Raw genomic sequence first — 70,596 nt, 5'->3', positions numbered from 1 at the left:
CCTTCTTTTCAATTCTTTTGTGTTTATATCTAGAAGTAGAATTTCTGGTTGATGTGCTATGTTTAACCTGGAAGGGTTTTCTGTGGACATCTTAATTCAGAGGAGAGAGGCTATTTCTACAGTTCATGAGTTTGAAGTAACTTTCACTGTTACTGGCTCGGCAAGTGGAAAGCTACTAGAAACCTATGTCTGAACTTGTTTCAGCTCTGAGCTGTACTCTCCAAAAGACTTTTGGTTTTTGCTACTCACTAAGATGCAACTAGTACTCTGAGAAAATATTTCCCCCAAAATTTCATTAGGAAAACTTTCAAACATGAAACGTTCAAAGTATTGCTCACTGAACATTTATGTAGTCATCAACTAGATGTAAAAATGACATAAAAAGGCCTATTTGATGCTGATGCGTAGTTAATTTTTTTTCCACAGCCATAATTGGCAGGGTAGGAAAAAACAGCAGAAAAAAAGAAAGGCTAACAGTCTGATTAATTTAGAGTATTTGATTTTGATCCAGCCAAGGACTTTGTCATTAATTCCTAGTGTGGTGGAGTTGTGAGAAATAAAAAGACAAGGGTCATCCAAAGAACTTCTCAGCCCTTGAGAATGTCTTGATTGGGTGGCTCATTACACCCTGTCAGTAGCTATCAAGGGAAATTGTTTCACCAGCTGTCTTGGATGACTTCATCTTCCACAGATGACTTCCCAGCACTAAGAAAAATAGAAAACTCAGCTAACTTCTCCCCAGAACATGAAATTCTTTGGTGCCTAAAAGCACAATAATCCTGTGTTCCTGGCCAGTCTTTTAATGATGCTTATTCCACTTGAAGAACTGGAAAAATAATGTGGCTCTGAAGTTTTCCACAATAAAATTTGCCTGGGATTGGGGGTAGTGTCATGTTTTGACATTTCCATATGTTTTAATCAAATACCCATGTGTGCAGAAAATATTCTGGATTACAATTTTGTTTTCTTTTTTAAAATTTTATTTATTTATTTATTTTTATTTATTTATTTTTGGCTGCACTGGGTCTTCATTGCTGTGCACGGGTTTTCTCTAGTTGCGGCGAGCGGGGGCTACTCTTGTTGCAGTGCACGAGCTTCTCATTGCGGTGGCTTCTCTTGTTGCGAAGCACAGGCTGTAGGCACGCAGGCTCAGTAGCTGTGGCTCGTGGGATCTAGAGCGCAGTCTCAGTAGTTATGGCGCAGGGCCTTAGTTGCTCCGCGGCATGTGGGATCTTCCCGGACCAGGGCTCGAACCCGTGTTCCCTGCACTGACAGGCGATTCTTAACCACTGCACCACCAGGGAAGCCCTATAATTTTTTGACTTCATAAAAGTTCCCAGTATACATTTTTTTTCCAGTATACATTTTTAAAAATTAATGTATTTGTTTTTACTTTTGGCTGTGTTGGGTCTTCTTGCTGTGTGGGGGCTTTCTGTAGTTGCAGCGAGACAGGGCCACTCTTTGTTGCCATGGGCGGGCTTCTCATCGTCGTGGCTTCTCTTGTTGCAGAGGATGGGCTCTAGGCGCGCGGGCTTCAGTAGTTGTGGCACACAGGTTCAATAGTGCAGGCTCAGTAGTTTTGGCGCACGGGCTTAGTTGCTCCACAGTGTGGGATCTTCCCGGACCAGGGATTGAACCCGTGTCCCCTGCATTAACAGGCAGATTCTTAACCACGGCGCCACCACGGAAGCCCCCCAGTCTATATTTTAATCCTTTTTAAAATTTTTTCCCAGCCAATGTGGTCAGGTTAACTAAGGTACAAAAGACTCACGTCGGGCTTCCCTGGTGGCGCAGTGGTTGAGAGTCCGCCTGCCGATGCAGGGGACACAGGTTCGCGCCCCGGTCCGGGAAGATCCCACATGCCATCTTCCCACCTGCCACGGAGAGGCTGGGCCCGTGAGCCATGGCCGCTGAGCCTGCGCGTCCGGAGCCTGTGCTCCGCAACGGGAGAGGCCACAACAATGACAGGCCCGCGTAGTGCAAAAAAAAAAAAAAAAGACTCATGTCAGGTGGCTCTCTCAGCCCAGTGACCTATTTGAGGTGTGGCTGGAGATATTGCTCCCAAACTACTGAAATGGGTTACTTTACCAATATTTACTGCTATGCATTCAATGAGAGTCAGACTCTGACTCCAGCTTTCATACTACTCCTCTGGGCTTCAGTTTTGTTTGTTTGCTTGTTTGTTTTTGGCGGCACCGAGTGGCTTTCGAGATCTTAGTTCCCCGACCAGGGATTGAATCTGTACCCTCGGCGGTGAAAGCTCGGAGCCTAAAGCTGAAAGCCCTGGACCTCCAGGGAATTCCCCTCACTTCATTTTAAAATGGGGGAAGTGGTTCCTTAGAGTGGTCTTCAAGGTCAGTGCTAGCATATCCTTTGATATGTTCTAAAACACTTAGAAATCGATGTCTTATTTAGGCAATGCTACGGATCAGTGGTTCTCACTGGCTACATATTAGAAACAACTGTGAGGTTTGTAAACCGACTTGGTGCCCAAGTGTCTCCCCAGACCAATTAAATCAGAATTTCTGGGGGTAAGACCCAGGCATTGTGTTGGTTAATTTAGTAAAAACACAAGATGAGAAATAAGGTACTTCCCTGGTGGCGCAGTGGTTAAGAATCAGAATCTGCCTGCCAGAGCAGGTGACATGGTTTCGAGCCCTGGTCTGGGAAGATCCCACATGCTGCGGAGCAACTAAGCCCATGTGCCACAACTACTGAAGCCGGGGCACCTAGACCCCGTGCTCCGCAACAGTAGAAGCTACCAAAATGAGAAGCCCTCACACCACAACGAAGAGTAGCCCCCACTGGCTGCAACTAGAGAAAGCCTGCACACAGCAAGGAAGACCCAACCCTGAAGACCCAACCACGAAGACCCAACGGAGCCAAAACAAACAAACAAAAAGATGAGAAAGTTGGAGAAGCCACGTGGGTAAACACATTAGTCCCTGTATATTATATTTCACTTTAATGGTTCATTTTAACTGTAAAAACATCAGTTTTTCAGCTATTTGTGAATGTATTTCTTCACAGCTCACTGCAAGGTGGGAACTTGATTCCGTTTCCATGAGTGGAAAGGTTCTGAAACACTGAAGTTGAGGATGAGTCAAACCTAGATCCATTACTAAAGCTTCTAAAGAATGAATTCCTAAGTTAACGCTGTTTGGATGTACTATTTTGCACTCAGAACAATGACGTACAAGCTCTAACCGCTTCTCTCGAAGAGATGATGGCTAGGTAGACAGCTGCACATCGCGTACCAGGGTTCGAAGCCTCTGACCACAAAAGGCCAACAGGGGACGCTACTGGAAAACCTGGGTCCCTCGATTGTGAAGCCCAGAGGTTTGTGGGACTTGTAGTTTTTCTTGCATCATTTCAGGTTAATGAACTACATTTCCCAAAGTGCAAATACAGCCAGTCGGTCCCCCTGTCGGGCGCGGAGTGTCCCTTAAGCTGTGGAAGGTAAGTGAGTTCTGTGTGGGCTGCAGGTTTCTATAAATTGATGATTCCACTTCTCCTCTTTGCCCTTTGATAGGACCTGGGAGAGAGCAGCTGTTCCAACAGAGCGTCTTTTCAGCGGGGTTTCCCGAGCCCTCCGGTCTCAGGAATCGGGATTATCTGTTTAGCTGTTCACTGCTGTGGAATGTCAGGGAGAAGTCAGGGTCCTGATCCCAGATCTGGAAAGCCCAGCATAAAATAATGTTTACATATGGGGTGCGTGTCACTGGAGAATTTCTGCATTTTATCTAATATTACATAAAGGCCTTGTTTTTACAGCTAGAAAAAGCTGGGGTAGAATGCCTTGTCAGGTCTCACTACCCTTCACCTTGTCCAAGAAGCCCTATTTGCAATTGAGGGTAAACTAACAGAATATGGGGGAAATAGAATAAAAGGTATGCATGTGCTTAATTACATTAATAAAATCAAAATCTCGAAAAGTCTGAGCAACAGTTTCATCAGCTAAACTGGAACGCTAATGTGCTTCTTTAGTTTATGAAGAAATAAAATAATTCTGATTTATAAAATGGGAAGTAGGTTTATGGGACACACGGTCCCCCAAGGGATAGTATTAACTAAAAATATAAATGTATTCCTCTGATAGAGACATCTTTAGATATAGTCATATATTAACAATGAGCAATTAAGGGACTTAAAAAAGATATTGAGGTAAACCATTAACTTTTTGAAGTTTATAAGAAATTCAGTTCTGACCAGCCAGCTGTTACTGGGAGAGACAGAATAGGCCTTATATTATGCTAGAATTCTGCTTTATCAATTTTTTAGTTTACCTCCCTCCTTTTTAAAATAGATTTTATTTTTTAGAGCCCCCCCCCCCTTTCTTTTCAGAAACCAAAATATGCAGTTTCCCTTGGATGCAGAAAGCCTTGGCAGATTTGCCAGCCATAGTTAATTTTCATCTGATGGCCCCAGCATAGGAGAGCTCTGGCTGTAGGTTCTTAGGAGATCAGGAAGACAGATTGGCTTGGGCTGTTATGAAATAGTCTAGTGTGGGGACAAAGTTTTATTTTGTGGAACATATTAGAAATTCTTGACCAAAACAAATTACTAAAAAGATAATAAAAAGGTAGGCTTGTTGTTTCAGGTTGGACTTCAAAGGACCCAGGAGGGTGTGGAGTCAGTTTGTACTGGTGAGGGTCAGTTGTTAAATATTTGGGAATTTACTGGCCAGTTGTTAGATAAACCATTGGTAGCCTGAAACTGGCCATGATAGGATTATTTTATTTTATCTTTTTTTGAGGAGGAGGGTAAAGGGGAAGCCAGTTTACCAACACACCCCTAGCAAAGGTCAATTTTTTCTCTAAGCCTGGGGCCCCAGTGTTCATTACATCCGTGAGTTATTAGATGCTGAACTAGCTCACACCCTTCCAGATTTTACCAAAGATTGATTTGGATTACAAAGCAAGATTATAAATACACTCTAAGTATCTGTGGGGGGAAGGGGGCTTACCTTTCAAGTGAATTGTTTATCTGGGAGCTGTCCTTCCAGCTATTGCAGTCATTGATTAATTCACTATCAGTAGGCTGTTCTCATAAGCATGGAATCCACCCCTGGAAATATGGTCTGGTTGGATAGCTTTCTTTTTTTTTAAATTTTTTTTGCCTGCATTGGGTCTTCATCGTTGCGCGTGGGCTTTCTCTAGTTGCAGCGAGTGGGGGCTACTCTTCTTTGCGGTGCGGGGGCTTCTCATTGTGGGGGCTTCTCTTGTTGCGGAGCACAGGCTCTAGGCATGTGGGCTTCAGTAGTTGTGGCACGCGGGCTCAGTAGTTGTGGCTCGCGGGCTCTAGAGCGCAAGCTTAGTAGTTGTGTTGCACGGGCTTAGCTGCTCTGCAGCCTGTGAGAATCTTCCCGGCCCAGGGCTCGAACCCATGTCCCCCGAATTGGCAGGCGGATTCTTAACCACTGCACCACCAGGGAAGTCCCTGGATAGCCTTCATATTAGGTAAAAACCTGTACTACTCTCCAGTACATTTTTCTCATACCTAGATATTATCTTTCAGAGGACAGTATTGTATGCAATGCCAACAAATTCCTATTCCCCAGCCATTTCTCAATATAGTGCTGTTGGCTCTTGTCACCCTTCTCATAAAATATTTCAAAGTACCAGTTTGCTGATTATTAGATAGCTTTTGGGTTGGCAGCTTCCAGATGTAAGTTGAAATCTCATTAGTAACCTGCTCCCAAATCCCGTTTAGGGTGGGCTGTTTTGGGGAAATAAGGATGCTACCCCTCCATTCTTTATTTTTTAGTTTCTTGCCTAGAGTTAGTTAGGGTTTGTCTATATATTTTTAGGCTAAGCTTAGCCCTTTTTTATCTCTATTCTGTTGATAATCGTGTGCTCTTGCTTTCATTTTTGTCTAGATCAAGGGCAACATGAGGCAGGCATATGTTTGAGTTACCTGCCCTAGTTCACTTTGTCTATTTAATTTCAAATATGTTTTCTCCAAATACTATATGACTGCTAAGCTAATATGGTCCAGATATTGGAGTTTTGTCTACCTCTAAGGCAAAGCATTCCACATTTTAGCTTCTCTTCAAACTTCTCCATTCTTTTCTCCCTGTCCCTCCCCCTCCCCCTGCCATTCCCCTCCCCCTTCCTTCTTTTTTTTTTTCTCTTTTTGTGGGGGAAGTTTTTTTTTCCTTCATCTCATGGCTTTTGGCATTTCTGTACTTCCACTGTTCTGGGCATACTAGAGCATCTGCAATCCAAACATTCCTCTAAGAAATTACTTTAAAAAAAATTTTTTTTTTTTTTTTTTTTGCATGGCCTGTGGGATCTTAGTTCCCCAACCAGGGATTGAACCTGCACACTCAGCAGTGAAAGCGCAGAGTCCTAACCCCTGGACTGCCAGGGAATTTCCCGCCACCAATTTTTTTTTTTATTGTGGAGATAGGTAATATAATGAACCCCCATCCATGGACCCATCACCCAGCTTCAACAATTAACAACCCTTGGTTAATCTTGTTTCATTTATATACTCCACATTTTGTTTACCCATTCATCAGTTTTGTGGGTTTTTTTTCATTAAATTAAAATTTAAAAAAATTTAGGTGTAGTTGACATTTTCAGGTGTACAACTTAGTGATTCATAATTTTTAAAGTTTATATTCGATTTATAGTTATTATGAAATATTGGCTATATTCCCTGTGTTGTACTATATATCCTTGTAGCTTATTTATTTTATATATAGTAGTTTGTACCTCTTAATCCCCTTCCCCATCTTGCCCCTCCCCCCTTCCCTTGGTTACCCTGGTTTTCAAAACCCAGTTTCTCACTTGATGCTTTTTTTTTTTCCCTCTCTAGAATGAGGATGAGCTTTGGGTTAACTTTCAGGACAGCAAAAGGCCGCTGGGTGCCAAACCTCAGCCAGCAGTGCTCACGCGGATCCACTGGGTTATTTGTGCCACCAAGTCCTCCTCTGGACTCTGAGAAGGTCAAAGAGTTACAGCGCTTTATCACCCTTTCCAAGAGACTCTTAGTGATGACTGGGGCAGGAATCTCCACTGAGTCGGGAATCCCAGACTACAGGTCAGAAAAGGTGGGACTTTATGCCCGCACGGACCGGAGGCCCATCCAGCATGGGGATTTTGTACGGATCGCTCAAATCCGCCAGCGGTACTGGGCGAGAAACTTTGTGGGCTGGCCTCAGTTCTCCTCCCACCAGCCTAACCCTGCACACTGGGCTTTGAGCAACTGGGAGAGATTCGGAAAGCTGTCCTGGTTGGTGACCCAAAATGTGGATGCCTTGCACACCAAGGCGGGGAGTCAGCGCCTGACAGAACTCCACGGATGCATGCACAGGTGCAGGAAAGCCTAAACAGTGTGAATGCAGACATGTGCTCCATAAGAGCAGGGACCTTGGCTGTCCTGGTCACTGTTGTCTTCGTTAGACCACGAGGAAATGATTTGGGAGGAAGTTGTTTACTTTGGGGTTGATCCCAGCAAACTCAGTGAGGGAATGGGAAGTGAAACAGGGAAGTGGGAAAGGCAGGGTAAGGTTTTGCTAATGAGTGGGTTACTGCTTGGGGCATCTGGGGCTCAAGCGTGTCAGGGGCTCTCTGACTGTAGAGCAGCTTCAGAACCGTCTCACTGGAAGTCAAAGGGAACTGGGGTGTTTATCCACTGCCTCCCATCCTTCATTGGCTGAGGGTCACTCTGGGGGAATTAACTCCCTAACACTTGACTCTGCTCCTCCGGAGAAGGCTTCCATGGCCAGGGAACTCCCTAAACAGGAGAGACACAGGAACTTATAAGAGAACTGTGGGAGGTGCCCTCTGAGTGTCCCGAGGGAACTATGAGCAGAGCGTATGCTACAAACTGCTGGGTCTCCAGTGCCTAGATACATAGATCACAGGATAGCCAGAACCCAATAAATATTGATGAAATGACCATATGTAGCCCTGGCAGTAACTTGTATCTAATTGGAGACCGTTTCCTTATCTGTAAGCCCCAGAGATCACCCTCTGAGGACTGAAATCAGTCTGCCAGTCATAAAATATTTATTGGGTGTCTGCAACACGTGGTGTGCTACTGGTGTGCCACTTGCTGGTGTGGAGAGGTCAAAACCAAAATATAAAACGTGGTCTGCTTAATATGTGAGAATTTTGTAATCTGTTTGGTGGGAGACCCAAAAATAACAGGTTTAACAACAAACCACTCCACACGTGATTGTTAAATTATGTGGTTCTTGATAGACATGTTTTACAGGTTCAGAGAAACAGAGTTAGTAAAGATTGGAGTAATCTTTTATGGGTGAGGTGGGGCTGGAGAATAGCTCAGGTATGACTAGGCAAAGGAGGGGAAAGAGGGCTTTCCAAATGAAGGGAACTTGTAGAGTCTGGCCTGGTCTCGTTGGAGGCTAGTATGAAATCAGATTGTCTGGGAAGGCTAGACCCAAATCCTGGATGCATTTGAAAATCATGCAGTGCAATTTGGGTCTGTTGTGAGAGACCAAAGGGTACTGTTAGTGGTTTCTGAGCAAGAAAGCAATATGATAAAAATAGCATTTGAGGAAGCCTGGACAGGATTAGAGAGTTAGAGTGGCTCAGGAAAGTCAGCTGGAAAGACTCAGACCAAGGTGGCATCAGGGGATGGGAGAGCTAAGGATGGCTATGGGTCCATTAAAATTTTTTTTAATGATGAAAATTTCAAACATCCACAAAAATAAAGAGAGTAGTATGATGAACTCCCACATACCATCACCCAGATCCAAAGAGTTTTATCAAGATTTTACCGTGTCTACTTATCCTTTCTCTGTCTCTTTTGAAATATTTTAAAACAAATCCAAGACTTCTTGTCATTTCATAGGAGGCCTTTTAAGTTAAAAAAAAAAAAGCCAACACAGTCTGATGATTGACTAGATAGAGAGTAAAGGGAGAAAACTGAGTAACAAGTTTTTTTCCAAGGGTTTCAGCCCAAGTAACTGGAGGAAGGTGATGGAGAAGCTGTGGAAGGGGATTGACGACAGAAGTTAAGTTTGACAGGACCATCAAGGAGACTTGGACTAAAGTTTGGGGGAGAGGGCAGGAGTGGAGTCCTGTATAGAGGAGGAAACTGTTAGCACAGAGGCACTGTAGCAGTGACCACAGAGACACCCCAGGAAGGGACAGTGGAAAGAAAACAGGTTGGAGGCTGGAGGAGCAGAAGAGGAACCAACTTCCATTTTTCTTTCAACAGCTATTTAGTGAGTGCCTGCTATGTGCAGACACTGTTATGGGCGATGGGCACAGAGCAGTGGACAAAGGACTCAAATTTCTCTTTTTTTTTTTGGAGGGCCATGCAGCTTGTGGGATCTTATTAGCCTGACCAGGGACTGAACCTGGGCCCTGGCAGTGAAAGCCCGGAATCCTAACCACTAGGCCACCAGGGAACTCCCCAGAAAGTGTTTTAAAGAGAAGATGGCAATGGACAGCGGCAATTACAGCAGATGATTAGAGCAGAGGATGGAGGGGGAAGGGGGAAAAAAAACCCTGGTTTTGGCACTAAGTAAAATGTGGTAAAGGCTTTGCAGTCATGTTAAGGATAAAAGTGAGCTAGCAGAAGGTTTAAGCAGGGAGTGTGTAGTAAGGAAACAGATGCACGTTTTTCTAGAAGGTTGGCAGTGGAAGGAAGGCGGTAGCTGAAGAGGTCATGAAAAGGTATTAATAAAGCGGGGAAAACACGGTGGGTGTCAGGGAAAGAAAGTGGTGACGGAGGAGCTAGAGATGGTTGGGGGTGAAAGGTCTTCAGTAGCTTCGTGCCTCCCCAGCACAGCTGGCCTCCTCTCTGGTTTCAGGGTCCTCTGCTTGGGCTGCGGTGAGCAGACTCCCCGAGGGGCACTGCAAGAGCGGTTTGAAGTCCTGAACCCCACCTGGAGCGCTGAGGCCCATGGCCTGGCTCCGGACGGTGACGTCTTTCTCACTGAGGAGCAGGTACAGAGCTTCCAGGTCCCGCCCTGCTCTCGATGTGGGGGGCCCCTGAAACCAGACGTCGTCTTCTTCGGGGACACGGTGAACCCTGACAAGGTTGATTTTGTGCACAAGCGGGTAAAAGAAGCCGACTCCCTCCTGGTGGTGGGATCGTCCTTGCAGGTAACTGACTTGGTGTCGGGATGGTAACTGCCCCCTTTGCGGGCTGGGGAGCCCGGGAGAGGCTCCCTATTGGTTTATCTCTTCCTGCCTCTAGAGAGCTCTTATCTGCGTCTTCTGCTCCAACAGGTGTACTCGGGCTACAGGTTCATCCTCACTGCCCAGGAGAGGAAGCTGCCAATTGCAATACTGAACATCGGGCCCACACGGTCGGACGACTTGGCATGTCTGAAACTGGATTCTCGTTGCGGAGAGCTGCTGCCTTTAATAGACCCACGCTGACCACAGCCTGATATTCCGGACCCGGAAACTGGGACTTTCACTTGAATTCTGCTGCCAATGGTAAAATGCCTTCTCAGATACCAGATTCCAGTTCCCGCTCAACTGAGAGCACTGACAAAAGAGAGAAGGGTCTAGGTTTCTTAATGTATGGCCATTCTTTTTTTTTTTTTTTTGCGGTACGCGGGCCTCTCACTGTTGTGGCCTTTCCCGTTGCGGAGCACAGGCTCCGGATGCGCAGCCTCAGCGGCCATGGCTCACGGGCCTAGCCGCTCTGCGGCATGTGGGATCTTTCCTGACCGGGGCACGAACCCGTGTCCCCTGCATCGGCAGGCAGACTCTCATCTGCTGCGCCACCAGGGAAGCGCTGCCATTCTTAATTGAAACTAATTTTTTAACGTGCATTACGCTATATTGTTCGAAAGACTGATTTTTGAATTCTAGGCACACAGCTATTTAAGACAATGTTCCAAAATCTGCCATTGCCTTTTTCCCCATTTTTAAAAAATAACAGCTTTATTGAGATATAATTCCTAGGCCATGAAGTTCACCCTTTAAAAGTACACTTTAAAAGTATATAATTAACGTGTTTTTAGTACACTCACAAAGTTGCACATTAATCACCACTAATTCCAGAATATTTTCATCATCCCAGGAAGAAACCCTGTACCCATTAGCAGTGATTCCCCATTCCCCACCCCCTGGTCCCTGACAACAACTAATCTTCTTTCTGTTTTTGCCTATTCTGGACATTTCATACAGTATGTAGCCTTTTGTGTCTGGCTTCTCCACTTAGCATAATGTTTTCAAGATTCATCCATATTGTAGCATGTGTCAGTACTTTATATCTATTGATATTTTCACCTACGAGTACAACCACTTTAAAAAAATATAACAGCTTTTTTTTCAGCTTTGAGATATAATTCACATATCATACAGTTCACTCATTTATTGCATACAATTCAATAATTTTTAATGTATTCCCAGAGGAGTACAGCCAGTTTGAAAAAGACTTTATTTTTTTTAGAGCAGTTTGAGGTTCACAGCAGAATTGAGCAGAAAGTGCAGGAATTCCCATATACTCCTTGCCCCTGTTCACTAACATGGTATTTATCGTTTACCTACTGAAGGACATCTTGGATGCTTCCAACTTTTTGGCAATTATGAATAAAGCCACTGGACTTCCCTGGCAGTACAGTGGTTAAGACTCTGTGCTTCCACTACAGGGAGCATGGGTTTGATCCCTGGTGGGGGAACTAAGATCCCACATGCTGCGCAGCACGGCAAAAAAAAAAAAAAAAAAAAGTAAAGCTGCTATAAATATCCATGTGGAGGTCTTTGTGTGGATGTAAGTTTTCAACTCATTTGGGTAAATACCAAGGAGTGAGACTGTTGGATCATATGACAAAAGTATGTTTAGTTTTGTAAGAAACTGCCAAAATGTCTTCTAAAGTGGCTGCACCATTTTGCATTCCCACCAGCAATGTGTGAGAGTCCCGGTAACACCACTTTTTAAAAACCATTTTAATTGAAGTATACTGACATACAGAGAATCGCAGCCATCATGAGTGGACAGCTTGATGACGATGTAGAGCATCTAAATCAAGGAACAGAACACTGCTAGCAACCAAGAAGTCGCCTTGGCAAATCACTTTTTAACTAGTTCTTGTTACTAGAATAATACATATTTATTACAGAAAGTTTAGATGATACAGATAAGTAAAAAGGATTTTAATACAAATTACCCATAATCCCACTACCGAGATAACCAAAATCTAACATTCTGGTATAACTAAATCTAAATCGATTCTTACGAAAGTTGAATCAAGCAGTACAGTATTTTATTACATCCTGTTTGCACCTAACAGCACAGAGTGGCCATCTTGACATTCCCTAAATGCTGTGGGTTTTTTATGGTAGACTGATGTACACAATCATTTCCTCCACCCCACTGGCAGCTTATTTTGGCATTAACTTGTTTTATTTCTTTTCAGATCCCTAAGGATTCATCCCTGCTTCCTCTAACTGATCGAGGCTTACCAACTGCCGCCTGCAGAGGGCAGCAAACCGACATCTCTCTGCCAGCCCATCTCTGAACCCCGCAGCTTTCAGAGCCCAGGAGTTAAAATCTTCTGGCTGATGAGATTTGCCCCTGAAGAGGACTTTTTCAAAGCCGCAGCTTCTTTTGATAGGAAAACTGCTTTCTCTCCCTTTTTATCTCATCAGGCAGAAGAAATAGCCCAGGAAATATGTACCTCCAGAGTACTAACCTAGGGATCTCACTAATGTGGGTAAAGGGGGAAGGAAACGACTTAATTTATAATTCCGAATGCTTAAATGTCTTTAACTGAACCATTCTCATATATTTTTTGAAAAGACGAACAATGATATGAATGAATTTTTTATAAACCAAGGAATAGAGGAAGCGTTTTTTTAAATAGCACATTAGGTATGTGGGCTGTTACTTTTATATTTTTTAATCAGCTAAAAGTGAATGTGGCTTTATGACACGGTTCTCTAAGGATTTCTGCTTGATTTCAGCTGCCAGAATGAGACCAGCCTTGAACCTGGTCTGCAGAGAGGAAACAGTGAATTCCCAAGTGGGTTCTTAAATTGATTTGTTTCTGCTGAGGGAAGCAGCAAGACTTGTTTGATTACTGTGTTAGCCAGAGAGAATCATTGTCGCAGGCTAAAGCTTTCTGCACAATCTCATCAAAAAGCGAAGCGGATGAAAGAATCACAGCCTATTCTGGGTAGTCTTTTGTCTAAAATCAGGGCAAGCAATACATGTTCATCCTGCATCTGCCTAGGAAGCAAATTTCAGTTGACTGGGATAACCCAAGATCTTGAAAACACAGAGTTCTTTTCACCTGCACAGCTGTAGGTTCGCTCACAGCCATTCATTAATTCTGGAGAGTCATAAGGCTGTGGTAAATCTCACACCAGCTTTTTTGCAGATAGAGATGCTAAGGTGCTCTGAACCAGATTTGCTCAGTTACCCACAGTCAGTACCACCAATAATTGCATTCAAATCTGGGTCTTCTGAATCCCAAGCCATTCTCATCCACAAATCTCATAAATGGTTACTGACCAACACTGTATTTAGCCTGTATTTAGGTACTAAGCCTACGAAGATACAACCTCTTGCTCTCAAGTGGCTCACAGAGGATGTGTTACCTCCCGTACTCTCATCCTTTACCAGAATATGTCACAGAGTCATGCATGGAATGACAGGAGAGGAAATTTAGTCCATCCCCCCTTCATTTTATTTTTGAGGAAACTAAGATCCACACTTACCTAAGGCCACAGTATGTTGTTTCAGAGCCAGGACGAGAATCCGAGTAGATCTTTCTCCCAGTTCTTTTAGACAGCAACGCTTCCTACTTGTCTGAAGATTATAGTTAGAAGGAAGTCAGCCTGAAGTAGAAGTAGAAGCCAACAGTACACCCGGCCAGGAATGGTTAAAATGTGGGCAGTGGAGAGCAGGTTAGGCTGCGAGGGAGGGAAGGCAGGCTCTTTCATCACCTAATGCTGGCACGATTTATGAAACCGAGTCTTGAGGGCCTTAGGAATGTTTGTTTTGTTCATATTTCCTCCTGAGATGGAATTCTTTGCAAAAAGTTTGTCTCAAGAGGAACCTGGTATTTCCTGAAGCTGATGCTTCTCAGGTCTCCTTACTTTACATCTTTTGCTCTCCACCAGCACAGCAGTCCCCAACCTGCTGTAAGTGCCCTCGGTTGGAATAACAGACTTCTACTAGCGGGTGCTATCAGCTTTCACTGCCCTGGTTACATGGTTGTAACTGCATAAGCCCAGCTTTGGCTGTGACTTTCAGTCATATCCTTCCTTGTTGCTTCCACAACTGCTCTGCTATCACAGTTTTAGTAAGTATAAGTCATGAAGGCAAACAAGTACAGAATACTCGAATCTCCTTCCCACTAACTCATATTCCTTCTTTCATGCTGTCATAAATTGAATATCCTCTCAGTTCTCCCTTAAATAACAGCATTTGTTGGGACTACCCTGGTGGTCCAGTGGTTAACACTCCGCGCTTCCACAGCAGGGGGCACGGGTTCGATCACTGGTCGGGGAACTAAGATCCCATGTGCTGTGTGGTGCAGCCAAAAAATAAATAATAAGAAATAAAATAATAGCATTTGTTGAGCACACTATATCCCAAGCATTGTGCAAAGTATTTTACAACATGTTAGCTCACTTAATGAGCTAATCCCACATGAGATGCTTGGACATGCATAAAGGTCAGTCTTCAGTGAATGCCAAACATTTCCTGAGAGGATCAAAGTCAGGACGGATAGGAAATTCGACACTCCTAGGTAGCATGACCAGCCATCCCAGATTGCCCAGTACTGAGGGGTTTTCCGGATGTAGGACTTGAAGTGCTAAAACAAAGATGAGTTGGTCACCTTGCTCTGAGGAATAGCAAAGGTTGCCACCAGCTATAATAGTTAATTCCAGATATATTATTCTTGTTGAGATTCAAGATGGTGCTCTGAGATCCAGATTGTTTCCGTAATTTCTGTCACAAAAGAGATCAATTCCACTTCATGAAGAAAAAAGAAAATTAAACTCATCCAAGAAAGCAGAATTTTTTTTTCTCGATTTAATAGAAAAGGAATATAGCACGGCACTGAAAGTTTTAGAAAATAGACAGACTTGGATTTCCAACCCTGTCTTGCTACTTAGTAGTTAGGTGAACTTGGGCAAGTTGTTTTATCTAAGCTTCAGTCTCTATAAATGAGGATAATAGGAGCTACCCAATTGAGTGGTTACGAAGACTAAACAAGGTAATGATGCATGTGTAGCTCACAGCACAGTGCCTGACACAGTAAGCAGATATCAGCCATTATCACTAGAGTATGGGAGGAGGGTGGGAGGGGAAGCCATCCTACCTGCCAAACCTTTGTCTCCTATTGAGTATTCCTTAGAGTAGACTCACTCGGATCTTCCCCAGAGCCACTTTTCTTTTTTGTGTACCTGTTTGTCTTTAAAAAAAAAAAAAAAATTACAAAAGCCAAGCTTTGCTTGATGTAATAAAGCCTTTCTAAAGAAAATAAAGCATATTCTTCCAGAAAACAGAAGCCTCCTATACTACTGGTGGGAATGTAAATTGGTGCAGCCACTGTGGAAAACAGTATGGAGATTTCTCAAAAAACTAAAAATAGAACTACGATATGACCCAGCAATTCCACTCCTGAGTATATATTGGAAAGAAACAAAAGCACTAATTCGAAAAGATACATGCACCCCAATGTTCACAGCAGCATTATTTACAACTGCCAAGGTATGGAAGCAACCTGTGTCCATCAACAGATGAATGGATAAAGAAGATGTGGTATAAATATACAATGGAATACTACTCAGCTGTAAAAAAGAACAAAATTTTGCCATTTGCAGCAACATGGACGAACTTGGAGGGCATTATGCTAAGTGAAATAAGTCAGAGAAAGACAAATACTGTATGATATCACTTATATGTGGAATCTAAAAAATACAACAAACTAGTCAATAAAACAAAGAAGCAGACTCACAGATATAGAGGAGAAATGAGTGGTTACCAGTAGGGAGAGGGAAGGGGGGATGGGCAATATAGGGGTGGGGGGTTATGATGGGATTATATGAAATCGTGTATGAAACTTTTGAAAATTGTAAAGCACTATAGAATTTAAAGGCTCTTTCATTCAAAAAGTTAAAAAAAGAGTATCCTTCCTTCTATTTCGGAAACAGTATTTATTGAACATTTACAACAAGCACTGTAGGAAGCATTTTACAACGCATTTACTTACCTTATTCCCACAACCCTAAGATCCACGCACTGTTACTTCTTTTTAAAGATGAGGATCCTGAAGCTCACAGACCTTATGTAACTTGCCCAAGGTCACCTAAAGTGACCAGGCCAGTAATCAAAGCCAGTCCAGTTTTGAACTCGCTCTCTTTTGAATGTTCTCGAAATTCGGTGGGGTAACTAAGCAACTGTACTTTGAGAAGGAAGAAGGGCAAGGCTCAAGAAACTTTCAGAGTGACCCCAGTTGGGTCCTAAAATATGAATAGGCAATCACCAAGCGGGGAGAGGGAGATCATTCCAAACGGAGGCAACAGCAAAAGCAAAAACATGGTCAGAACTGCAAATTCCTTCACCTTTTCTTTTTCTCTTGAAGGGGGTGGGCACTCAAGTGAGAACTTGGGACGCCCCAGAGGCCTTTGGCTCGTCCGAAATTTACTCGCTTCTCTCCTTGGCCATTCCTCCTTTTCGCCCCATTTTGATTTCCTGCACCCCACTTTCCTGGTCCCCTCGGTGCCTCCCCAGGATGAATGAAACGGAGGAGTTACCAGCCGGAAACTAGTAGAGGGAGCTGGGGGAAGAGGTGCGTGTGTGCAGGGAATGAGAGACCCAGAGAGGGACGCGCACGGTAAGAAAGTTGACCCCAACGTCACACGCACAGGAGGTCACCGTCTTTTCACACTTGACTCGCCCACTCTGTCCTCCCTGCCGGATTCTGAAGGGCGCACCGCCTCCCACCTTCCGAGGACGCCAACCACTGCGCCTGCGCTGACTCTCCTCCTCCCCCCCCGACCCCGCCTCCTACCGAGCGCGAGAGGGGCGGGGCCTGAGTCTGGGAGGCGCGGAGGTAGGCTGGGGACTGGGCCGCTGTTCACCAATAGAAAAGAGGAACCGAGAGCCACGTGCCCAAAAGATACCCAATCACATTTCCTACTCCATAATCCTCCGTCCCTGGGGTGTGGCCAACGGATTGACAGGATTGGGCGCGCACGGTCACGTGACCCGAAAAGGTAAATACGGCAACGCGGTTTTTCCTCGCCTGCGGAAAATCATTGCGCGACGCTCTACCTTCGTTGAACAATTATTTAATGAGCGTGTGTGATGTGCTAAGCACTGTGAAGATGCTGTGGCTTCTGGGATGTACGTAATCCAGACATTGTGTTACTCTCGGTCCAGCTACTGTACAAGTGTTTCCCGTATTCCGTTTCCTGTAGTGAGCATCCCGCAGATGCTCTTTAAAGATCGTTAAAGGAATTAGTTCTCTCTTCCCCAACACTTGGGATGATAAAAAGAGGTAGGTTTTTACGTCAGAGGATATTTTTAGAGCCCAGTTGGAGTACTTCGGTGACTCTCTTCTCTATTTGTTGTTTATCAACCGAAAAAAATAGGAATAAGCAACAGTTCCCTAAAATCTTATTTTTCAGGACTTCCCTGGTGGCGCAGTGGTTAAGACTCTGAGGGCTCCCAATGCAAGGGGCCCGGGTTTGATCCCTGGCCCAGTACTAGATCCCACATGCATGCCACAACTAAGACCCAACGCAACCAAAAAAAAAGAAGAAGAAACTTATTTTTCTTCCATCTAAACAGGGGCGTGCAGTTGCCTTTCATAGAAGAAAGACGTTTATAACCTTTACAGTTCTTTGAAGGCTGAGGCCAGGTCTAACTTAATTGTGTATCCCTTGCAGTCATACTGTAGCACAGTATGTATAGAAAGCCATTCTACCTAGGTTTGATGAATTTGCATTTGACAATAGTCCCGTTCTTGCCTGCAAAAAGGTCCTGAGAGCTAATGACCAACACTTCATTCAGCAATTATTTATTGACTGCCGCATGTATCAAGGACAGTACCAGGCAGATAGGGATACAAAAGTGATGAAGACACCTCATTCTGCCTTCAGCAAATTCATGGTGTGATGGCACTTTTCCTCTAAATTATCCAGGTTTGGGTTCCAATATCAGCTATCCCATCTATGAGAGGGTGGCCTTTGACAAATCACTTGCCTTTTTGAGCCAGTTTGCTCATCTGTAAAATGGGGAGGTATATACTATAGAGCTGTTGTGAGGAAGATGAGGTAATTGTGCAAAATGTTTGGCACAGTCTGGAGCATAGAGCATAGCATATGTTATGTAGCATATGCCAGTTTGACAGCAAGAAAAAAAAAGTTTCAGAGAAGACTAAACTGAAGGCAGCTACTAACAATAAATCATTGTCTTCAGGCCAGTCCCAAATACATTGTGTCCTCAGCATTTTGTACTGTGTCTGGCCCAGAGAGAGTATTCAATAAATATTCATTGAATGGATGAATGAAATGAAGGAGAAACTGGGCCAAAAGACAAATCTGCACACACTCCTTTGCTGCCCACCATACACCCAGCAGCCTCCAGTGGTTTAAAACTGCTCAGTGATGGCTTCTCATAGTCCACATCATCCTTTCTCATCTCTTTGCTTTTCCAATTCAGTTCCCTCTGTGCCCCTCCCCACTCTTTCTGGTGAATTTCAGTGCCAGTGCAGTCATAAACCTTTGTAGAGAAACTTGGCCGAGTGACTTAGTGGTTAAGAACTCAGGCATTGCCAAGCAGACAGATCTGGTCAAATCCTGACTCTGCCATTTGTGTGATCTCAGGCAAGTGACTTCTCTGAGTTTTTAGTTCCTCATCCATAAAATGGGGGCAATAACATCGATCTCACAGAGCTGGTTTGAATGCTTACTGACATGAGACACGGAAAGCCCTTAGCACAGTGATATGAGGTAGGTGCTCAAGATGTAGAAGTTGTTAATTATATTTCATGACTACAGTGTAAAAATCAGCTGTAGAGTGTGATGAAGGCTTTGAAGGGTTTAGAAAGGAGTTATAGGAAAAAATGTTTAACGCAGTTGGAAATGGAGGCAGAGAAATAAGGGGGTGATATTTGGCTCAAACTGAGGAGCCCACCACTTCAGGCAGGTCAGGGTCATGGTTAAGAGCGTGTGTTCTGTTGGACTTGCTGGGTTCAGATCCCTTCTTTGCTACTTACTAGATGAATCTTGGTGGGCAAGTGACCTGGCGTATTGAAGTTCAGCTTAGAAAAATAGGATTTGCTAATAGTGTCTAAATCTTACAGGGCTGGACTTCCCTGGTGGCGCAGTGGTTAAGAATCCACCTGCCAAGACAGGGGACACGGGTTCGAGCCCTGGTCCGGGAAGATCCCATATACCTTGGAGCAGCTAAGCCCGTGTACCACAACTATTGAGTCTGTACCCTAGAGCCTGCGAGCCACAATTACTGAGCCCACGTGCCACAACTACTAAAGCCCGCATGCCTAGAGCCCACACTCTGCAACAAGAGAAGCCACCACAATGAGAGGCCCGTGCACTGCAATGTTGAGTAGCCCGTGCTCACTGCAACTAGAGAACGCCCGTGCGCAGCAATGAAGACCCAACACAGCCAAAAATAAATAAATAAATAAATAAATAAATAAATAATCTTATAGGGCTGTCCAGGAAATTTAGAGACACACAGTTCTGGCACAGAGTAAATTATCAGTGGTTGTTAATCATTATTAAAGTCTCATGGTACTTCCTAGAAATATGCCTCTAATTCAACTTCCAAGGCTAGAAGGAATGATGCTCACAAAGGACCAGGAAGTGATTTAGTCGTGTTCAGTAGATAGAGAATAAAAGAATCTCCAAATGGGAGGACTTTCAACAAGGTACTTTATTGGAGGGCATGGTGTAAGGTGAAAGCCATGGGACAAGTAGGGAATCACAATTTCCTGGGACGATACTCAGCCCTTACAGTACTTCTTGGTGTTCAGGTTCTTGTGCTCCTTGTTGTATGGGACCTTTGAGAAGCAGATGGCAGCAGTGCGGTCACAGTTGCAGATGAAGGCCTCACAGGCATTGTTTTTGCCTGGAAAAGGGCAAGAACAGAGGACTGAGCCAAGGCAGTTCATGCTTTGTACAATCCAGGGGCAAGAAGAATTAACTGAAATGATCTGGTGGCCATTCCATTGGTGCAAATTTAGGGTTGACAGATAAAGCAAATAAAAATACTGGAATTTCAGATCAACAATGAATGTAATATTTGGGACACAGACTAAAAAAATCATTTCTTGTCTATCTGAAAATCAAATTTAACTGGGCAGCCTGTTTTATCTGGTGATTCTAGGTGTGATAGCTGCTTTTTGGAAAGTTCTGTCTATTTCACACCTCTAAATGTACTCACTGCTTTTAAAACCCATATAACCACAGAACTCTGATAACATAGGCAAGCAATTGCAAACCATATGGAAAATACTATGACATATACTCAAGGCAGCAAAGTATTGTACATTTCAACTTAGTGAAGTTTCATAAGCCAATTTCTCTAAAGTGCGTATTTTAAAAATTACAGAATGTCCTTAAAATACAATATTATATAGACATTTAAAATAATTATGTCTGTATGTGGAAATGTTTCCATGATATTTTATTAAAGGGAAAGAATACATAGTATATGCCAAAAAAATTTGAAGGGCAATACATCTAACTGGTTATCTTGGGTATTAGGATTATAGGTGCCTTCTTCTTTCCATGACATACATTACTGTAGAATTTGAAATTACATTACTTTGACCTTGTTTACTTTTGTAACCAAAAGAAACAACAAAAATAACATTTAAAATACATTTCATGGAAATAAAAACCAAAATAAACAAATGGGACCTAATGAAACTTAAAAGCTTTTGCACAGCAAAGGAAACCATAAACAAGACAAAAAGACAACGCTCAGAATGGGAGAAAATATTTGCAAATGAAGCAACTGACAAAGGATTAATCTCCAAAATATACAAGCAGCACATGCAGCTCAATATCAAAAAAACAAACAACCCAATCCAAAAATGGGCAGAAGACCTAAATAGACATTTCTCCACAGAAGGTATACAGATTGCCAACAAACACATGAAAGGATGCTCAACATCACCAATCATTAGAGAAATGCAAATCAAAACTACAATGAGGTATCACCTCACACCAGTCAGAATGCCCGTCATCAAAAAATCTACAAAGAATAAATGCTGGAGAGGGTGTGGAGAAAGGGGGACACTCTTGCACTGTTGGTGGGAATGTAAATTGATACAGCCACTATGGAGAACAGTATGGAGGTTCCTTAAAAAACTAAAAATAGAGCTACCATGTGACCCAGAAATCCCATTACTGGGGATATACCCTGAGAAAACCATAATTCAAAAAGAGACGTGTACCACAATGTTCATTGCAGCACTATTTACAATAGCTAGGACATGGAAGCAACCTAAGTGTCCATCGACAGATGAATGGATAAAGAAGATGTGGCACATACATACAATGGAATATTACTCAGCCATAAAAAGAAACGAAATTGAGTTATTTGTAGTGAGGTGGATGGACCTAGAGTCTGCCATACAGAGTGAAGTCACTCAGAAAGAGAAAAACAAATACCATATGCTAACACATATATATGGAATCTAAAAAAAAAGGGTCCTGAAGAACCTAGGGGCAGGACAGGAATAAAGACGCAGATGTAGAGAGTGGACTTGAGGACACGGGGAGGGGGAAGGGTAAGCTGGGACGAAGTGAGAGAGTGGCATGGACATATATACGCTACCAAATGTAAAACAGAGAGCTAGTGGGAAGCAGCTGCAAAGCACAGGGAGATCAACTCAGTGCTCTGTGACCACCTAGAGGGGTTGGGATAGGGAGGGTAGGAGGGAGATGCAAGAGGGAGGGGATATGGGGATATATGTATACATATAGCTGATTCACTTTGTTATACAGCAGAAACTAACACAACATTGTAAAGCAATTATACCCCAATAAAGATGTTAAAAAATGCAAAAAAATAAAATAAATTTCAGCTTTATTATCCATAATTTAATTATGTGTATCTGCTTACCTTCAATAACCTTATTAAGGTTTTGTTTCTCTCTGATCCTTTCTCTTAAAATCATGAATGTTTTCCTCACTCACTCCATTAAAGCATAAATTAGTGCTTAACGAGATTATGAAGTGTGCATAATGAAATAATTAGTGAGTTATTGTTTTTTTCTTTTAATTTTTTATTGAAGTATAGTTGATTTACAATGTTGTGTTAGCTTCAGGTGTACAGCAAAAGTGATTCAGTTATACATGTATATATTCTTTTTCAGATTATTTTCCATTATAGGTTATTACAAGATATTGAATATAGTTCCCTGTGCTGTACAGTAGGTCCTTGTTGTCTATTTTATATATAATAGTGTGTATGTAGCAAGTTATTGTTAATCATGTGAATAAACATCTGCTGCAGGCTTCTTGACCTGCTTTTGGGGGGAGAAGGCAGTTGCAGTTAAAAATAATTATTTGCAAAAATATTTGCAAAATAATGTGTGTGTGTATTTCTCCTGGGGAGAGTGTCTATAGCTTTCATCAACTTCGTAAAGGAGTCCAGAATCCATAGAAAGAAACTCTTGCTGATCAAGTTGCTGTGCAAAAATATGATTTCCCATATATTTGGCTTTCTGAAGTGGAGCACAACCAAAATCTCTGTTACCAGGAGACTGTGTAAGCAAATTAAGCTATTTTATGTAGTGATGAAAGAAGTAACAACGAAGACTATGAAACAGTATGGAAACATGGTCATAACATGGTGATAAGGGGGGCTTCCCTGGTGGCGCAGTGGTTGAGAGTCCGCCTGCCGATGCAGGGGACACGGGTTCGTGCCCCGGTCCGGGAAGATCCCACATGCCACGGAGCAGCTGGGCCTGTGAGCCATGGCCGCTGGGCCTGCGCGTCTGGAGCCTGTGCTCCGCAACAGGAGAGGCCACAACAGGGAGAGGTCCGCATACCGCCAAAAAAAATAAACAACAACATGGTGATAAGGGAGAAAACACAGAATGAAAGATTGTATCTAGACTGTGCATTCATCATACATTTACATCCAGCAGGATGCCAAACTCTGCTCTAGATTCTGGGGATACAGCAATGAAGAAAACAGACAACCATCCCTGTCCCTGTGAATCCTACTTTCTATTGGAGAGCTAGCAAATGAAGAAATAACATAAATGTATCAGCCATTCAGAAATTCTGTGGAGAAAATAAAGCAGGGAGAAAAACGATAATGCTGGAGAGATGGAGGGAATGTGTTTGCAATTTAAAAGAACACGTTGAGGGAATTCTCTGGCTGTCCAGTGGTTAGAACCCCGAGCTTCCATTGCAGGGGGCCTGGGTTCGAACCCTGGTCGGGCGTGGCGCCCGGCCAAAAAACAAAAAATAAATAAAAGAACATGTTGAGGGAAGACCTCACTGAGAAAACAACATCTGAAGAAAGATCTAGAAAGAGGGAGTGACTCAATCAGATATCTGGTGGGGAGTGTGTCATGCAGAAGAAGCAAAGGACTTGTGATGGGCACATGCCTAGCCAAGTTAAAATGACATAAGCCTTATTCCAAAGATAAGGGTGAAAAGGAACACAGAGGCATGAAACCATTTATTTCTTAGGATGATGAGATGCCAGGTAATTTTTTTCTTGGCCCTTGGGGAGTTGGATTATGGTTATTCCAGTGTTGTTGGTACGTTTTTTAAAAAGTGGGATGTATCTGTGAGTGCCAAATGAAGGGTAATGAAAATTCAGAATGCTGGTCTCACACGACAATACCCTACACCTCTCTGAATTGTCTGCTTTTCAGAACCGCCTTCATGAAGTGATACATTTCACCATGAGCGCTGCATAACTTAGTGGTTAAGACCAGAGCCTTTAAAATCAGAAGCAACTGAGTTCAAATGCTGGCCCTACCTCTCATAAGTTGTGTGATTTGGGGCAAGTGACTATTTTTGAGCCTCAGCTTCCTAAACTGTAAAATGGGCTTAATAAAACCTATCTCATATACACACCTTGCCTAGTACCTGGCATGTGATGAAAACCTGATACGTGCTAATTCTTAGCTCTTTTTATGAAACAAAGAAGCAGTATGGCATGGCAGTTAAAAGCAGAGGTTTTGGAGTCATATAGACCTATGTGCAAAAACCAAACACCGGGGCTCCCCTGATGGTGCAGTGGTTAAGAATCTGCCTGCCAATGCAGGGGACACGGGTTCGAGCCCTGGTCCAGGAAGATCCCACATGCCGCAGAGCAACTAAGCCCATGCGCCACAACTACTGAGCCTGCTCTCTAGAGCCCGGGAGCCACAATTACTGAGCCTATGTGCCACAACTACTGAGCCCGCGTGGTACAACTACTGAAGCCTGCGTGCCTAGAGCCTGTGCTCTGCAACAAGAGAAGCCACTACAATGAGAAGCCCATGCACCACAACGAAGAGTAGCGCCCACTTGCCGCAACTAGAGAAAGCCTGCGCACAGCAACGAAGACCCAATGCAGCCAAAGATAAATAAATAAATTTTTAAAAATTATGTAAAAAACAAAACAAAACACCACCATTTATGGGCTGTGTGCCTTTGGGCAATTAGCTCAGCCTTCTGAGCCTCAGTTTCCTCATCTGCAAAATGCGGATAATATACAGTACCTATCCCATAGGGTTGTTTCGAGGATTAAAGGAGACACTGCCCGGCACCAAGAAAATGATCAATCAGTGGTGACTATCATTACAATTATTTCTCCCCATGCCTACTGAGGGCCTTTGAGCCAAGAAGGGGGTAAACCTACTGTTGCAGGTGATCTCAGTGTTAGAACACGAGTATGAGTAGCTTTCAGTGTAGGGATTGTCCAAGAGGAATGTACAGCTGTCTAGTTTCTTGGCTTCTCTGTAGCAGTTGTCGTGTGTCTGGCAGCACCTGGAGAGGGGAGAGACAGAGCTGAGGCAGGAGCAGGGGTAGGGCAGCAGGTCTACCTGAACGTGCCCCCTCGGGAACAGGTGGGGATGTTTTAGCTGACCTGCTCTGAGAGGTACTGGTCCTTGAAAAATTAAGTCATTTTCTCAAGTTTACTGAAGGCGATTTTAAAATGGTTTCAGGAATACAGTACAAGCCTATATTCTGAAGATGCAGTGAGGGTTTCACCACTTCAGAAGATTGAACCCTTGCAGTGATGTTTTGTGTTGCAAAGTCCTGCCACTAGAGGGCAGCAGCACCCACTACTTTACATTCCCGACTTTCCGCTTTCCATCCCCGACAGAGGAGAGCATTGGATTCAGGCTTGTTTATATGAGGTGAACGTGTGTTATCTTCAGCAAATAGGCAAATCTCCTTTCTGTGCCTCGTGAGATCTTTGGCTTGTGCCCTCCCCCCATCCCAGGGATACTCTCCCGGCAGATCAACTCACGTGTCCAGTTCATCCACAGGGGTCCCTGATCCACCCAGGCCACAATAGCAGCCGTAGTCGTTGAAATCCAGCAAGGGGTCACTGCCGGGGATCGTGCACTTGATCATGCCGCGGAACTGCCATAACGCCCGGGGGCTGATGGCGCTCTGGGCAGCGCCCACTGCAGGAAGACACAGTCAGAGTTCGAATACGTCCTGGTTGGCTGCCGGCGCCCCAGGGACCCCACTGCCTGCTTGCTCTCTCAGACCCCGCGCCGTCCCCGTGACCCCGGCCAGCTGCCTACCCTGAAAAGAGCTGGATACAGGAACCTGGTAAAGTGAATAGGAATTTTCTTAACAGCTCACAAAACATAATACTCACCATTTTAACCAAAGTATACAATTCAGTGGTTTTTAATATTCACAGAGTTGTGCAACCATCCCTACTAATTCCAGAACATTTTCATCACCCCCAAAAGAATACCCAGTACCCATTAACAATCGCTCCCCTTTCCCCCCTCCCTTCTGGCAACCACTAATTTGCTTTCAGTTTCTATGGATTTCCCTATGCTGAATGCTTTGTATAAATGGAATCATACAATATATGGCCTTTTGTGACTGGCTTCTTTCACTTCACATAACGATTTGAGGTTCATCCTTGTTATAACATGTATCAGTACTTCATTCCATTTTATGGCTGAATAATGTTCCACTGTATAGATAGACCACTTTTTTTTTAGCTATTCATCATTTGATGGACATTTGGGTTGTTTCTACTTTTTGACTATTATGTTTATTTATTTTTGGCCACACCACGCAGCTTTTGGGATCTTAGCTCCCCAAGCAGGGATCGAACCCGTGCCCCCAGCATTGCAAGCACGGAGTCTTAACCACTGGACCGCCAGAGAGGTCCTTGGCTATTATGAATAATGCTGCTATGAACATTTGTGTACTAGTTTTGGCGTGAACATATGATAGTTTAAAACTATCCCTGTTATTTATCCAGCAAATATTTATTGAGCACCTACTATGAGCTAGTCACTGTCCTGGGAGCTGGAGATACATCATCGAGCAAATGAAAAAATCTATAACCTCATTGAGTTTATGTCCTAGTTGGGGAGAAAAACAATAGGCAATAAAAGTCATAAATAAGGAAATCAGATATTATTTTAGAAGGTGGAAAAATTGGTGTAGGGCAGGGGAATCTAAACGGAGGGTTGGGTGGGGGAATGACAGGGTTGGGGGGGCAGGAATGTAAGGAACAGTGAGAGGCCTGTGTGGCCTCTGTTCTCAACAGGAAACAGGACAACCTCTCTTCTGCCCCGGGACCCACGCACCTCCTCTTCCCTCTGCCCGGCACACTGGTCAGCTCACTTTTCAGAAGGCTGGAACATCTTGGTTTAAATGCTACCTCTTCAAAGAGGCGCTTTGACCACCCAAGCTCAGTGGCTCCTCTGCTACCACTTTTCTTCATGTTCTTTATAGGACCTCGAACAATCTGTATCCCTCTATTTAATGCCTCCCTCTCATAGGACCATAAACTCCTCAAGGACAGACCTCATGGATTTTATTCCCCAGGGCCTGACACAAAGGAAGCACTCAATAAATATATGAAGAGTTACATGAATGAAATCATCAATATGTGATTTTTTTTAAAGTAATTATTTATTTACTTATTTATTTGGCTTAGTTGTTCCGCAGCATGTGGGATCTTCCCGGACCAGAGCTCAAACCCATGTCCCCTGCATTGGCAGGCAGATTCTTAACCACTGCGCCACCAGAGAAGTCCCAATATGTGAATTTTTTTAAAGTGCCTGGCACATAGTACATACTCAATAATTATCTATTAAGTAAGTTTTCAAAGTCAGCCTCTAACTGAGTGTTTGCCCAAATCAAGCACAAGGCTTGGAACAGCCAACTTGGAAGCAGGATCTCTTTACCTCCTGTGTAGAGCCCTGCCTGTGAAATTTGGTGCCCTAAAGAGAAGATGGCGCTAAATGATTTGGGGATACTGTCCAATCGGCCATCAGTGTCATCTCTTTGCCCCATACCAGGCCCTTCCTGTGCTTGATCTGCTGTGGACACTGTAGCCGTGCCATGTGCTTAAGCTCCAGGGTGAAGGAAGGGCAGCAGCTTGTCGTTCTCCCCCAAGAGCAGCCTCCACGGTGGCAGCCCACAGAGGCTGTGTCCAGGAGCAGAGCCTGGAGCCTGCTCAGACGGGAGTGGCCTGGCTACCTTGGCCCATCTCCAGACACCCCCTTCTACTTCCCTCCACTTTCTTTCTCTCTGATCCAGCCAGCTCTGCTCTTTGCAGAGGCTAGACCCGCACAAAGCTACTGCTCCTGTGTGTGTGCGGGCGTGCATGCTCCTCGGACGGGGAGCGTGGCTCGTTCATCTCTGAGTCCCCAGTCTCAACCTTGAGCCTGATGCCTTAGAGGCTGTAATACCATAGATGTTGAGTGAATGAATGAACAATGGCTGAATGGGGTGGGATTTGAATTCTAGGGAATTCTGATTCTATTAGTTCATTCAATAAATAGTGCAAACAGCACTATTCCTGCTCCCATGGAGCCCATGCTTAGGTGTGGGTGTGGGATAAAGAAAGAAATGAATCAACAACAGACACACTGCAGGCAAAGACAGGTGCTGAGAAGACCTAATACTGAGGCCATATGGTAGGGGGAAAGGAGAGGGGGCTCTCTTAGCTTGGATGGAAGGGGTAAGCCTTTCTGAGATGGGTCATCTGAGTTCAGACCTGAAGGTTGAAAGGGTGCCAGCTGCGGGGGATTTGAGGGGACCCCAGTATGGGACCTCTTAAGCCCCACGCTGAGCCCCACCTGAAAAAGACTCCAGGTCTGGTCAGCCTTGTGACCTGTGGCCCCCATTGCAGAGGAGACAGATCTCAGCTCAGGAAGGGGTGGAGCTGGGGGGACTCGCCTACCTGTGAGCAGAGCAGCCAACACGAGGAGTTTCATCCTGTTGTCAGTTGGTGCACAAGAGACTGATGTCATTATGGCCTCCCTTCTTATAGCTGCCCCACCGCCCCAAGATAAGACTGCAGTGTTTGCTTTCCTCCCTGTTGACTCTGGGTTGGCCTTGAGTCTGTCTGTTCCAGAAATAATCCTGAACAACAAGCAAGCCCTGGCAGCTGGGGGGCATTGGAAGTAGTGTACATATTTGTCATTAGTGCTTTTGAACGAAAGGGATTATTTCTGGAGGTGCACATCTTGGAATCTTGACCCTCACACCCACCCCTTTGCACTCAGCCCAGCTTCATCATTTGTGTGTGTGTGTGTGTGTATATGGGTGTGTGTGTGTGTGTGTGTGTGTGTGTGTGGCAAAGCTGTCAACCCCATTGAACAACTGGGAGAAGGGGGATGGGAAGGAAGTGACAGTTGCCTCCATGTCCTCTCACGTGCTTGAATCTGGGCTGTGGGTCTCGTTGAATGGTTCCCATCAATTATGCACTTTGCTGATGAGGAAACAGGTTCGGAAAGGTGAAGCAACTTGCCTCAGGTCACACAGCTAGCAAATGGCAAAGCAGGGGCTCAAACTTAGGTATGTCTGACTCTAAGGCACACACTTAATTTTTTCCCCACTACATCAATACCACTCCCCTCTCCCCATTCCCCACAGTGGGCTTGTAAGAAAACCCTGGGCTTTGGAATTCTAAAGGCTTGGATCTGACTTGTAGAATAAAAAGGGTTTTAGAATTGTCATATCAAAGGTCTAAATAACATTTTTAGGTGAAATTCACATTGTAAGACTTTATTATTATTTATTTATATAGTTATTTATTATAATCTTAACCATTTTATTTTAAAATTTTATTTATTTATTTGGCCGCGCGGCACGTGGGATCTTAGTTCTCCGACCAGGAATCGAACCCGCGTCCTCTGCAGTGGGAGCGCAGAGGGAGTCATAACCACAGGACTGCCAGGGAAGTCCTCCATTTTATTTTTAAAGTGAACAATTCAGTGGCATGTAGTACGTTCACAGAGTTGTGCAACGACCATCTCTACCTAACTCTAGTAGATTTTCATTCTCCCCAAAGGAAACCCTGTCCTCATTAGCAGTCACCTTCCCCCAGCCCTCAGCAACCACTAATCTGCTTTCTGTCTCTATAGATTTGCCTATTCTGGATATTTCACATAATATACAATATTTTATAATTGGTTTACTTGGTGCTCTCCCCTCTGGTTCTTATGTGATCTCTGCAACAACCCTGTGAGTTACGGAGACCCTATTGTTTTATTTTCATTTATTTGTCTATTCATTTACTTATCTTTCTTGAGCAGAGAATTCCCTCATGCTCTCCTGCCACCTGCCCCCACCCTGCCACAGCCTCACCTATAGTTTCACCTGTTATTAATATCTTACATTAGTATGGTACTTTGTTATGATTATGTTATCAGAACCAATATTGATATATTATCATTATCAAAAATAATGATAATACACTGAGGTCCATAGCTCATTCAGATTTCCTTAGTTTTTTTTAATATGAATTTATTTTATTTATTTTTACTTTTGGCTGTGTTGGGTCTTCGTTGCTGCGTGCGGGCTTTCTCTAGTTGCGGTGCGCGGGCTCCTCATTGCGGTGGCTTCTCTTGTTGCGGAGCACAGGCTCTAGGCGCGCGGGCTTCGATAGATGTGGCCCGCAGGCTCAGTTGTTGGGGCTTGCAGGCTCTAGAGAGCAGGCTCAGTAGTTGTGGCGCACGGGCATAGTTGCTCCACGGCAATGTGGGATCTTCCCAGACCAGGGCTTGAACCCCTGTCCCCTGCATTGGCAGGCAGATTCTTAACCACTGCGCCACGAGGGAAGCCCAATTTCCTTAGTTTTTACCACATGTTCTTGTTATGTTCCAGGATCCAATCCAAGATAGCACATTATATTAAGTTGTCTCTTTAGGCCCCTCTGGGCCATGGCAATTTCTCAGACTGCCTGCTGTTGAGGACCTGGGGAGTTTGGAGGGGTACTGGTCAGGTGTATCATAGGATGCCCCTCTATTGGAACTTGTCTGATGTTTTTCTCATGATAAGACTGGGGATTGGTTAATGGGTTTGGGGAAGGAAGATCACAGAGGTAAAGTGTCATTTTCATCCAATGGCTGTGTTAGGTTTGATCATCTCTTGTTTTGGGATGCATCTTGGGCACTTTCCAGATGAGGACACTTTCCAGATGAGAACTGCTAGATGAGGTTCAGCCTGGGGTGGAGCTGGAAATGGCCATGCCAAGACTTGAACGCACACCTGCCTCTTCCCACTGAGCCACTTCCCTTCGCCTTGGGTGAGGTTATGTTAGGTTATGTCGTGTGTGAGTCAGAGCAGAACCGGTAATTCTGACCCTGTGACCTCTGCTTACGCACGCACCCCACGATTCCAGCTCTCTGTACTTTTCCCTTGAGCATGCACTGGAGCCAAGAAAGAAGAAATCCATCTGGAAGGGCTTCCCTGTTTCATCCCAAATCCAGGAGCCCCAGGAAACGTCCTTCAGCTAATGCGGTAACACTGAAACAACGTTTAGTAAGCAGATGGGGGAAACTAAGGCCCAGAAAGGGGAAGTGATTTATTTGCTTGGGCCTGACTCAGACCCTATTTGACCCAGGGTTCATGCTACCCCTCTCTTCATACTTGCCTGTAGACATTCTACAACTGTCCAATATGGTAGCCATTAGCCACAAGTAGCTATTTAAATTCATTACTATCAAATAATATTGAAAATCAGTTTCTTGGTCCCACCAGCCACATTTCCAGTGTTCAATAGCTACATGTAGCCAGGGGCTGTTGTTTTGGACAGTGCAAATATAGAATGTCTCCGTCATCACAGAAGGTTCTATTGGACAACGCTGCTCAGGATAGCATAGCACCTGTCCCAGTGCCGGCCCAGAGGTGTGGGGAGGAGGCCTGTGAGAGCTTCTGGAGAAAGAACAGGGTTAGCTTGGGACCCAACATCAGTCTGACAAATGGTTCTGCCTCTTCAGCCCCCAGAATGAGTGAAGGCTGCCCAAGGAAAGGGGAGGCATGGCCGGCAAAATGCTAAGTTCCCCTTATGTGGGGTTCTTTGGGGTGAGAACAAAACAGAGGAACAGGCACTGCTTCTGTTGGGGGTGGTCTGAGGAAGGAGGAGTAGCTGGTGCTACAAAGTCCTCTAAGGCTAATAGTATTAACTACCATTTACTGACCGCTAACTAAGGTCGCATGCTAAGAACCTGGCATAGACCTCTGAGGTAGGTCCAATGACAAACTCCAGTTTACAGAGATGATGGAGGCTCAGAGAGGTTAAGTGACTGCCCCAAGATCACACAGCAGGACCAAGATGTGAGTTGGATCTGCTGCTTATGATACCACAATATCACCCCATGACAGGGAATTGTAGTAGCAGGTGGGAGTGCCAAAGGCCCCTGGAGCAGAAGGAGGTTTAGTCCTGCCTGCTTTCCTCCTTCTCTCCCCCTCCCCCAGCCAGCTAGAGGCCTTCCACAAGGGCAGGCTGGACAAATTCCCATGTGCGACTTATGCCCGGGCTTAGGCAAAGCACCTGGTGGGAGAGGGGTCAGGCCGCTACTGGAACCCTCTCCCCCTGGAAAGAGATGTGCTAAATGTTACAATCCAAACCTCTGCAGGAGACACAGAGGTGGCAGAGGATTGGACCTGGCAGGTCACTGAGTAGCCCACCAGGCTGCTATACTCTGTACCGTGACCCACTGCTGCCCCATGCACAGATGTGTACGGTACATCTTCTCCCAGCCTGGGAAAAACACACTCTCCAGTGGAAAGAAGCTAAGTATAGCTTCTTGACTCCTTCAGGTGACAACGTACCCACACCCCAGCAAGGTCACACCTGCTCAGCCCCTGGGACACGGCTCCTGCTTCCCCAAAGCAGCTACCAGCTACCATTTGCTGAGTGCGTCTATGTGCTCGGCCCTGTGCTAAGAGTGTCATGTTGTTTTTCAGCCTAACAACCATCTTCTGGCCTAGTTATTGTTGTCATCATCTTCCCCTTTTTACAGATGATGAAACAGTTTCAGAGAGCTTAAGTAACTTACTCAAAGTCACACAGCTGGAAAGTGGTGGAGATAGGATTTGAACCGACATGTTCCTGACTCTTAGTCCGGCACTGAGCCCAGTATGTGGCTGTTGGGAGGTTCCCAGAAGGCTTTAGGTAACACTGGTCTGGGTTCAATTTGGCTGGAGTCATCCTAAGGGGCTTATTCTCATCCCTCCTCTTATCACACCATCTCTGTCTCCAGTTGCATCTGAGCTCAGCTGAGAATATTTCTCAAACTGAGCACAACCACCGAGGAAACTGACCTTCTTCAGAGTCCAGGTCTTCAGAAACCCAGGAACTCTCCCCAATACTCCCTCTCCTCACCCCTTTCCCCATCCAGTCCCACCCCAAGTCCAGCTCTCAAGCCACACCCTTCTTCCAACTTCCAACACCCTGGTCCTTGCCCCAGCATCTCTTGCCCAGATGGTTGCAGCAGTCTCCTTAGTGTCTCTGTGCTCCCCTCCACAATCTCAAATCTGTTCCCTATTGTATAGGCTAATGACCTTTTCAAATGCAAACCTGATTACATCATGTCATCACTCTCCCACCCTGTTGGCTAAAACCCTTCACACCTTCCCAGCTGCTCTTATATAAGAAACAAAAGCAGCCTAGAGGCCCAGTCTGCTCTGCCCCTACCTACCTCCTGGCCTGTAGTGGGGTGGGATACCCTCTTCTCTAGACGCAATGGACCTTCTCTCAGCTCCTTGATTGACGTTCTCATGCTTCCTCCCATTTCAAGGCTTTTGCCCCTGCTGATCTCTCCTCCTGGTATGCTCCTCCACCCCCTCCCGCCCCCAGCCTTGCCTAGTTAATTCTTACTCTTCTTTCAGATCTCAGCAGAACTTGACGCCCTGCTACAAACCCAAATGAAGTCATTGCCTTCAGGTGACTAATCGTTCTGTTTTTCTTCCAGGGACGGAAGGGTTCTTGGGATACAGCGCTTCCTGTTTTCAAACCAGAAAAGTCTCCAGCAAAGTAGGACAAGTTGGTCACCCTCTCAGTGCCTAAGAGTGACTTGTGCACAGTAGACACTAAGGGAACCGCGATGTGTGAACCGCAGCTGTCAGTCCCACTCGGGAGGGGGCGGCCATTGCTGAGCCCCAATTATGCATTTCCAGGCACCTGGGGCAGCCTGGGATTAATAGCAGCTACCATTTACCAACCAGTTACTTTGTGCCTTGCCTGGTGTTGGATCCTGTCAGCCCTCCCCGTTTAATTAACAACCACCCGAGATACTCTTATGGTTCTCTTTTTAAATTTTTTGAGGTGAAATCCCCATAACATAAAAATAACCATTTAAAAGTGAGCAATTGGGACCTCCCTGGTGGTGCAGTGGTTAAGAATCCACCTGCCAATGCAGGGGACACAGGTTCAAGCCCTACTCCAGGAAGATACCACATGCCGCGGAGTAACTAAGCCGGTGCGCCACAACTACTGAGCCTGCGCTCTAGAGCCCGCGAGCCACACCTGTTGAAGCCCGCGTGCATAGAGTCCCGTGCTCTGTAACAAGAGAAGCCACCACAATGAGAAGCCCGCACACCGCAACGAAGAGTAGCCCCTGCTTGCCGCAACTAGAGAAAGCCCACGTGCAGCAACGAAGAGCCAACCCAGCCAAAAATAAATTAATTAATGGGCTTCCCTGGTGGCGCAGTGCTTGAGGGTCTGCCTGCCGATGCAGGGGACACGGGTTCGTGCCCCGGTCCGGGAAGATCCCACATGCCGCGGAGCGGCTGGACGCGTGAGCCATGAGCCTGTGCTCCGCGGCAGGAGAGGCCACAACAGTGAGAAGCCCGCGTACCGCAAAAAAAATAAATAAGTAAAATAAATTAATTAATAATTTTTTTAAAAATGAGCCATTCAGTGGCTTTTAGCACATCCACAATGTCGTGCCACCACCGCCTCTAGTTCCAAAATATTTCCATCACCCCAGAGGAAATCCCTTAACCGTTAAGCATTTACTCCCCATTGCCTCCCTCCCTCCAGCCCCAACAAATCTGTTTTCTAACTCTGTGGCTCCTGGATATTTCATATAAATGGAATCTTATAATACGTGGCCTTCTATGTCTGGCTTATCATTCCCTTTAATAGATGAGGAAATTGAGGCTCAGAGAGGCAGAGGAAGCTCAGAGAAGAAGGGGAGGAGCCAGGTGTTGGAAACCCCACATCTAACCATTTGGCAATACCCACCTCCACCTGAGCTGCTTTTCCCACCTTACCCTCTTAGGATTCTCTGAGTTAAAGGCAAACCAGAGGAAGGGGTCCGATGCTAAGCTTAAAAAAAAAAAGTGGTAAAATGTACATAACAAAATGTACCATTTTTTTACAGCCCCTCACCAATTTGCTACTTTTCAGTGTACAATCAGTGGCATTAATTATATTCACAATGTTGTGCACTGCCTATTTATAAAACATTTTCATTATCCCAAACAGAAACTCTGTAACCACTAAGGAATAACTCCCTACTCCCATTCTGTCTCTATGCATTTGCCAGTTCTAGGTACCTCAAATGTGTGGAATCATACAGTATTTGTCCGTTTGTCTGGCTTCTTTCACTTAGCATAATTCTTCAAGGTTCATCCATGTTGTAGCACGTATCAGTACTTCATTCCTTTTTATGGCTGAATAATATTCCACTGTATGGAAAGACCATGTTTATCCATTTCATCTGTTGATGGATACTTGGATTGTTTTCCACCTTTTGGCTATTGTGAATAATGCTGCTGTGAACATTGGTGTACAAGTATCTGAGTCCCTGCTTTCAATTCCTTTGGGTGTATACCCAGGAGTGGAATTGTTGGATCGTAATTCAATGTTTAGCTTTTTGAAGAACCACCAAACTATCTTCCATAGCAGCTGTGCCATTTTACATTCCTACTAGCAAGGCACAGGGGTTCCAATTTCTCCACATCCTCACCAACATTTGTTATTTTCTGTTTTTTTGATGATGGCCATCCTAATGGGTGTGAAGTGGTATCTCATCATCGACACTAAGCTTTTGAGGCTGATGAAGGAGTTGGAGATGGGAGCTGGGTCGAGTGGAAGGTGGAGATTATTCCAGGAGGAAAATAGGAGAAGGGAAAAAGGGTATCGTTGGGGTACCTAGACCTGAACGCACAGAGAGATGCAAGACACTCACAAGCTCAGGCCCGTTTTCAAATAATTTATTAGGAATTTAAAACTGAAAATAAAACCTGGAAAAAGAAGTTACAGATGTGGAGAGAAGAGACACCGGAGGGTGGTAACTTGCTGGCTTCGAAACACCGTGTAACATCTTTTTAAAAAATTTCCCAAACAAATCAGAAAACGGAATTCCAGGGCCCTGAGCCCATGGATGGGCCCAGTGGGGTGGGGGAATCACAGGAAGGGGAGGAGAGGGAAGCTAAGTCTCTTATGACTCAGCTCAAACGTGTAGAAAATTAAAAATAAAAACCAATAAAATGCAGCTTCTCTTTTATTAGGAAACATTTAAAAAAACAACGAAAAAAAAAAAAACAAAAAAACACAAACAGCCGCGCATCTCGGTAACAAAGATTATTGCTTTGTGTTCTCAGGGCTAATAGGTTAAGCACCTCACACAGACAATTAACTCTCCAAAGGGGGTTTTCACAGGCAGGGACTATAATGGGGAAGGGAGCTTAGGACCCCAGCCTCAGACCTGGGGGAGAGGACACAGAGAGGGGGGACGACGGCGGGGGGCCTCAGCCCTGCCATGCCAGCCTGGTCACTCGCTGTTCATGAAGAGTCACGACCTGAGCCTCTTTTTCCTTTGAAGGGGGCTCGGGGGGCTTGGGGCAGCCAAGGGGCTATGGCCACGGGACCATCCTGGTGGGGAACTTCAGTGAGAGAATTTGGGGGTTCCCTGAGAAGCCCTTTGCTTTCCCCTGGGGTCCGCCCCTTCCCAAAGTGCCCCCCCGCCCGATGCCCACTTACGGAGGGACTCAGGGCAGAAACCATGAAGGCCCGACTAGGTAGGGGGCAGGGGGAGACCTTTGGAGAGTTAATTCCTTTCCAGCAGTGGCTCCAGGTGAGCCCTTCTCTTCCCTCGTTCCCACACTGGGTTTTCGGGGTGAGCGGGCCCAAGGCCTTGACCCCTAGGGCCTGAGAGAGCGGGCCTGACTCGGCCACAGTTGAGGCCTGCAAGCTTACAGTAACGGTGTCTGAGGAAGGTAGAGAAACACGGTGGAGGGGAGACCTTTGCCAGGTGGGGCGAGGCGATGCCCTCACCCCCAAGGGGTCTTAGAGAGGGGTGTGGGCTTCACCTCACAGTATTTACATATGATACAGGACGGGATGGTTCCAGGGGCTCGGCCTGGCCTACGCAGCCCTGTCCTCCTCTCCAGGGCTGGAGGGAGCTGGCCAGGGGCCCGCACCCACATAGACATTTTGTTCTCAGCTGGTGAGGGGGGCACCTGGCCCCTTGCCCCCTGCGGCCTGGGGCTTCACATTCACAACCTAAAAAACGGTTTCTTTAAAAAAAAAAAAAAAAAAGGAAAGAGAAAAGGAGGGAAAATCGGAATAAAAAACCAGGGTTGTGGCTGCTGCGGCCTGTAACAGGCCCCCTCCGCCCTCACTCTAGCTATGCACAAATACAAAAGCCTTCTCGGGAGTCCTAGGGGGGCGCGGCAAGGAGAGCGGGGTGCAGACCCGACAGGGGAGGGGAGAACCAGGGGCGGTGGGGGGCAACTGGCTAATCCAAAATAAATAAAAGCGGCAGGGCAGGTCAGGGGAGGCTGGGGAAGAGGGGGAGGTTAGTAGGGGAGCCAGACGATGGATGTCCGGCGGGGGCGGGCAGCAGGGCAGGGGCCGGGGCCGGGGGTGGGGGGAGTGGGGGGGGGTGGGGCAGACGGTCGCGTCCGAGTCGCTGCGGGGGAGGGGAAGGCGGCTGCGGCTGAGGTGTCCCCGCCCCCTTGCTGGCTCACTCGTGGTCCTCAGTCAGCTGCAGGCCGGGGCGCTGGAACACAGCGGCAGGTTATGGGCGTGCTGCCCCCGCACCTCTCTGCGGCCCCCAGAACACAGGTATCCTCCTGCAGCCCTCTTTCCCTAATCCCCTCCTAGGCAAGCTTTGTTCGTACACTTCGCATTTTCTGTTCCGTTTGAAACCCTCCTTCCCATAGAGTTTTGAATGGCTGGATTTGTTCAAACGTCACCTTCTCAGAGATGCCCTCTGAACCCCTAAAGTAGGTAGACCCCTCACACACGATTTGGAATGATCTCACTTGCTCACTTGATTTTTGTCTGTAGAGTGAGAGGGGCCTTGTCTGTCTTCTACCTTCCCCTTTTCTGGAATAGTGCTCAATAAATAGTTGTTTGAATGAATGAATGAATGAACAAAGGAAATGTCACTGGGTCACAAAGTGCCCCACCATACACAGCATGATGACTGTGTGTGTAGGGTCCTCCCGTCCCCTCACTCTCTGTATACGCATATATGTTGAAAGTATCCTGTTTTACCAGTTGAGTAATACTCCATTGTATGCATGCAGTCTGCTTAACTGCTCTCCTGTTGATGGGCATTTCAGTTATTTGCAGTTTTAAAAATAAATGCCTAGAAGTGGAATCGTTGTGTTAAGGGCATGAATGTTTAGTCCGGATAAACCTGCCCTTTGGAAAACCTGAGCCAATTTGCAGATTGTCCTCCCCCCTTATCATGGCTGGGCATCATCAATCTTAAAAAATCTTCGGTGACTTCCCTGGTGGCGCTTGCCAAGGCAGGGGACAGGGGTTCGAGCCCTGGTCCGGGAAGATCCCACATGCCGCGGAGCAGCTAAGCCCATGCGCCACAACTACTGAGCCTGAGCTCTAGAGCCCGTGAGCCACAACTACTGAAGCCCGCGCGCCTAGAGCCCGTGCTCCGCAACAAGAGAAGCCATCGCAATGAGAAGCCCGCCCACCGCAACAAAGAGCAGCCCCTGCTCTCTGCAGCTAGAGAAAGCCCATGCGCAGCAACAAAGACCCAATGCGGCCAAAAATTTTTAAAAAAAAGGGTGCTGAAAAAAGAAATCTTCGCCTGAGAGGCAGCACATTCTGCCTTATTGCGTACATTCTTTATGGAGCCGCTCCTCCTGTTCTTTGACCACTGCTGGGATGAAGGTCTGTCTCCTCGTTGGGCTGTGGGTTCCGTGAAGGCAGGGACGGGGGCCATGTCCCAGACTAGGCTGCCCAGTACTAGCCTTCCCAGTGCCACCCACACCCCAAGGCCCCTGCCCACCTCCTCACCTCCTGCCACCTGCCTCCTGCTTCAGTGGTACCCATTGGTGAAAGCTGTGGCAATCAAGGGGCCCTGGAAAGAAAAGAATTTGACTCCTAGATTCCTGGGGGCAGCAGAGAAAGCCCAGGGGCTCCTTCCGTCTCTCACAGGAGCCCCAGGTGAGGCACAGACCTTCTCTAGCCCTGCCCATATCGCCCCCACTAAAAGATTCTCCAGGGTAGGGCCTGGGAATCTGCATTAGCCAGTACCCTGGTTAAAAGTAGGGCACCCCTGAGCTAGAATCTAGCCTCCATGCAGGCAGAGATGGTGAGTCTCATTTGCACAGTATCCCCAGAGCACACCTAATGCCTGGCATACAGAAGGAGATTATTAAACGTCCACTGAATGACTGAATGATAACCCTCACTGTTCCTTGGTTGGTGACACTCTCTCCATCCGTCATCTCTCGCCTCCCTTCTGCCCCCACAGACAGACAAGGCCTCTCCCTCCTTCAACTTCAGGGTCCTCCAGGTCCAGCCACTCACCCCAAGACTGTGGCCAAAGCCAGTGCTGGGGGCGGGGCTGGCAGCGCTGATGTAACTGCTGACCCCCGAGTCCTGGTTGGCTGCCCCATAGAGCTCGGCCATGGGGCCCGGGCTGGTGGTCCCCAGGAAGCCCCCTGTGCGGCTGGGAGTTGAACCTGGAGGGGGAGCCATCGTCCAGGGGTGAGAGCCTGGCAACCCAGAAAGAAGACGGTGATAGCCCCGGCGCCCGCTGTGACCCCCCAGCATCCCCTCCAATCCGTTCCACCCAGCCTGACCTTGGCCCCTCCCCCCTGCCTCCCCCCACAACCCAGAGGGGCATGTGCGACGCCACCCAGAAATCCTCCAGGGTCCATCCACCCACCCCCCCCCCCAGCCCCAGCTCGGGCCCCCATCATCTCTTGTCTGACCACTCAGCAGCCTCTTCACTGACCTCCCCTCCCCTCTGGAGCCCCTTCACGCCTGTACCCACCCTGCAGCTGCGTCCATTTTCTAAAATGGACATCACTCTGCTGCTTAAAATGTTCAGGGTCTCCCCAGGACCCGGTTCCTCCCACCTCCTCCCCACTCCCCACTCCTGCACTCCACCCATGCTAACTGGCCTCTAAGCCTTTGCACCTGCTCTTCCCTCTGTTGGGAATACTTTTCTTCCTGTTTGCCTTCAAATGCGAAGTTAAGAGGTGCAACCTCCTGGAAGCCTTCCTGAGAGGCCTGTGAGCTCCTCTGACAGCTGACATCCCCCAGCGGGCAGTATTATCCTTCCGTGTGACTGCCTTTTTAATACCTGATGCCCCACCAGCCTGTAAGCTCTGGAGGGCGGAGACCACGTCAGTCTCCTTCCTGGCCAGCCTGCCAGGTGCTCAGTTCATATTCGTTGAGTGAATGAATAAGTGAGTCCCTCTGAAGAGGGGTGGCAGGGGCACCTCCTCACCCCACTAGAATTCTCTGCCCCCTGCTCCCCTCCCTCGCTTCCTGCACCCCAGAAGGCCTCACCTGTCCCTCGAACCACAGCTGCTGCTGCCGCTGCCGCTGCCATGGGTCCGTAAGCAGTGAGAGGAATGGCTGGAAGGAAAGGTATGGGCGGTTCAGCGTGGCAGCTGAGGGGCAGCAGGGGATGAGGGCAGAGCCTCTCCAGCCTTACCCCACCTCGGAGGGGTCAGTGCAGCCCTGGGGTCAGGCAGAAGGACTCTCTTGGAGAAAGGGAGGCGAAAGGATCGCCTCCCAGGGATCCTCAGCTTCTCCCCTGGACTTGACGGACACACTTGAACAACCAAACCTCATAGCAGGTGCGGGTGGTGCACCCTCCACGAGCTGCTCTGAGCATCGCCTGCAGCTGCCCCCTTCTCCAGGGAGGGCCCTTGGCTGGACGGGGGCTACTTAGCCCAGGGGTATACAGAGATTATGTCCCTCTTCCCAACCCCAGTCAACTGGAGCCAGTGACTGACTGACACGGGTACCAAAAGCCAGGCTGTCGCCCCAAGGGACCAACCAGGAGGTGTATTAATCCCCCCCTACCCCCCGGTGGGATCCGGCTGAAGCTAGACTCCAGTCCAGGCCACAAGCCCATTTCACTCCTTCTGCTGCCTGGCCGGCTCCCCTCGCTCCCCTTCTCCCGTGAGCATGTCCTCGATACATCATGTACACGCAGTTCCCTGCCTCAGGGGCCCCTGACCACCACCGAGGCAGAAATGACCACTCCTTCCTCCAAGTCTCCTCATCCCCTTTTCTCTGACCCCCTCTTCAGACACAGGGATCTGGCTATTCCCTGTCTACCCCCCTCCCACCTCCGCAGCGCCTAGCACCCTGCCTTGCATACAGTTGGTGTTTAATAAGTGTCAGCTGAAGGAACAGTACTAGGAGGGACCTCTGCTTAAATAATTGGTTGGCATGAGTCTGGAGCTCCCTCAGGCCTGGGGGTGAGCGCCCCCTGCCGCTTGGCTCTGCCACTGCAGCCCTTGAGAAGCTACAATCCCAACCAGAGCCAGGGTCTGGGGAGTTTGCATTTGCCCTCTCCCATCCCAAGATGTGCCCCTGGGGGCTGTTTTGGTGACCCTGGCCCTGAACTGGACCTGACACTAGGGACCCTGAAAAACAACCCTGAAAGTCCTTGGCTAGGCCATTGGGCCAGGGGATTAAAGTTTAGGATAGCATTTCTGCACCGCTGGGAGACAACTTGCCTAAGGTCTTCATAGAGCTGGCACTTTCTCACTCAGACGTCACCTCCTCTGAGAAGCCTTCCCTGACCACCCCTGCTGAGGCAGCCCCTCGCCCCTGACACTTACACTTTAGCACATCTCCCCGTTTTATTTTCCTTGTGGAACTTCTCACCTTGAGAAAGTATCTGATACTTGTTTATTTACTTGTTTATTCCTGTCTCCCTCCACTAGACTATCAGCTCCAGGAGGGCATGGGTCTCGTCTGTCTCATTCCCTGCTGAATCCCCACTGCCTGGAACAGCATTTGGTACAAAAAATATTGATTAAATGCACGAAGGAAACACCCTCGTCTCTTGAAGGCAAGGGAATAGTCTGGACCCCAGACCTCCAAGAACTGCTTAGCCTTGAACCCACATCCTCCCTGGCCAAAATGTCTGCAGAGGGGATATTTCTTCCCTCGGTTCTTTAACGGCAGGGCTGGGCTCTGAGGTCTAGTCTGGGGCCCAGTTAGGCATTTCCACAAAGCAAATCCAGCATGCTCTTATCACAGCAGTAAAGCATTACTCATTTGTATAATAAGCATTTCTCTCTCTCTCTCTAGAGCACAAGTTCTGCAGATCAGAGCTTGGGTGTCTGGTCCCTGCTTTGCCTCCAGGGCTTGGCAGTGTCTCACACAGTAGGTCCTCAACACAAGAGTTCTGAAATGAGTAGGAAAGACCCCTTTTCACTCCCCCACTCACTCTGCTCAGGGAAGAGCCTCTATTAGCCCCACCACCAGGACTCCCTCCCCTTCCTTCACCCCAGGTTCCTCTTTCCCCTCCCCCATATTGGGGCCCCCCTGAGCATCCCTTGGAAGGAAGGTCTCATCTAAAGCAGCATCCACGCTCACGTCCTCCACACACGGCTAGGTTGGGGGGGAGTCTGGGGATGGGGTGGGGGGAGAAGCGGGTTGAACAGAGAAACCCCTTGCAGCCCACCTCATCTGCACCCACCCTGCCCCGCCCCTTGCCCTTGGCCTGGGCCTCAGCCCCGGCCCCAGCTCCAGAGCTGAGCTGACTGGCCCAAGTAAAAACTCCAGCTTGAGAAATGGTTCAGGATGGCCAAGCACATCACCTACTTGCCCAGAAGTTGCAAACGGGCTGGATTTGGCCCTCAAATATGTTGCATTTGGCCTGCAGTGGTTTAAAAATTTGAAATTGGTTGCCAACATTTGAAAATAACTGAAAAATTCATTTGAAAGTGAAAGCTGGGTTTTGGGCCTCTCTTGGAAAATAAGATCTGTAAGGTGTGGGTCTGCATCCCCTCCTGGCAGGGTTGGCTGGCACTGAGTGGAGCCATGCCCACTGCCATGTCCTGACGTCCCCACCCGGCCCACTTTGCTCTGAGTTTGAGACCTTGGCTGGTTCACCACTGGCTCCCAGCGCCTACAAGGTGCTTGGCATACGGGAGGCGTTAGATAAATATTTGTCAAATGGATGAATGAGTGACTTCGCCTCCATCTGCTGGGCTTGGCCCTATGCCCCACCCTTAAGGGCCATGCAGCTACACAGACTGGCCAGTGCCCGAGTCTGCTGCATCCTCATAGACTGGAGGGCAGGAGAAAAGGGTCCCACTAGCTTTCCCTGGGAAGGTTCCTGGGTCATTCTCTTTCTCCCCATGTGGCCTGTGAGGTGTACGAAATCCGAGCGACTGACCTGTAAGCTCGGGGAGGACTGGGGCGCTCGGGAGAGGGGTCCGCTCTACACGGAATTCTAAAATGAAACGTAAAACAGCTTAGGAAGATGCAGGGAGGCCTCTTGGGCGTGGCCCAGGGAGGACAAATGCACCCACAGGGACACTGGGTGGGGGGACAGGCCATGCACAGGACCCGAGAGCTGGGAATGGGGAGAGCACGGTCCCCAGCAGGCAAGGGTGGGGAAGGAGACACAGTCACAGAGAAGGGAGACAGACAGAGAAGGGAAGAGTGGGCAGAGTTGCCACCTATACCCTGGGCACTGGGTGATGCTGGAGCTTCTGTTCCCACTGTTTTTCTTAAAAGTCTTGAAATTGCACTAAAAAATCTCCCAGAATCCATCTTTCCTCCTATTTTCTTTGGGGGGGGAGGAGCTGGGAAGGAAGCATTGATGGGAAGCGATGACCCTAGAGCAGCTCTGCCACTTTCTAGCTGAGTCATCTTTGCAGTCACTTTTCCCTTCTGAGCCTATTTCCTCACCTAGAAGATGGGGATCACCATGCCTTCCCCCAGAGATTACTGTCAGGACTAGACAAAAACATGTGTATAGAGGATTCCAAGCTGGACTGCCCAAGGTGCAAGTGCTTAGGGGACCTCTAGAAAAATAAGACCAGAAAACAAGCAAACAAAAGCCTTGCAAAAATATGAAATTTGATATTAAAAAAAACATTGAATAGTCATCATGGGAAAGCTCAGAACTTCGTTGGGCTTCTCGCCACTTATGAGAAGGCCTAGTGTTGTTTTTATTTTGAATTACAAATGAGGGTGGTGATCATCTTGCTTTTAAATTGTTTTTCAGCATTCAGGGTCTCCAAAGGTCTTGTCTGCCTTGAAAGGGGCTCAGCATAGCACATGGTCATTATCGGTGAGTCCGTAAGGACACAACCAACGTTGGCCCTCAGGGAGGTTGCCCCACCACAAGCCCAATGCCCTTTTGGTGGAAGTGGCAACCCCAGAGGCGGGTAGGGAGGAGAGAAAGGCAAGAGGCGGGCAGAGATCAGCCTGGGAGGGAGGGGTGCCATGCAGGGCCACACGGGGAGTCCCCCCAGCTTCTGGGGAGGGGGGGGATGGGTGGGGCGAAGGCGCTCCTTCCTCAGACGTGCCCTTCCTTCCAAGCCTCCAGCAGGCAGACCTCCCCCATGCCATGCACCCCCAGACACCGCCCATGAGGAGTCAGATTGCCCGGGAACCAGGGACATGCTGGCAGCAGAGGGACACTGGGAAGAACTTACCGGGGAACTGGTAGGTGTAGCCAGGGGCGAGGCCTGTATAACTCCGGCTGGCATAGGTCGTGGCTTGGAAACCAGGGTAACCTGATAGGGCAAGGGGACCAGTGTCAGATGCCTTACCTACAGCTCAGCAGGGAAGGATGTGAGCCTCTCATTTCCCTCCCCACCTTGTATCATGAATAATAATCAGTCATATTTACCATATACCTTCTGCATGCCAAGCCCTGTGCAAAGCCTGTTGCATACTTTACTCTCTCCTTAAACCTCACAAGAATCCCAAGAGGTACTATTAGGAGCCCCATTTTACAGATAGAGAAACTAAGGCTCAGAGAGGTGACACTTATTAGCTGAGAATAATCCAAACTCTTATCAAGGCCCTTCATGCTCAGGCTCCTGCCTCCGTCCTGTCCTCATCTACACCCTGCCCCTTTCTCACTTTGCTCCAGCCACATTGGCCTCCCTGCTGTTTCTCAAATTCAGCAAGCTCTTTCCCACCCCAGGGCCTTTGCACATGATGATTCCTCTGCCTGGAACACTCTTCCCCCGGTTTTCACATAACTATGTCCTTCTCATTGTGCAAGACGCAGCTCAAATGTCACCTCCTCAGAGAGGTCATCACACAAGAGACCTCCCTTTCATCAGTTAAAATATTCATCACGTCACCCTCCCTGGTTTTTCCCTTTCAATATTTATCATGTCACCCTGGTTTTTCCCTTTCATAGCACTGATGACCAATATCTGAACTTATCCCAGGATTTCTTTAAGTGCTGATTTTCTGTCTTTCCCATCTTTTATTTTTGTCTCTCCAAAACACCAACACGGTGCCTGCTACTTAGTATACATATATTATAATAGATATTTGCAGCTTTGAAAGAAAGATCACCTAGTGAGTAATAATGGTGTAATTGGGATTCAAATTCAGATGTGACTGGCTCCAAGTCTCTCAACCACAATTCTCACTACTGGTTAGAGGTTTTCTTTTTTCCCCCCACTTTTTAAATGCGGTGAAACCAGCTAATGAATTGCTTTGAAAAGAAAATTTTCTCAATATTCCACAGGAGGCTAAAGAGAGAGAACAACTAAATTCAATACTTTATTCTAGCCTGGAACTTGCTCTGGAGGACAAAAATAGTTATAAAGAACATTACTGGATCAACTGATAAAATCAGAAAACAGATAATAGATTAGATTAAAATATTATATCAGTATAAATTGGTAATTATAATGTGGTTTCATGAAAGAACATCCCTAATCTTGAGAAACACACAGTGAATTATCTAAGGGTAAAGGGCCAAAATGTATGTAATTTACCCTCAAATGATTCAGGGAAAAAATCACAAGTGTACTCTGTGTGTGTGTGTGTGTGTACACATACAGAGAGAATGATAAAAGCAAAATGGGTATGATATAAACGATAGGTGAATCTGGTAGAGGGTATATGGATGGTCTTTGTACTACTTTATTTTTCCAACTCTTCTGAAAATTTGAAATTACTTCCAAATAAAAAGTTAAAACAAAAACTTCAGGAGAAGACAATGCTCCACTTGGCGGGTACATTCCTCACCCCTCTATCTGTGATCCCACTCCTGACCCTCTAGCCCATGCTATAGCCCCTCCTATGAGTCCCCAGAGCACCCCTCCCCCATCCCCAGCATAAAGACCCCGTTGTACTGTTCTCTTTCTGTGTATATACATCTTGTCTCTCCAGGGAGACTGTGACCTTCCTGGGGGCCCAGCTCAGACTTTTCACCCTCAGTCGTGGGTCCCAAGCACTGCTGATTCGTGCTCAACTTCCAAGGCTCACGGTAATCTTGACCTCCTCCGGGGAGCCTCCCTGACCCCCAGGTGGATTTAAGTGTCTCCTTGGGCCTTCCACAGCCTCCAATCACTGTGGTGACACTGCCCATTCACTTCTGTCTCCCACTTGATGGGAAACCCCATGAAGGCAGGTCCTGTCTCTCAGAAGCTGCTCAATAAATATTAGTTGAATGAACAAGAAGAAGCAGCCTTCTTTCTACCTTCCCAGAGGCCTTTGGGTCTGTAAATGCTCTTCCATCTGCCTGACCACTTTTTCCCTCCCCTGCTCCCTGACCTCCCATAACTAGCTCCTACACAACCCACAGACTCAGCTTAAATGTGACTTCCTTCTTAGCTTCTCCAAGTCTTGGTCAACTTTGCTATGACCATGCTCCCTTGGCATCCTATAATTCTCATCCTAAACCTATTTATTTATATTCTTACTTATTTTTTTCCCCTGCCAGACCATAAAGCTCCAAGGAAAGTCACCGTTGTACTTCCTGGCATAGGGCCTGGCATTTATAGTTGCTCAATAACTGTTTACTGGACAGATGGGTGAACAAAAAATAGAATGGACGGATGGACAGAAGGACCAATTAATGAGGAGCAGCTGGACCATTCTTTTGGTCACCACCAGAGGGCAGCACCCTACAACCAAATCGGCCTACCTTCATTAGGACCCGCAGACCTGAGATCCTCGGTCCACACTCCTACCCAACCACTCAGACAGACAGGAGGGCAGACCACCGAGGAGATGCAACACCCATGCAGCCCCTGGTAGCCCCGGGAGCAGTTCTGGGCAGGAAGAAGCCGCAGATGCAGGCCTAGCACATACCCAGCATGCCGATGCCCAGCATGAAGGCGTCCATTCCATAGGGCATGACTCGAGACCTCCCCCGGGCCGAGCCAGTCGGTGACATCACCTCTTTTGGCTGAGCTTTCTTACATTCCACCTGCAATGAGACCTGGCGGTCAGTCCCTCCTATAGACGCAGGTCACCCTCCTATTCCCTGGCAGGCCTCTTTATTGTTAATTTCATGGTTACCATTTCTGGAGGAATCACAGAGTGCTAGAGATCAGCTTTGCATGCAGTAGTTCATCGAATGCTTACACCAACCCTATGATGGAGGTACTGCTGCCACTCTCATTTTACAGATGAGGAAACTGAGGCTCAGAGAGGGGAAGTCATCTGCCCAATGACTAGACTAGTAAGCGGCGGAGTAAGGATTTCAACCCGGTCCCTCTGAACCCACCAGCCATGCTTTCTCACAGCTGTGGGACACTGTCTTCCTGTCCAGATTTCCAGCGGGTGGGAGAATTGGCTCTGCCCCACTGACTGTGAGGCCCCTCTGCCTGCCTGCAGAACCTCCAAGCAGCCCTGGCTGGCTCAGCCTGGAGCCCTAGTCTCCCTCTGCACCTCCACCCCATCCAATCCCGGCTCACCATTTTGTTGTTGATTTCGTGGAAGTGGATTTCACACACTTTCTCCACGATGTCCTCGCTCTCAAACGTGACAAAGCCGAACCCTAGAGGGCAAAGGCAGGCTCAGAACAGGGCTCATGGTCAAAACCCAGCCCCAAGTCATACCAATAACACCACTCCCCCCTCACAGGCAAGTGTCTAAGCGTTAACAAGAAGCTTTGTTCCCAGCCTAGCAACCTCTCAACTACCCGATGAGACAGGGTTTCAGCTCCCAAATCACGGATGTGAAAACCAAGGCTCAGCGAAGTGACTTGCCCAAGACCACGTAGCAAGTTAGAAAGAGGCAGAGCTATGATGCAAACAACATTCAACATGCCTTTTCTCTTCCTCAGATGCTTTCCAAGGAGGGGAAAAGAGCACACACAAATACTTTTAAAAATGCACATGAACGTGTACAAATATATTTTTGTACACAGATACACAGATATATGGTACACCTAGGTACCCATATATCACAGAAACACTCACCAGTGCTCACAAATGCATAAAGGCCCCTGTGTACATGTACAGTTACTCTGACACGCTAGATCTACAAAACTATTCAGACATAGACACCCTCACATGCACAGACAAAAACACACACACACCCACCAGCACATACCCCACTCCCCAAACAGGCTAAAAGGCCCAAAAGCTCTGAAGGCACTGGAGAAACAACCCCGCCTCCTCCTGGGTGTGCCCCAGGGGCTGGAATGGGATTTCTCAGAAGGCAAGGCCCTTGGGAGAAAAACAACCAGGCAGTGTACACCCGGTGGCCCAGATGCTCACAGGTTCAGGGGCAAGGGTCCTGGGGGCTGGGCTCAGCCGATGGGTGGGGCGAGGGGGCAGTGGCAGGAGCAGACTGCCCGGGGCTGTGGAGTCAGCCTGACCCGGGGGTGGCCCGGTCTAAGCTCTGGTTACCAGGGACAAGGTAAGCCCAGGCAGACACCGGCTGGGGCGGGGGTGGAGGGCTCAGCTGCAAGGGGAGGAGAGGTCTGCTCCTCTGCTCCTCTCGGGTGTCTGCAATTCGGCAAGTTTCTAGCACAGGAAACGGCGGGACAAAAGCCTTCTGTAAGGCCAGGCCCCGGAGAGGATGCAGATCCTCGGGGATAGGATGTCAGGAGGCGAGATGAAAGGGCAGCTGTGACCTGTAGCCCCCTGGCTGACCACAGGCCCCCAGCCTGGCCTGGGAAGGGGGAGGGGGCCAAACTCACCTCGGTGCCGGTTGGTGGTTTTGTCAAACATCAGCATGGCATCGTCCACCTGAAACAGAGCTACCGTGGACGACCCACCAGACACGGGGGCCTCCACCACAACCCAGGAGCAAGGGCTCCGACACCCGTTCCCCTCTTGCCCAGTCCAGGCTTTATCTTAAACCTGCTCCCTGGGTAGGGGACAGCTTTCCATCTGCAACCCCAACTGGGTGCCACAGCACCACCATTCAACCCTCAAAATCTCAACGGGCCAGCCTGAACATATTAAGCACCAAACACATGCTTGGCACTTTGCCCCACCATCCTCTCCTCCATATTCCTTGCAGGGTAAGATCCTCATTTTGTAGATAAGGAAATGGGCTCAGAGACGTGAAGTCACCTACACAAGGTCACCCAGCAAATCCCAGATCAAACCTGGGAGGAGGAGGCATAGAATGGGTGCTAGAGGGGAAAATACAGGAGTAAGATATGAGGTGGGGAAGTGAAAGCCTCTTTCCTTTTTTGCAAAAGGCCGGGAGGACAGCCACTACAGCCAGACCCAACTCCCCTCTCATGGTACAGATCTTTTCCTCTAATTGAGGTTTCCTTTTGCTAGAGGCTGTAATTAAAGCAAGTAGAGTTCAGTGCCTGGGCTTCTTGCCTCCCACTGATTGGGGGAGGGGAAAGGGGTGGAGGAAGGAGGAGGATCTACATTAATCCCCCATCCCTTGGACTCCAGTCTTCTCTTCTTGCTACTCCCTCAAGGCATCCTCTCAGATACATGGACAGTCAAAGTCCTTTGCTTCCCTTCTGCAGTCCGAGCTTCCCTTTGCCTACATCTGCTGCTTCCCTCCTTGCCCTCTTAATTCTTCAGCCAGTGTCAGCTGTCTCATGGGGTTAAGCTAAGGTCTGATTCACCCTCGGTGGAAATCAAGGGCGGCCTCTGATACTGCCTCTCCCCCCTCCACATCCCACTCCAGCTGCTGACCCTCCCCCAAATGGTCAGACACCCAAGGGATAAAGGAAAACTTCCTGAGGCCTTGGGGCACAGCCTCTTACCCACTCTCCTTTGCTCTCTTTCCAGGCCGTCATCTGCCTTGTTAAAGTGGAAAGGGCAGCCCCTGAACTGGGTGGTCCTCCAGTTCTTCTTAGGCACCAAGCGGCACTGGGCCCCTGACTCTCCCCTAGGAGAACCAGGACACACACACACACACACACACACACACACACACACGCACACACCCCACCTCCACTGACCCAGGAGGCAGCTGGGTCCCTGGAGAATCTCAGAGGGATATTACATCTCCCTTCCTAAGAAGCCTCCTGCCCCAGGGCCCTGCAGCACAGTGCCACCCTAACTCCCATGCTATGGACCCATTCTGAGCCCACATCCCAAATTAGCTAGACCGTCCAAACTGGATGGACAATGCATGTTTAGCACAGGGAAAAGAGAAACCCAGAAAGGAGGCTTGTGATAGAAGCACAAGCTTTGAGTAGGACAGGCTGGAATTGGAAAGTAAGCTTGGCAAGCAGCTTTATGTCTCTATGATTCAAGTTCTTCATCTGTAAAATGGGTATACACAGTGTCTTATAGGGAGGAGTTAAATGAGATAGTGCGTGTAACACTCTTAACTCACAGTACCTGGGATACAGTAAGTGCTTAATGAATAACAGCCATTATTATTATTAATTATTACTTTTATTATAGAGGGGCTTACCCACAGTCACATGGGGGAGGGTGGCAAAGCTAGAGACAGAACAGCTGGACACCACTGGCTTTGAAGTTTCCATGAAGACAGTGCCTGTGTCAGTTATGACCATGACCACCCTACTGAGCACCTGGACTTGTGCTACTGTGATTATTTTTTCAACGAATGAGTAGATGAACCAGCCACACCCTCCTCCCCCATCCTGCAGCTTTGAGTTCCTGCGGGACCCAAAACTGATTCAGCCCAAATCCACAGCCATTCCTCCACCCAACCTTCCCACTCTACCTGCGCTGGCCCCCCAGACCCTTCAACCTGGGCCTTGGCTGGACAGACCCAGAGTGGGGCACCGGGGTTGAGGCCAGGGCACAGAGCAAGGAAAGTGGCTGGGGGTTCAGGGGACCCCCACCAGTGTCCCCATCCTGGGGCCAGCTGAGGGGAGAGAGGCTCCCAGCCCAGTGTCCTTAATAGGCTTTGGTCTCCATGGGAACACAGGGGCAGGGGGGCTCGGGCGGGGGGAGGGGAGGCGGCCGAGGCCTGCTGACCAGTGGGAGCCGCCAAGTTCGGCGGCCGCTAAGCCTGAGTGGCAGCCATGGCGGCTGACCATTGTTCCCCCCTCGGCGGCGGCCCCTCGATCCGGGCGGGAGGCCCCCCGCCGCGGGGCCCTTGGCATTCCCGGCTGTCCCCCTCTCTCCCTGGCAGCCTATTCTCCAGCTCCCCCTGGCCTCCCCGGGCCGGTTTCACATGCCAACGCCGATTTAGGCCCGAACAAAAGACGCGGCCGCTGACGGCTTCTCCTGGGGCCCGGTTGCCATGGCAACGCCGGCCCCGGGGGCAGGCGGCCTCCAATCACAGCTGCTGGATCAGATTAGTGCGAGCTCTAATGCTCGGCGCTCAGACACAAAGACACCCCACCGGAGCCGAGCGGGGCCTGCTGCTTCCCAGGAGCGCCCTTCCCTCTGGGGCCCAGGCGGCCGACCTGCCCTGGGTCCTGTGCCCGGGTCCCCGCTGAGGCGCCTGAGCCTAGGCCTCTGGCCCTTGCATCGCCGGCATCCGCTGGCCAGGGGACCTCCCACCCTCTCCCCGTCTACCCTAGAGACGGAGTGTGTGTGGGGGGGCTGGAAACCCACCCAGTCCCCAGCTCACATCCCATTCCCAAGCCACGTTCTCCTGTGCCCTTTGCCTAACAGGGAACTGAAAGAGCCTTGACGGGAAAGTGAGATCCAGCCTGCAGCCTGTCTCAGGTCAGAAAAGACCAGGGACCCCAGCACTAAGCACAGCAGCCCTACTTCAGCCGCAGACTTAAAACTTGGTCCCCTCCTAGCCATCTCTCCATGCGACCTTGATGTTCACATTGCTCCCCTTTCTGGGGACACCCTATTGTCTCATGTCACCACATCTGCTTCTGCATGGACTAAATGGCCCAGAAATGTAAGCTCCCTGCACCTCAGAGCTAAGAAGCAGTCCTCCGGGACTGATCAGGAATTTGGGGTGGTCTCTTCAGCCCCTCCCCAGTAGCTAAGAGATCGGCACCCTCCCCCTCAGCTCCCACCTGTGCAAGGAGGGTCCTGAGTACAACTGGGAGTCATATTTATTGCTTCCTTATCATCCTCACCAGGAAGGAGTGGGGGAAGGTACAACCGCCCGTGGACTGGACAGGTGCAAGCTCCCAGGAGGCCAAGGGGTGTCTGGATTGAACTGGCTTCGGGAGCACAGCCTCCCTCAGGAGAGTGAAGATAAGCAGGAGAAGGGCAACAACAGGGACAGCTACTGTGTGGCTTCTCTCCCTGGGGACGTGTCCAGAGTCCGAAGCCCACAGATAGGCCAGGAGCCTGAACGGTGGGTTGGCCCAGCCTCACCCACAAAAGGACCCAGCCCCCTTTTCAACTCTTGCAGGAATTGGAATGACCTGGCTGGACTCCACTTGCTACTGACCAAAATTCTACAGGCCTGTCATACCCCCCAGCCAGCACCCCCAGTTTTGACCCACCTTCCCGAACTGCTCAAAATACTGCTTCACGTCTTCCACCGTGGTGTTTACTGACAGCCCCCCAACAAAGATCTTCTTCGTTCGAGTCACCATCTGTTAGGGGAGGGAATGAGAAAGTGGGCATCTGAGTCCTGTGGCCTACCGCCACCAGCAGGGGCTCCAGCCCTCCTGCCAGGGCGCCAGCTGACAAGCTCTCTGTGGCCCCGGCTACTCGGAAGCTCCCCCTCCCCCCAAGCTCCCCCTTGGACCCCTGCCTCTAGGCCTGTAACGGGCAGCTGTGTACCCCACACCCTGGCTGGCTCGCTTCCTGGGGTCTGTGTCAGGAAGGGGAATGGCTTAGTGACCCAGACCTACAGCCTACCTCAAAGACCCCACCAGCCCCTCCTGGGAGAGGCCAAGGCCCATCCCAGGGTCCCCCTGAACTCAACACCGACATTTTCCTCATCAACCTCCTCCCAACCCAACCTCTGGCTGCCCCGTGGCCCCAGCCCTGTTTTACGAAGAACACATGGTCCTAATTACCCCAGGAGCGCATGGCTAATCCATGGCAATTCCCAGCCCCATCCTAACACTAAAGCACCTTCTGTCACCAAACTGCTTAATGGAATTAACCCAATTCCGACCATGTGCTCCCTGGTGCGGCTTCCTTCAAATACCTGCTTCATAATTGCTTTCAGGCCCTCTGCTGGACTCTTTCAGTGATGCCCTTTTCCTGTCTCCTAAAACCTGCCTCTCTCCCTTCGCAGTGGCAGGAGCTGGGCACCATGACTCAAAATCTTAAAGCATCCCAGTTCCCACTGACCCCTTGCAAAGGAGGAATTGAGATCTTCTGAGGAGGGACCTAGTCCCAGGACACATGATAAATCAGCAGACTCAGGGGTCTTGATCTCTGTACTATAGTCAGCCTTCTGCCTGTCTCCTGTTTTCGACTGCTTAAAAATTAAGATGTGGCTAGTTGCCCTGGGCTCTGGAATAGGCTCCTGTCCTGCACCAAAAGTTTTGAGTTCTGTATAGCTCAACTGCTCAGAAATCTGTTTTCCATACACCCAGAAAAACTCGCCACAGCACCAGGGAAAAAGAATACTTGGGAGGGCAGCCACAGTCATCCAGCTTGAAAGATAACAGGTGTCAGACACCACGGTCCCTTCCCACTCTTCAAGCCCAACACACCTCACCCCAGAGGTGGGGGGTGGTAATTGGGGGGTCAGAGGTAGCTCCCTGGCCTGACTTTAGCTCAGCTTCAGAGAGTAAGTCTGGGCTGTGTTTGACCCCCCAGAGGTGCTAGGCACAGAGGCTGTGATCTCCAGAGTCAGAATTAGACTCAGGGTCCAAAGTGTACTGGCTTCAAATACAGGGCAATGAATCACCTGAGGGGTTCCTTCTTCTCTCAATATATGCAGCCCCCTCTCTCTAGTCCACCCCAGAGCACAGATGGAAAAATGCATGGTGTCCGCAATTCACAGAACAAGGACGTGAAGAGTCCTCCCTCCTCCCATCCCAGTCCATGCCATTAACACTCTAACCAGAAGCCTCTTCCATAGAAGGGAATGCTGGGAAAATCACTGCTGGTTGTACAGAGCTGCTCCCAGACACACACATACCTACCTTAGGCTGTGCTCGCCGAGGAAAGGCCACCTTGGGATCAATCTGAAAGGGAAGAGAGAGGTAGAGGGGCGTTGGTTATCACACTCAGCCTGAAGATCTGAGGACCTCTCTCATCCCAGGACACAGAGGTGACAGAAACCACCACAGCCTCTGGCAGGAAAATGTAACAGTTAAGCATTTAGGCCCTAGAGCCAGGCTGTTGGGTTCAAATCCCACTTACACTGCTTCCCAGCTGTGAGAGCTTGCACAAATTACTTAACCTCTCTGAGCCTCAGGCTTGAGCTCACCAGCAAAATGGGCCAATACTAACATCCACCTCAAAGGGCTGTCTGCAGATTATTTGAGGTAATGCTTACAAAGCACTTGTTGTCTAGCCCTCAGCAAGAACCAGAAAAAAGTAAACAAAGTGTTATTCCTTCCAGCACCAGGTATATCGAGGGCCTTCCTGCCTGACAGATACCTGTCCAGGTGAGGTATGCGATCCAGACTTCGGAAGCCTTGTGAATGGAAACACTCTTTGCCTGAAAAAGGCTTCAAGATAAGAGTTCATAAACCACCAAGGGTAGACTCAGTTCTGTTTTCCCAGTACCATCGACATCTAACAGCCCTTCTTGAGGCCACAAACAAACAGTTCCCTGATAATACAGCTCGGCTTGGGGTGAAGCAGAGCGCAGGTTTGGTGACACGCAAGAACACGGGATTTGAACTCAGAAACTTTGGGCCCCTGGCCAAGCCTGTGATCTTGGTAACTTGCCTGATCCCTCTGAGCCTCAGTTCCCCCATCTGCAAAGTGGGGACAATAGCACCCACTTTTCCCAGAGGGAGCTGCAAGGAATCAAACGAGATAATGCAGGTGAAAGCATTCCTTTGTGAACTGCCCTTCATTGCACAAACAAAGGTGCTATTACTAGCAGGCCACCTTTGCCCTTGGCTGTGAACAACCAAAGGGGAAAAGCAAGATGCACCTGGGTACTCCCGGGTACTACATTCGTACTGACAAACAGCAAAAGCCAGAGCACGAGACACTGTGATCAATGCACGACCTATGAGGCCCAGTCATTTCAGAGTTTCTTGCCACTCACATGGGTGGAAACCACTCAGAAGTTCACCAGCCAATCGCACGGAAGATCTATCTTTCCCCAGAGCTCCTTCAGTTCAAAACTCAGCCTAGTTCTAGGCAACGGGTTCTGGTCCCTCCCTGACCGAATGGCACAAACCAGGGCCAGCCTCCCTGGTTCCCCCTCTGGAATCTACCCACAGAGAAGGAACCTCCAAAATCCACACTGGGCAATGCCTCCTCTCTCCCCAAATGCCAAGGGGCTCCAGGGATAATCACAGCTGCCCATTCTCCTGTCCGAAGGTATGATTTCGTACCTCGATGGACATGTTCGTCCTTCTATTTCTCCTGGAGGCTGCCAGAGCACACCTCAGACAGTCCCCATGTGCAGACACTGATGGGGAGATGGTACCCAAGCTATGTCCTGCAGGGCCACACACACCCAATCCCTGACACACCTTACCTCCACTCTGACTCACAGCTGGCAACATAAAACCCAACAAGTAAATAAAAGGTGAAAGTCAGAACCCAAAATAAACTCCCCACAATAAACCTCCCTTCCCAGGCTGAAGAATGCCAAACACAAAGCCCTTGCCCTTTTCGAGTCCCGAATCTCAGAAGGATGCCCGTCTCATCCTCCTTCCTCCCCTCTCTCTTCCCCTTATCCATCTTCCATGCCCCCACCCTCAGCTCCAGCCCCAGCCCCAAAATCTCTGCTTCCTGAGCGCTGCAGAAGCCATCAGTGCATTCTGAGGACAGGGGATGGTAGGAGAACAGGCAGCTTGATGGCAGATAATCACCAAAAACAATAGGCCACTGTCTCTCCATTCCCAGCTTGGGTCACTCAGTCTGCGCCAAGAAGATCCTTTCAGAGCCGGCAAAGTTGAGGCCTGGCCTCATTTGCTCATTACTGCGAGCAGGAGTGGGAGCCACTGGGCAGAGATAACAGGAGCCGGGGACAGGAGGTAATTTAACAAATTCTTGGGCACAACCAGCTATTGTTGCAGGTAAACAGGAGCCAATGACTGACCCAAGCAGGGAGGCCCAGGGCTGGAGGAGAGTGGGGGAGTGTGGTGAGAGATCGCACTGTCCCGGCCCCCTGGCAGACAGTCGCCCCATCACAGAGGAACCCCTCCTCTGCTTTCTCCTCTTCCCTCTCCCCTTGAGCTGGGGCCTGTGCCAGCGCCCCCTGCAGGGCCCAAGACACTGGGGGAGCAGTGAGACAGCAGCAAAATGTTCCTGGAGTTTGAATGCCCAACAAGCAGCTTCTCCTCAGATCTAGCTGGAAAGGGTTGTCTCCAGGCAAGCTAGCTCCCTTCTCATAAATCCCCTCATGAGCAAAGCAGGTTCACGTCTTCCACACAAAGCAAGGAGCTCATTGACCAAAAGTCAGGGGAGGAGGGAGGGAAGGAAGAAGGGAGGGGGATTCAGTGATGCTTTGCCATTGGTCTGGAATGGGGTGGGGGGAGCCAAATACTAGTTAGAGTTCAGAGAAGCCACGGGTGGGTCACTGCAGCCCTGACTCACCCAATTTGGGCTAGGGGTGGGACCTAGCCCCACCCCAAACTCCTCTCTGAGGCATCAAGATTAGTATGTACAAGAAGGGGATGGTAGCTGCGTCTTCCCTCACCGGTACTGGAGGGGTTGGGGGGTGTAACATCTCCTAGCTGGCCTGGGATTTTCCTGCTCCGTCTCCCCTCAACTCTAGTGACAAAGTTTCAGAGTGTGGCAGCCCTTCTACTCAGAAAACTCCCTCCTTCTTTCAGGACCCCATCCAGCTGTCCCCTGGGGAGAGGCCTGACCCTCTCCTCCAGCGACCTCCCTCTCCCAAAGGACCCCCGAAGCCCCGAGGGCCACTCACTGTTTTGGAGTCGAGCTCGTGCCGCGATTGCGCCAGTACTTTATCCACCCCCGCCTGGTCCATGAAAGTGACGAAGCCGAAACCCCTGCGCGCGGTAGTGAGGGAGAGGCAGATGGTTACAAGGCAGTGAGTGGCGGCGGAGGGGGGCGAGCCGGGAGCAGGAGGAGGGGGTGAGGGGCTCACCTGGATCTTTTGGTCAGGGGGTCCCGCATCACCAGACACTCCTTCACCTCCCCGAACTGGCCGAAGTATTCGCGCAGCCCTTCTGTAACCACACACCCGCCTTCGGACCAGCCCGCGCCCCGCGCCCTTCCCCCCTTCCCGCGTCCTTTGCCCCCAGTGACCCCGGCTCGGCCCGGCCGCCCCCGCGCCAAGCAGGCTGCAAGCTCTCCACCGCTTCCCCCACCCCCGGTCCTCACCCGGCTCCCGTGGAGCCTCCTGGCGCCCACTGGGGGCCCCAGGAAGCCGAGGGCCGAGCTGGGCTGGAGGGGGGACGGCTCCGGCCGGGTTCCCGCCGCTCCGGGAGCCGCCTCACAAAAGTTTGAGCCGCAGGTGCGAGCGGAGTTGGCGCTGCCGCCGGCGGGTCCCGGGGGCTCAGCCCACCCCCCGATGCCCCCTGAACCCCTCATCTCCTCCCCTCCACCCGCTGGGCCGTGCGCGCTAGCCGATCGCCCTGCGCTCTCGGGGTCCCCGGGCGGGGCGCGAAACAGGGCGCGGAGGCGCCCGGGGTCAGCGGGTCGCAGGGCCGGGCTGGGGTGTCCGGTTCCGGGGCGCCGGGGGGTCCCGGGTGCCCAGCCGGGCCGGCAGGCGCTCCCGGGCTCGCTCACCCTGCGTAGTCTGCCAACTGAGTCCCCCGATGAACATCTTGCTGCGGGAGGAGGAGAGACACAAAGGGCCCGCGTGAGCGCCGGGCGCCCGGGCGCAGGGGGCGCGGGCCCGGGCCCCGGGGAGGCCCGGCCCGACCCGGATCGGCCATGTTGGCGGGGCCGGGGCGGGCGCGGGCCAGTAAGGCCGGGCCGGGCCGGGCCGGGCCGTACCAGGGGTCGTGCGGCGAGTCCGGGGAGGCGAGGCCGGGCTGGGGCGCGTCAGTCTCCATCGGGAGCCGCGGGCGGCGCGGGCAGCGGAGCGGCGGCGGCGGCGGCGGCGGCAGCGCTCGGCGCGGGGCAGATGAGGAGCGCGGCGAAGGGGGCCGGACGGACAGGCCATGCTGCCCCCTCCCCCGACCCCGCTCGGGCGGGCGGGCGGGGACGGCCGAGGGGAGGGCCCGCCGGGGGCCGACCTGCCGGCTCCTCCCCCCGCCGCCCTGCGAGCATAAATCCCAGCGCTCGCCGGTCCGCCCGGGCGCCCGCGGAGGCGGCGGCGCCGGGACCCCGCTCCCGCCGGGCTACCGGGTCCCCGAGGGCGAGAGAGACCCCGAATCCCGAGGCGGGCCGGGACCTGGGCGCGGCCGCACCCCCCATCCACCCCGGCACGGGGGCCGGGCCGCGGGAACGCCCTCTCGGAATGAAGCGCTTCCCGGTGCCTTCAAGGTAGCTCGGTTCCGGATCTGGGGCCCCCCAGTCCTTCTTCTCAGGTCCCCGCTATCCAGAATCTAAGAGGTCCCCAATCTCCCTGGGTCGGGAGGGAGATAGACCCCAATCCCCTCACGTTCCGACTGGTGAGGATCCCTCCATTCCCCCGGTCCGAGCGAGAATCACCCTCCGAGCCCCCAGTTTCCGCCGCACCTAATTTAGAGTTCACCCCTCAGCGGCCCTCAGTCCGCTCCCAGTGTCCCATATCCCCCATATCCAATTCGGGGAACCCTCTCGGTGCCTCGCGTCCCGAGCGGGGAGCCTTCATTCAGCACCGCGGTAGAAATAGTGTCCGTTCCCCTCAACCCTTTCTGAGAATCCCTCTCAGGTCCCCCAAATCCCTTCCGTCCTCAGCCGTGGACTCTATAGTCTGCTGAGAAACCCCCTGCCCCGAGCCCGGGTTCTTGGTTTGCCGCTGCCCGCAACCCCCTCCAGTGTGAGGAGTCGCCACAGTTTCCCTCACTCCCCGGCTCCCTCGTGTCAGCCCTACACGGACTTCTGTCTGGATTCGGGAAAGCAGGTTCCAGAGGTTCAGCGCCCAACTCCCCACCGAGGCTGGGGGAAAGGTCAGCGCCTCCAGAGCCTCCCGTTTCCAGTTTAGGAGCTCGATGGCTCCGCTGTGCACCTTCCCCTCTGAATGACCCCCCCACCTTTTTTTTTTTTTTTTTTTTTGCAGAGTTCTAAGCCCCACTCCATCGGATTGGAAGAACCTAGGCTGCCTACCCACTGCGTTTGGAGTTACTTCTCTCGGTCCGTCTCAATTTAGAGTACTCCCATGGAGGCAAACGCCTTCCCGTCTTCCTTCTCCCCACACCCCCATCTTCTGGGTCTCTGAGATCCTCCAGTGCTTTCACCCCAGCCTCCTGGGGCCATCTCATCCACGCCTTAAACTCCCTCCTCTAGCCTGGGAACCCCGAGGAAGTCCATCCTGGATCACCTCCGGACCCAGGCCACTCTCCCTCTCCGCCACCTCTCCAAATCCATGTCCTCTTCTCAATTCCTTGGCTGAAACCAGCCAAGAAAGGGTCAAAGTCAGAGGCTAAGGCAGCCACTCCTTCCCAAATCCCCAACACTGCCGGGGGTCTCAGTGCCACACAACCCCCTCCCTCCCAACTCACCTCCTACTCCTTCCCCCCCACTCTTCAATCCACTCTGTGTAACCCAGTGACAATCCCTGATGACGAGCCCCTTGCTCACCTTGACCTCCATCCTCAAGTTAGCCACCTTTTATTAACGTGTGCAGGAGCTCTGGGCAATGTAACCCTGACCTCTGGAAGAATGCCCATCCCCCTCCTCTCAGTATATTTTCCCTGCCCCCACCCCACCCCAGCCACCTCTAGTAGAAGAACAGGAGAGACTCAGGTTAATGGTTTCCTCAGGAACCTTCTGGGAACACTCAGCAGGTATATCCTGCCACCCTGTGTGCATAACACTAAAAACAAACTTGCTTTTTCCTGTTTTTATCATCTGACTGGTCCCACAATTTCTCAGAATCCCCTGAACTGGGGGTGCGGGGCACCCCACACAGGGTATTTCTCACCATCTTAATACAAACTGGAACATCAGGTGTGTCCTGGGAGAGACATGGATAAGGGTCAGCAGAGAGCACCTCCGGTGTTAGAGAACTGACCATTCCTGGGTCTAAATTTCAGGTTTCCTGTGTGTAAAATGGGGCCAGTGGGGAGGTGCGGGGAGGAGGGAGCCCCAAAGCGCCCATGAGCATCGATTTTGGTGCTGGTGCTCTTGGGAGGGTAGGAAACGGGTAAGGGTCATTTGTGCAGAGCCAGCCAAGCCCGGTGAGATAGGAACCATTTATTAGCATCCTCATGCAGGACCTCAGAGGAGGAAGTTTCTACTTGTTGTCACTACCTGTCACGTGTGGGGTGAATTTACAGAAGTCCCCTCCCACTGCAGGTTCTCACTGCAGGTTCTCATCCCAGTCTCATTGCTTCCTTCCACTTTGTTCACAGCAGGGGTGAGGAGTACTTCTAGAGGTAGCCCTCCCAGGACAATGCAGCTGTAAATGGATGATCCTCACAGTAAATTGAAGATCTCAGCGGTATTAAGAAAAAACGATCTTTAGAGCAACTGGCCCAAACCCCAGAATTAGGAGATTAGAGGATTCGGTTCCAGCTCTTTCTCTCTTGTATGACACACCCTGAAAATCACTGAGAGAATTAAAGCATAAATTGCTTTATACTTTAAAAAATCCTTTCGAAAAATACGGTGGGCAAATGACATTCCGCCCAAGCACCAAGAAGCAACTTGGCACATTCATTCATTCCACAAATATTTACTGAACACCTTCTACGTACCAGACACTGTCTTAGGTGCTATATTCCTACCACCTACCTTGGCGAAACTTGCTTACTAGAGACAGGAGTCAGATAATAAATAAATAGATAAATAAATTAGTGATTTGTCAGTTACATGTTGGTAAGCGCTGGGGAGAAGGAAGGGGGCTAGGGAGGGTGGGAGGCATGGGGGAGAGGGTGATAAGCAATTTTAAATTAGGAAAGTTCTCACAGGGAGGGTGTTGTTTCAGCAAAGAATTGAAGGAAATGAGGTCCATTAATCTGTTATCCAGAACTCTCATTTAAGCAGAATTTCTGCATCTCTTAAGTGCAATGATAGTTGATATTCATAAATTGATTCCCCTGCTCTAAAACAGTGGTTCCCAAACTTTAACGTGCATAAAAAAAAAATCACCCAGTGATTTTCAGTAGACTCAGGGTAGACGGGGGCTCTGAAAAATGCATTTTTAAACAAGCGCCTCTATCTGATGATGCTGATAGCTGAGGTTTTCCTTGGACCACTCTTGAAGAAACACTGCTTTAAAATATACTAAAGAGTCTTCTAGAATGACAACAATAACAAAATTAAAGATTAAATTACAGCCTGTGTGGTTTTGGTGTTGAGAGTATTTCACTGTGTTCTCATTCTTTGAAAATGCAATGCCCAAGCAAAACACTGGATTACCCAGAACATCCCATTTCTTGTCCATGCAGGAGAACGGAAAATTTACCGTAAGCTGATTAGGAGCCAAACATTTATAATCAGTCTGTTTTATACCCTTCCCCCCATTTTTGCCCTAATTTCTCTCTATACTTTTTACTTTTCTCAAATTCCTGAACTCGACCAGCAGGCAATTGGCTGGGGGTAATGAGAGCACTTGACCAAGAGTCAAAGGATCCATAGGTTGGTCCTGGGACCACCACTGTTTCTGGATGGGTGAGTCTAGGGATTTGCCACTCAGCCTTCTGGACTTCCACTTACTCTCAGAGCTGCTGCAAGACTTAAGTGAGATCATGCGTATGAAAACACCTTAGAAATTCTGAAGCACTGTGGAGAGGTAAGGAGACACCGTGACTGTGCATTCCCGGGTCCAGTTAACTTGGTCCAGTTCAGATTCAGTTCCCTTCAGGACAGTGTGGAACTGGCATAAGGATGTACATATAGATCAATAGAATAGAATTGAGAGTCCAGAAATAAACCCTCACATTTACAATCAACTGATTTTTCGATAAGGGTACGAACACAGTTCAATGGGAGAAGAACAGTCTCTTCAACTGGATAACCACGTGCAAAAGAATTAAGTGGTACCTCTACCTCACACCGTATACAAAAGCCAACTCAAAATGGTGCAAAGACCTAAAACTAGAAAAAGAAAGATAGATCAGTTGGACACCATTAAAATTAAAACATCTGTGCTTCAAAGGACACCATCAAGAAAGTGAAAAAAACAACCCAAAGAATAGAAGAAAAAGTTTGCAAGTCATATATTTGATAAGGGGCTTGTATCTAGAATATATAAAGAAGTCATACAACTCAATAATAAAAAGATAAATAACTCAATTAAAAATGAGCAAAGGGGTACTTCCCCGGTGGTGCAGTGGTTAAGAATCTGCCTGCCAATGCAGGCGACACGGGTTCGAGCCCTGGTCCGGGAAGACAGCACATGCCGCGGAGCAACTAAGCCTGTGTGCCACAACTACTGAGCCTGCAAGCCACAACCACGGAGCCCGTGTGCCACAACTACTGAATCCTGCGCACCTAAAGCCCATGCTCCAAAACAGAGAAGCCATCGCAATGAGAAGCCCACGCACCGCATCGAAGAGTAGCTCCCACTTGCCGCAACTAGAGAAAGCCTGCGCGCAGAAACGAAGACCCAATGCAGCCAAAAATAAATAAATAAAATTTTAAAATTGAGCAAAGGATCTGAATAGATATTTCTCCAAAGAAGATATGTAAGTGGCCAATAAGCACCTGAAAAGATGCTCAACGTCACTAGCCATCAAGGAAGTGCAAATCAAAGCCAAAATGAGATATCACTTCATACCCACTGAGAGGGCTACTATCAGAAAGATAGATAATACCAAGTGTTAGTAAGGATCTGGAGAAATCGGATCCTTCGTACACTGCAGGTGGGAATGTAAAAATGGTATAGCACTATGGAAAACAGTCCGGAAAAGCAGGTCCTTTAAAGGTTAAACATAGAGTTACCATATAAACCCAGCAATTCCACTCCTATGTATATACCCCAGAGAGAAATGGAAACATAATCCACACAAAAACTTATACATGACAGTTCATAGCAGCATTATTCATAATAGCCAAAAAGTGGAAACAAGTCAAATATCTATCAACTCTAAACAATGGAATATTATTTGGCCATACAAAGGAATGCAATACTGAGACTTGCTACAACATGGATGAATCTTGAAGACTTGATGCTAAGTGAAAGAAGCCAGAAACAAAAGGCCACATATTGTATGATTCCATTTATATGAGATGTCTACAATAGGCAAATCCACAGAAACGGGAAGTAAACTGGTAGTTGTCTAGCATTTGGGAGGTCGGGGGAGGGGGGAGATCTAGGGAAAGGGAAATGACTGCTCGTGGGTACAGGTCTCTATTTGGAGTGATGATAGTATTCTAAAATTGATTATGGTGATAGTTGCACAATTTTGTGAATATACTAAAAACTATTGAATTATAAACTTTAAATGGGTAGTTTGTACTGTATGTGAATTATATCTCAATAAAGTTGCTACCAAAAAAAAATCTCTTACCTATTATAAACCTTTCTCTTAGCCCAGTGTCTATACATCAAAATGAAATTGACTTTCTTTTGCCCCATGGCACCTTGTTTTTATCATTATTGTTATTATTATTATCATCCAGAAATTATTAAGTACTTTCCATATACCAGACATTGTACTAAGCACTTTTCAGGGATCTTCCCATCTCATTCTCCCAGCAATTCTTCGCGGTAGGAACGCTTGTATTTTTATTTTACTGACCAAGAAAACAAGTCTTAGAGAAGTTTAGTAATTTGTCCGAAGTCACATAGTAAATGGGAAAAGTAATAGCTAAGACTTATTGAGCAATTACTACGTTCCAGGCACTGTATTAAGCACTTTGCTTCATGAAACTCATTCAGTCCTTACAACAGCTCTATAAGGCAGATCCCGAAACGGAAGCATCGAGAGGTAAACTTGCTAATAAAGATCAGATTGGTGGAAAGTGGGGGAGCTGAGATTTGAACTCAAGTCTGATGCCAGAATTTCCACCATGAACCCCTACATCGTATTATCTACCTATTTTAATATATAACAATGCACTTATTATAGGGGTTCTGGACTGTCTGTTAGGCTGGTATGAGAGCTACTTAAGGGCAGGGTTTCTGTGCTAAGCCTCTCTGCAATCTCTTCCACCATCATCTCCATCCTCAGGACCATACCTTACATTAGATGTTCAATAAGTACCTGCCTAGAACCAGTCAGTGTGGTAGCGCTGGAGGATGCCATGGTGAATGAGACAGGCAGCTATCCCTACTCTTGCAGAGCTTATAATCTAGAGCCAAATACAAGAGTTTTATTTACAGCTTTTTAAGCAAGTCATTTTAATCACTGCGATAATCCAACGCAGTAGGTTCTATTAACATGCCTGTTTTACAGATGAAGAAACTGAGACTTGGATACCAGAAATGACATGGCCAGGGTCCCGCGGCTAGCAAATGTGCGGGGCCAGTCTAAACCCAGCTCAACCTGACTCAAACGTTACGCTACATTCTGTCTCCGTTTTTTCCCTCTGACTTTTCCCCCTTGTCGGGGCAGGGAGAGAATTAAATAAACTATTCTGCTTGCCCAGCTGAGAACACCCACAGTCTGTCCAGACCTGCTGACTCTCCCACTTTCTCACTGTCGCTTCCAATGACAGCCAGAGTCAGTTTGATGTGTTGGTGAAAGGGGGATGCTTTTGGAGTTTAACGGTTTCAGCACCTGAAGTCGCCTCTCTGCTGTAATTAACAGTTTGATTTAGTCTGGTCAATCAATAATTCCACAATTCTGGGGCTGAAGACAAAGATGCTAAGGGCATGCCTCCTTTATTTTTTTAAATGTTTATTTTGGGAAACTGAAACTGCAGACCTGGAGAACAGAAACCGCAGGTCTGTCCGTGCTGACTGTGGGGGAAGGGATGCCAGTCTGTTGGCAGGGGCTTCCGGTTACACTCAGGCAAAGCATAAAGATGAAGGGCTGGCTAGAGGAGTGGGTCCCATCTATGAGTCCTGTCTGGGGAATAAACTGCCCTTTCCCTAGAGACCAGGTTTTCAGGTATCCCAGGGAAATTGTTTTTGGAGTCAGTGAATGTAGTAGAAAAGCATTAGACAGGGAGTCAGAAGCCTGGGGCTCCATCTCTGACCTTGAAGCAGGTTCTTCCCCTCTCTGAGCCCTAGTTTATTCATCAGCAGAATGGACGGCGGCCAAATTATTTCAGACATGAGAAATTGGTTTCATTTTTTTTTTTTCTGTTGATTAGTAGTGGCTGGGGCAGGGCAAGGATAGAACGCTGTGATTGATTAGCGATGTCTGACATGGATACAGCTAATCCGGGAATACAGGAGGAGTGCTATATATCTGCCTTCCCTAGGCTATCCCTAAGTCTCTTCCAGTTTTGGTCTTCTAGGGACTCTCGAACAAGAAGGACAAGAATCAAGAGCTATGCAGCCATCTACAGGGATCAGGCAGCCAACGGAGGAAGCAGCAAAGTGACAATTTTATTAATAATGATAACACTTGGGGACTTCCCTGGCAGTCCAGTGGTTAAGACTCTGCAATTCCACTGCAGGGGCGATGGTTCCATCCCTGGTCAGGGAACTAAGATCTCACGTCACGTGGTCAAAAAAATAAAATAAAATAAAATAAAATAAAATAAATAAAAAAATGATAACACTTGATTCTATAGGTGGAGGAAAATGTCTGAAAGAATTTACATCAAACCATAAGCCATTCACATCAAACGGGGTGGGGGAGGGGGCATTGACACACATTGTGTGTTAGTATGCGAATGGATTTTTCCTGTGGGTACGGATTCATTTTAACAATCAAAAAACATAGTAAAAGTAATTTGGGTGAGACTAAAGACTTTTTCAAGAATGGTCATAAGAGCATTATTCATAATAGTCAGAAATTGGAAGCAATCCAAATGTTCATTATAGAAGAATGAATAAACTATGATACATTCATACAATGCAATACTACGCAAAGATAAAAAGGGACAAATGACTGATACATGGATGAATTTCAAAAACATTACGTTGAGCAAAAGAAGCTGAACCCCTAAAAATACATACTGTATGATTCCATCTATATGAAGTTCTGGAACAGGCAGAACAAATGCATGAGGAGAGAAGTTGGAATAGTGTTTGTCTTGGGTGGGGGGAAGGGAGCAGATATTGACTGGGAAGCAAGAAATTTTCTGGAGGATGAAAATGTTCTTCTACACCAGCACTGTCCAATAGAACTAAGATGTAATCCAGAGCTGTCAACCACATACAATTGTTAAGATATATTTTACATTAGTTGATATCCAGTGTATATTTGGTCCTTATGGCTCTTCTTAGGTTGGACCAGCTGCATTTCAAGCGCTCAGTAGTCACATGTGGTGAGAGGTCACTTTAGTAGACAACACAGGTCTTCATTTGGGTTGTAGTTATATATAAAAATTCATCAAGCTATGCGCTTAAAATTTGTACATTTCACTTTATGTAAATTATAGCTCAATAAAAAAGAGAATCATACTTTACTAAAAAGCCAGGATTTTAAAAAATTAAAAGGAAGATAGGAAGAGACAGTGGGGATAGAGTAACCAGGCAAAGAAAGAATGAGCTACATCCATAAATCTATTTCCCATCTTAGCAGGGAAATCTACCTGTACTCAGGACCCTCAAGACTGGGTCAGAAAACCACAAAAGATTAACTTTGGCAGAAGCTAATCAAGTGCTTAGTTTTCAGTCTTCAGCATCATATCCTAATTTTTCTAGTGTGTTACGTGTAGCATGTAACTAATCACAGTAAAAGTAAATATAGACAATTTTACTGAATCCTTGACATTTGCTCCAGATGGTGCTAAGAACTTTCCTGCATGATCTCTTTTACTCCTCTTCACAGCCCTCTGAGGTTGGTTCTACTATGATCCTCCCATTTTGCAGACCAGAAAACCCAGGCTCAGGAACTTGTCCAAGGTCACTCAACTCAGAAGTGGCAAAGAAGGGATTTCTATGCAGGCCTTCTGGCTTCTGACCTGGTATTCTTAGCTGATACCTCTACTGAAGCTTGAAAATGCTCCACTTGCTTTAAAACAAGAAAGAACAAAATGAAGAAGAAAAAGAAATAAACAAATGAGGAAGAGCAGACTCAAGGTTATGTCTATAAATAACATCACACTTGCTCCCTGACCTTCAGACATGCTCTCCTGGCAGACAGAGGAAGAGCTGGGGTTATATAGAGCCTCAGGCTGTCTTATCTGAATGTCCATGGAATTGTGCGTCACGCGGGAATGTCATTCCACCAGGAGTGTCCCAATTTCACAAAGGTTGAGAACAGCTGCCATGAAGAGCCTCTGATATCTACTTCTTGATTTACAGATGGAGAAATTTAGAGATCCAAAGAGAGAAGGGTCAGGGGGCTTCACTGGTGGCGCAGTGGTTGAGAGTCCGCCTGCCGATGCAGGGGACACGGGTTCGTGCCCTGGTCCGGGAAGATTCCACATGCCGCGGAGTGGCTGGGCCCATGAGCCATGGCCACTGAGCCTGTGCGTCCAGAGCCTGTGCTCCGCAACGGGAGAGGCCACAACAGTGAGAGGCCCGCGTACTGCAAAAAAAAAAAAACAAAAAACAAAAAAAAGAGAGAAGGGTCTTGCCCAAGTACTCAGTGGCTCCACCTTTGCCTCTTCACTTTGCATTGAATTAATCCAATAGGCCTTTTCCACTGAGTCAGGTCCTTTGGAGGAATCTATACCTGAATGAGACTTGCTGCCAGTCCTTGAGGGGTTTATGCTCCAGTAAAGGGACAAATTACCATATATCAAGTAAAGTATGAGGACCGTAAGAACTTAAGAGAGTTTTGCAGGCTCAGGAGAGGGGGAGTACAGAAAGTTGGAGAGGAAAAGGAAGATTGGCATTTGAGCTGGATCAGAAAGCAGAAATAGAGGAGTGGGCACTCCCTGAATGAGAGCCAGTGGACACCCGTGTTGACTGAATTGTGTACGCATTTCCTACACTGACTGCCTAGCATGGTGCTGGGTCTACATTAAGGCTCAAGCAGTGTTGGTTGACTGATGCAGGATGAACTCACTCACCAGAAATGGAGAGAGAAAGATGCATTCATTCATTCATTCAGCAAATACTTACTAAATGTCTGTTATGTTCCAAGCATAGTTCTAAATGTTTTACCTGGGACTTGAGTCAAATATACCATCACCAGGCCCACCTCTCTTTATCCGACATAACAGAACAACAATAATAGTAAGAGTAGGAGCTATAATTACCATTTATCACATGCTTATAATGTGCCAGGTGCTTTGCTAAGCAATTTACATTAATTGACTCATTTTGTCTTCCCTCCCAAACTGAGGTAGGTACATTTATTAACTTTACTTGTCGGAAGAGGAAACCCAGACACTGAATGGACGTATAACATACTAAGGTTACACAGCAAAGAAACAGGGAGCTGGGTGTTTTTTTTGTTTTTTTTTTTTTGGCTGCGCCTCACGGCTTGCGAGGATCTTAGTTCCCCTACCAGAGATACAACCTGTGCCCCCTGCAGTGGAAGAGCAGAGTCCTAACCGCTGGACTGCCAGGGAATTTCCGGGAGTTGGGATTTTAACACAGACTGGTTCTAAGCCACTCCAGAATCCAATCACTTCTGTGCATCATCTCATCCACCACCAAGTCCGGGTGCCACTCCCTCAGCAAGATGCCTGTAATGTATACCTGTTATTCCGGCAGCTACTGTTGCCCTCTGCCTCGGCTGAAAACCCTCCAATAGTTTCCTGCACTGGTAGAACAAAATCCAGACCCTTACAGTGGCCCAGAAAACTCTAGATAAACTGGTCTCTGCCTCCCTCTCCAGCTTCATCTCCCCCACACCCTACCTCCCCGCTTTTCTTCGATCAACTGGCCTTACAGAGCCTGGAATCACCAAGTTCTTTCTCATCTGAGGGCCTTTGAACCACCTTCCTCCAGCCAGGAACATCCGTTCCTATCCTGGAGCACCTGCCCTTAGCCTTCTTCTCTGAGCCTGCAGCACCCTTTAGTTAACCTGGAGCACCTTCGCCTTAGCCTAGACACCCTTCCCCAGCCTGATCATGCTTCCTCCACCCAGGAACATTCCTCCCTCCTTTCTGTGCCTGGTTCCTTCCTTTCCATCTTTCACATTTCCGGATAAATGTCACTTCCCCATGAGACCTTCCCTCATCACTTCTCTGATCCTTTATTCCTTTGCCTTTTCCTCACTCCTTCTCCCTTGTAGCGCCTGCCACAGTGAGGATTCCTGTGTGCCTATTGCTCGGTTAACACCTGTGTATCCCTAGGTCATAAGCTGTTTTAACGACAGTTTTCTTCTGTTCCCCGTCGTATGGCTGCCACATAGAAGTCACGCTACAAATCTTGGTAGAATGAACAAATAGGTAAATAGGGTGGTAGACACATTACCCTCTTTAGGTGTCAAGGAATACTAATAATCACTGTTATGTTTCAAGCTCTTCTTGCAGGGCAAGAACTCTCACGAGCTGTTTCATTTACTCAGTAGATAACGCTATGGTGCAAGTATAATTATTATTATCTCCATTTGACAGATGAGGACTCTGAGGTTCAGAGAAGTGTTACCACCTGGCCAAGGTCACATGGCTGGTAAGAAAAAGAGCAGGCCACCCAGGCCTCTCCACTCAAAGTGCCTCTGTCTCACCCATCACACAACACTGCTTCTCAGAATGTGGGCCTGCCCATTCCAGGATTGCCTCTCCCCGCTTCCCTCCCCTATCCCTTCCTTCACTTCCTCCAACGAGGGGTACCTGCCTTGAATTCTTTAGCTAGAAGAAGAGGATCAAAAGGTCTGTCAGGGCCTGGCTCCTTAGTATAGTAATAATGATCATTGTTATTGTTTATAGAAACATTACCAGGTGCCAGGCCCCGTACTCACTTGTAACACAAACCACCCTGCGAAGTAAGAACTATACTATCTGAGGCTCAGAAAAGCAAAGCCATTTGCCTGAGTTTACACAGTTAGGAGATAGAGCCAGGGTTCAAATACCTGCCCCTCTGACATCAGACTTTGTAACCCAGAAGAGGGAAGTCGGATCCAATCTGGAGCATTCACCCCCAGGCCTTCCCGCCAGCAGTCCCAGCTGTTCCTTTAGAAGGACTGCTGACCTTGCCCTGTCATCAGGACCAGCAGGCCCCAGAGAGGGGCGAGAGCCCTGGGAGCACTGAAGATGATCCACCAAGAAAAGACCAGGCCTTCTAGATGTATTTTGTTCTATTTCGTCTATTTTTGTTTTTTTGGCCCTGCCATGGGGCTCATGGGATCTTAGTTCCCCTACCAGGGATTGAACCTGGGCCCTCGGCAGTGAGAGTGCAGAGTTCTAACCGCTGGACTGCCAGGGAATTCCCTATCTCATCTTTAAAAATTATCTTTTGTGTATGTTTTATAACATAGATATTATTGTACATGTATATTTTATAAATAAGTATATCTACAGGGACTTCCCTGGCAGTCCAGAG

General features: G+C 48.2%; 3 protein-coding genes across 5 annotated transcripts; 1 reads left to right on the top strand and 2 right to left on the bottom strand.

The window, feature by feature from the left end:
- Positions 1–3,297: 3,297 nt before the first annotated feature.
- Positions 3,298–15,624, top strand: SIRT4 (sirtuin 4). 2 transcript variants are annotated; one of them, XM_079942149.1, is made up of 5 exons: positions 3,298–3,339; positions 6,823–7,320; positions 9,794–10,088; positions 10,215–10,427; positions 12,359–15,624. In XM_079942149.1, the coding sequence occupies exons 2-4, from the start codon at positions 6,824–6,826 to the stop codon at positions 10,365–10,367; spliced, it is 945 nt and encodes a 314-aa protein (XP_079798275.1). In that variant the 5' UTR covers positions 3,298–3,339; position 6,823; the 3' UTR covers positions 10,368–10,427; positions 12,359–15,624. The 2 variants fall into 2 exon arrangements, with proteins under 2 accessions (XP_079798275.1, XP_079798276.1); XM_079942150.1 differs by lacking the exon at positions 3,298–3,339 and adding an exon at positions 3,428–3,459.
- Positions 15,625–19,930: 4,306 nt separating this feature from the next.
- PLA2G1B (phospholipase A2 group IB) lies at positions 19,931–28,377 on the bottom strand (the record flags this gene model as incomplete). The annotated part of the gene is made up of 4 exons (XM_079942440.1): positions 28,339–28,377; positions 25,420–25,579; positions 24,805–24,932; positions 19,931–20,055 (listed from the first exon to the last, which is right to left on the bottom strand). Exons 1-4 carry the CDS (start codon positions 28,370–28,372, stop codon positions 19,931–19,933), a joined length of 447 nt encoding a protein of 148 aa, XP_079798566.1. The 5' UTR covers positions 28,373–28,377.
- A 7,219-nt stretch (positions 28,378–35,596) lies between these two features.
- On the bottom strand, positions 35,597–58,057 carry MSI1 (musashi RNA binding protein 1; the record flags this gene model as incomplete). Of its 2 annotated transcripts, XM_079942707.1 has the most annotated exons (15): positions 35,597–37,396; positions 38,662–38,725; positions 39,178–39,332; positions 40,168–40,236; positions 43,025–43,081; positions 44,295–44,375; positions 46,924–47,041; positions 47,532–47,614; positions 48,764–48,812; positions 52,439–52,531; positions 54,044–54,085; positions 56,962–57,046; positions 57,145–57,226; positions 57,789–57,829; positions 57,999–58,057. In XM_079942707.1, the coding sequence occupies 14 exons, from the start codon at positions 58,055–58,057 to the stop codon at positions 38,684–38,686; spliced, it is 1,056 nt and encodes a 351-aa protein (XP_079798833.1). In that variant the 3' UTR covers positions 35,597–37,396; positions 38,662–38,683. The 2 variants fall into 2 exon arrangements, with proteins under 2 accessions (XP_079798833.1, XP_079798832.1); XM_079942706.1 differs by lacking the exons at positions 38,662–38,725; positions 57,789–57,829; positions 57,999–58,057 and having other exon boundaries at positions 39,178–39,365; positions 57,145–57,211.
- Between the last annotated feature and the right edge of the window lie 12,539 nt (positions 58,058–70,596).

Source organism: Stenella coeruleoalba, assembly GCF_951394435.1.
Source record: "Stenella coeruleoalba genome assembly, chromosome: 14".
In the NCBI taxonomy this organism is placed as follows: Eukaryota; Metazoa; Chordata; class Mammalia; order Artiodactyla; family Delphinidae; genus Stenella; species Stenella coeruleoalba.
The sequence above is the reverse complement of the archived record's forward strand: the minus strand, read 5'-3'. Positions and strand labels throughout refer to the sequence as shown.

Bases quoted from the DNA above. Each gene is read 5' to 3' on its own strand.
- SIRT4 (XM_079942149.1), top strand. From the start codon at position 6,824: ATGAGGATGAGCTTTGGGTTAACTTTCAGGACAGCAAAAGGCCGCTGG. The intron at 7,321-9,793 runs GTGCAGGAAAGC...CTCTGGTTTCAG, and splicing joins CTCCACGGATGCATGCACAG to GGTCCTCTGCTTGGGCTGCG. The intron at 10,089-10,214 runs GTAACTGACTTG...CTGCTCCAACAG, and splicing joins TGGTGGGATCGTCCTTGCAG to GTGTACTCGGGCTACAGGTT.